Raw genomic sequence first — 71,150 nt, forward strand, 5'->3', positions numbered from 1 at the left:
TCGGGTATAGGCCCAGGCAGGGACAGGGCTAAGGGTCCCTGGACCACTGGGGTGTAGGCAGGAGGGCAGGCTGGGCCGGGGCATGTGCTGGAGGAGAGGGTTAGGGCCTGACGCCCCTCATGTCCCCACAGGGCTTTGAGTACAAGAGAGTGGCCGGGCAGTGCTGTGGGGAGTGCGTGCAGACCGCCTGCCTCACGCCCAATGGCCAGCCAGTCCAGGTAACAGCAGAGGCATGTGGGGGCAGGTCTCAGCTCCCTCTCTGGAGACCCTCACCCGCAACGGGGCTCTGCACAAGAGATAATCCCTACTCAGCTTCCACTCTCACCCTTGCATTTCAGCTGAACGAAACCTGGGTCAACAGCCGTGTGGACAACTGCACCGTGTACCTCTGTGAGGCTGAGAGTGGAGTCCATTTGCTGACCCCACAGCCTGCATCCTGCCCAGATGTGTCCAGCTGCAGGGTGTGTGCTGGAGGCCCTGCCCCTGCCTGGGAGTCCTTGTCCATCAGGGAGGCCCAACCCCTGTCTGGGATGCCCCGCACAGCAGGGAGGCTCCGCCCCTGCCTGGGAGGCCCCACTCCTGCCGGGGAGGCCCCGCCCCTGCCGGGGAGGCCACGCCACCGCCTGGGTGGGCCCCTCCCCAGGAGGCCACACCCACCAGGGAGGCCCCGCCCACAGCCCTGCCCCCTGTCTTTTGCCCCCCAGGGGAGCCTCAGGAAAACCGGCTGCTGCTACTCCTGTGAGGAGGGTAAGTGGAAGCCACCTTCCCAGACCAGCCCTCCGGCTCCAGCCCGTCGCCGCCCATCCATTCCTGCCCAGACATCTGCACTGGGCAGCAGTGGGATGCCTGCGTCCAGACTCCACCCTCGGTCCCGGAGGGCCATGGGCGGGGTGGTCCCATGGGGAGGGTCGGCCCAGCAGGTCCAGGCCCTCAGAGTGAGGGTCGAGTGGGGCTCCGCATCTGCCTTTCCTCCTCCCAGACTCCTGTCAAGTCCGCGTCAACACGACCGTCCTGTGGCACCAGGGCTGCGAGACTGAGGTCAACATCACCTTCTGCGAGGGCTCCTGCCCCGGAGTGTCCAAGTGAGTGGGCTCCTGGCCCTGTGCCAAGAGCACCTGCGTGTGGTGGGTCCGCCCTGGCCCGTCAGCTGGCTGGCAGCCTGCTCTGGGTCAGGAGGGCCTACGCCAGCTCCAGGAAAGAGGGAAGGGGATCCCCAGCAGGGCTCCCCCTCTCCATGTCCATTGGCAGAAAGCCTGGGGCTGCTCTCTTAGCCAGGCCAGGGCCCAGCTGAGCTGAGCCACATGGCACAGAGCTCCCGGCTGTGAACCCAGGTTCAGGTGTCCCCCTGGGGAGGGTGGGTGGAACCAGAGCCTTCTGTGGAGCCCCCCACGGCTTGCCACTGTGGCTGGCTATCAGTAGGAGGGGCCAGGAGGGTTGACCCTTAGCTAGAAGAGGCAGGAGGAAGGGTCAAGGGCTGCTCAGGGTCAGCAGGATTGGAGGAGCTGGTTCAGACAGGGGAACTGCAGGCCACAGAAGACAGAGCCGGGAGCCACGGGACCCTGGGGGCCCAGAGCTGCCTCATCCTGAGAAGGTGAAGCCCCACGTGCCCACAGAGTAGGCCACTAGGGACAGAAGGGGGCAGCCGTCTGGCCCAGGTCCCCAGAGGCCCACGTGTCACCATGGCTGGGCAGAGAAACGGCGGGGCCAAGGTGGCTGATGTGAGGGCCACCCTGCGTCCACAGGTACTCAGCAGAGGCGCAGGCCGTGCAGCACCAGTGCACCTGCTGCCAGGAGAGGCGGGTCCACGAGGAGACGGTGCCCTTGCACTGTCCCGACGGCTCGGCCATCCTGCACACCTACACCCACGTGGATGAGTGTGGCTGCACGCCCTTCTGTGTCCCTGCACCCATGGCTCCCCCACACACCCCTGGCTTCCCGGCCCAGGAGGCCACTGCTGTCTGAGGACGTTCTGCCTCCATCCCCATGCTCTGTCCACCTGGAGGCAGGACGTGCATTGTCCGATCATGAAAACTTTGGGCCTGCTCCGTGGAGCCCCCCGGCCTCTGTGTGTGGCACTCCGTGCTCCGTGCTCCTGCTGCCCACCCCGTGGGTGAAACTGGCCCCAGAAGGGTGAGGGTCCAGCAGGACCCCTTTCAGGAGGGCGCCACTCAGGAGTCCTACCCTGGGAGAGCCTGTGGCCCACCTTGGCCTTGTCCCTCCCTGATGTCACTGGGACGCCCTGGAACAAACTAAGCATGTGCGGGCCTATGTGTCCCTGCCACAGCCGGAGCGCCTGTGCAGCACGGATTCCAGCTGGCCATGTCCGGCCGCTGGGGCACAGACAGGCTGGTCCAGGCAAGGCCAGCTGCTGCCAGGAAGCTGCGATAGGCAAGGTGGCTGCCTGTCCATGCCTGCTGCAGGGTACCTCAGGGCTGAGGTCGCAACGGCCAGGTCAGAGAGGGGCCGGCATCCCAAAGCCCCCTCTGCTCAACCCAGCCCAGTTTTGCAAATAAACCCTGAGCATCAAGTACGTTTCCTGTCCTGACGTCCAGGTCCTCTGTGGGCTGCTTGCCTGGGGCCTGCAGGCTGGAGGACACATCCGGGGGACGGTGCAGGACCCCCAGCAGCCACTGAAGGGCCAGGAAGCCTCTGGGAAGGCCAGGCAGGGTGGGGGACAAGGAGCCACTTGGTCATCCACATGCCCGTGTGGGCACTCTGAGAGTCAGTCTTGGGCTGTGGGAGCACTGCCCAGGGGACGGGGCAGGGGGCCGCCAGGACCCAGAGGTCACCCTGGCTGTTATTTCCAGCATAGGGGATTGTGTGAGGAAACCAGCTCATGTAGGAAGATGGAGGCAGTCAGTGGGGCAAGCAGGCAACCAGGTCCGGTCAGCAGGGGGGCTGCTGCCCCCCAGGGCAGGTGCACGGAGACGGGCACAATGCTCCCAGGCTGGTGCTGGGCCCTGCGGGGCCACCTTTCACCCCATCCCATGCACACCTCCCCGGGAATGCTTTCCTCGGGGCACTTGCTACACAAGCGACATGTGAGCTTGCTCGCCTCCTGTCCTGCCTCCTGTCCCACCTCCTGTCCTGCCTCCTGTCCCGCCTCCACACCCACGGGCAGGGCTTTCTGCCCTTCCTTTCAGTTGCTCTGTCCAGAGCAGAGAGCACCCGGTGCAGACAGCAGGGTATCAGGGAGCCTGTGGGATGGGTGGGGTCGACAGCTGGGGCTGCAGGTGTGGGCAGGGAAGGCAGTGAAGGTGGTGCCAGCCAGGACCTAGGCACAGCGGCATGCAGGGAGCTTTGGACACAAAATGACCTCCTATTGGGCAGTGGGTGGCTACAGGCAGACTGTGGCCTGGGGAGACAAAAGCAAAGCTTGTGCCTGGCTGCGGAAGCCTGTGGTGTGGGTGCAGAGTGGGGCCATCCCCACACTGGGGCCTGCCTCTGCCCTCTGCCCTTGGGCGGGTCCTGCCCTGCCCAGGAAGTGATGTCATCACACTGTACATTTACAGAGCTCCCAGCTCCTGGGGGCCCGGCCAGGCCCCTGCCAGCGCTCCAGAGCTCCAGCCTCTCCTGCCCTCCTTGCCAAGGCCCAGCAGGGCCAGCCACCCCAGGACTGGGCTGGAGATAGTCAGGGGCCTGACAAGGTTGCAGGTGGGCTCTGGTGGGCGGTGGGCTAGGGTGGTCACCACTGGGGTGAGCTTCTATAGGTTTACCCTGTGTCTCCAAAGCTGATTCTCTGGAGGTTGCGCCAGGTCACTGCCTGACCTGAGTCTGCATTCAGCCACGTGTAAACAAATGGTTTCCTAAACCTCAGTCATTCCCACGGTGCAACGGTTTCCTTAGACCCATTTATGTCAGTGTGTGAGTACAAGCACCCCTCTCAGAGGCCCATGCTGTGCTGTCTCTGTGCCCCAGAACCGTATCATTCAATCCTGACAATACCCTGTGTGGTGTCTGCTATTGTGTCTCTCACTCCACAGATGGGAACACTGAGGCACAAAGCAATGAAAAGGTGTGGTTCTGTCAGGGGGAAAGCTGGGCTCACATCCAGGCAGCCCGAGTCGAGGCCACACTCAAAACCACAGGGCTCTGCAATGCCCCAGAGCAAGGAACTATAAAAATAAACACAGTGGGCCAGGCGCGGTGGCTCATGCCTGTAATCCCAGCACTTTGGGAGGCCGAGATGGGCGGATTACGAGGTCAGGAGATCGAGACCATCCTGGCTAACATGGTGAAACCCCATCTCTACTAAAAATACAAAAAATTAGCCAGGCGTGGTGGTGGGCGCCTGTGGTCCCAGCTACTTGGAAGGCTGAGGCAGGAGAATGGCGTGAACCCGGGAGGCGGAGCTTGCAGTGAGCCGAGATCACGCCACTGCACTCCAGCCTGGACGACAGAGCGAGACTCTGCCTCAAAGATAAATAAATAAATAAATAAATAAATAAATAAATAAACAAACAAACAAACAGTAAATGCAAATCAATGTTACTTAGACTTTAAAGACGTTTTAAAAGGGATTTCTGGTTTCCAGATGGAAAAGTGGGCCTGTCTTCCCCCACAGACACAAAAACTATGACAATGATAGAAACTTTAAAATAGCAGCAATTGAAAATAAGAAAGTAAATCATCTGCAAAGCCAGCAGATATCCCGAAAAGGAAACATTTGGGAAGTGCTGAGAGGGGAGCCCAAAGCTTTTTGTATGAAGCCATTCTCACACTGCTATAAAGAAATACCCGAGACTGGGTAATTTATAAAGAAAAGAGGTTTAACTGACTCACAGTTCTGCCTGGCTGAGGAGGCCTCAGGAAACTTACAATCATGGCAGAGGGTGAAGCAGAAGCAGGCACTTTCTTCACAAGGTGGCAGGAGAGAGAATGAGACCTAGCAGGGGAGATGCCAGATGCTTAGGAAACCATCAGATCTCGTGAGAACTCACTCACTATCACGAGAACAGCATGGGGGAAACCACCCCCATGATCCAATCACTCCCACAGTGTCCCTCCCATGACATGTGGGGATCACGGGGATGTATTAGTCCGTTTTCACAATGTCTTCATACCCAACACTGGGAAGAAAAAGAGGTTTAATTGGACTTACAGTTCCACATGGCCAGGGGAGGCCTCAGAATCATGGTGGGAGATGAAAGGCACTTCTTACATGGCAGCAGCAAGAGAAAATGAGGAAGAAGCAGAAGTGGAAGCCCCTGATAAACCCATCAGATCTCGTGAGACTTAATCACTATCACAAAAATAGCACATGAAAGACTGGCCCCCATGATTCAATTACCACTGCCTGGGTCCCTCTCACAACATGTGGGAATTCTGGAAGATAGAATTCAAGATGAGATTTGGGTGGGGACACAGCCAAACCATATCATTCTGCCCCGATACCTCCAAATCTCATGTCCTCACATTTCAAAACCAATCATGCCTTCCTAACAGTCCCCAAAAGTCTTAATTCATTTCAGCATTAACCCAAAAGTCCACAGTTCAACATCTCATCTGAGACAAGGCAAGTCCCTTCTGCCTATGAACCTGTAAAATCAAAAGCAAGTTAGTTACTTCCTAGATACAATGAGGGTACATATATTGGGTAAATACAGCTGTTCCAAATGGGAGAAATTGGCCAAAACAAAGGGGCTACAGGGCCCATGCAAGTCCAAAATCCAGCGGGGCTGTAAATTTTAAAGCTCCAAAATGATCTCTTTTGACTCCAGGTGTCAAGTCCAGTTCACGCTGATGCAAGAGGTGGGTTCCCATGGTCTTGGGTAGCTCCACCCCTGTGGCTTTGGAGGATACAGCCTCCCTCCTGGCTGCTTTCACGGGCTGGTGTTGAGTGTCTGTGGGTTTTCCAGGCACATGGTACAAGCTGTTGGTGGATCTACCTTTCTAGGGTCCGGAAGACAGTGGCCCTCTTTTCACAGGTCCACTAGGCGGTGGCCCAGTAGGGACTCTGTGTGGGGGCTCTGGTCCCACATTTCCCTTCTGCACTGCCCTAGCAGAGGTTGTCCATGAGGGCCCCGCCCCTGCAGCAAGCTTCTGCCTGGACATTCAGGTGTTTCCATAAATGTTCTGAAATTGAGGCAGAGGTTCCCAAACCTCAGTTCTTGACTTCTGTGCACCCACAGACTCAACAGCACATGGAAGTTCCTAAGGCTTGGAGCTTCTACCCTTTGAAGCCACAGCCTGAACTCTACATTGGGCCCCTTTCAGCCACGGTTGGAGAGGCTGGGATGCAGGGCACCAAGTTCCTAGGTTGCACACAGAATGGGGACCCTGGGCCCAGCCCACAAAACCACTTTTTCCTCCTGGGCCTCCAGGTTTCTGATGGGATGGGGTGCTGTGAAGTTCTCTGACATGGCCTGGAGATATTTTCCCCATAGTCTTGGGGATTAACATTAGGCTCCTTGCTACTTAAGGAAATTTCTGCAGTCGGCTTAAATTTCTCCTCAAAAAATGGGTTTTTCTTTTCTACTGCATCATCAGGCTGCAAATTTTCTGAACTTTTACACTCTGTTTTCCTCTTTAACAACAACAAAAAATTTTTTTGAGATGGAGTCTCACTCTGTCACCCAAGCTGGAGTGCAGTGGCGCAATCTTGGCTCACTGCAACCTCCACCTCCCAGGTTCAAGTGATTCTCCTGCCTCAGCCTCCCTAGCTGGGATTACAGGCATGAACCATTATGCCCGACTAATTTTTGCATTTTTAGTAGAGACGGGGTTTCTCCATGTTGGCCAGGCTGGTCTCGAACTCCTGACCTCAGGTGATCCACTCGCCTCAGCCTTCCAAAGTGCTGGGATTACAGGCGTGAGCCACTGTGCCTGGCCTATTTCCCTTTTAAAATGGAATGTTTCACAGTATCCAAGTCACCTTTTTAATGCTTTGCTGCTTAAAAATTTCTTCTGCCAGATACCCTAAATCATCTTTCTCAAGTTCAAAGTTCCACAAATGTCTAGGGCCGGGGCAAAATGCTGCCAGTTTCTTTGCTAAAACATAACAAGACTCACCTTTGCTCCAGTTCCCAATAAGTTCCTCATCTTCATCTGAGACCACCTCAGCCTGGACCTTATTGTTCGTATCACTATCAGCATTCTTGTCAAAGCCATTCAACAAGTCTCTAGGAGGTTCCAAACTTTCCCACATTTTCCTATCTTCTGAGCTCTCCAATCTGTTCCAATCTCTGCCTGTTACCCAGTTTCAAAATTCCTTCCACATTTTCGGGTATCTTTTCAGCAATGCCCCACTCTCGGTACCAATTTACTGTATTAGTCCATTTTCACACTGCTGATGAAGACATACCCAAGACTAGGAAGAAAAAAAGGTTTAATTGGACTCACATTTCCACATGGCTGGGGAGGCCTCAGAATCATGGCAGGAGGCAAAATACACTTCTTACATGGTGGCAGCAAGAGAAAAATGAGGAAGAACCAAAAGTGGAAACCCCTGATAAACCCATCAGATCTTGTGAGACTTAGTCACTATCACGAGAATAGTGTGGGAAAGACCGGCCCCCATGATTCCATTACCTCTGCCTGGGTCCCTCCCACGACACATGGGAATTCTGGGAGACACAATTCAAGGTGAGATTTGGGTGGGGACACAGAGTCTGACATCACTTTACAGAAAATGGGCATTCAGCCTGAAACCACCAAGCAGCTCAGAGATGCTAACATCCTGAAGGAGAGCAACGCTCTGTCAGTAGAGAAAGACAAAGGCCATGCGCTCAAACTATCAGGTTTAATAGAGGATTTGGAGGACAGATCTGGAAATCTCAACACTTTTTCTAGTGAGCCCCAAAAGGAAAGAATAGAGAGAGTGGAAGAGAGGCCATATTTTCAGAACTGAAAACATGAAGTCTTAGACTCAAAGCTTTCAATGAGTGCCAAGACAGGCCAAGCAAAAATACGCCCAAGAGAAAGAGAAAACCTCAAAGCTACCAGAAAGACAAGGCAGTTCACCTACAAAGGCATGAGAACCAGACAGGTATCTGGTTTCTCATTAGTAACACTGGATGCAGCAAGATGGGTGCCATAGTATTTTTCAAAGCGCTGAGGGAAGGTAAATCAACACAGAATTCTATTCTATTCCAACTAGACTGCCATTTGAGAGTGACAAGGACATTTTTGACATACACGGACTGAGAAGGTCACTTCTCACAGATCCTCTGTGAATGAGCTACTAACAGAGGTGGCCAGTGGCCAAGTGCAGTCACACGCATGCCATAATGGTGAGCAAAGAAATGGGTGACATGCCCTGTTTTTTGTTTTGTTTTGTTTTTTGTTTTTTTGATATGGAGTCTCACTGTGTTGCACAGGCTGGAGTGCAGTGGCATGATCTTGGCTCACTGCGACCTCTGCCTCCCAGGTTCAAGTGATTCTCTGGCCTCAGTCTCCCGAGTACCTGGGATGACAGGCATGTGCCACCAAACCCAGCTAATTTTTGTATTTTTAGTAGAGACAGAGTTTCATCATGTTGGCCAGGCTGGTCTCGAACTCCTGACCTCAGGTGATCTGCCCACCTCAACCTCCCAAAGTGCTGGATTACAGGTGTGAGCCACCGTGCCCGGCCTACATGCCCTGTTATATCCGAATAAGAAACGCACCTAACAGAAATCCACAGGTCACAATACAGAAGTTGCTAACTTTAACGACTCAATCCTTCGTGGTTAGTGCCTGTTGGTCTTATTTAAGAAAACCCTTCTCTGCCCTGGGATCAGGAATACTTTCCTCTGAATTATTTCCTAAAAGCTCTGCAATTTTGCCTTCTGCCTTTAAATTTTGAATCCACCCAGAACTGGTGTATGAAAGTGGCACGAAGTAGGGGGTCTGACTCTATTTTATTTCACAGATCTTGCTGCTTGGCCCAATATCATGTACTAAAAAGGCCATCTGTTCCCCACCCTGTCATCTCTACAGTCTCCGTGTTGTTCCTTGGACTCTTTATTGTCTTACTGTAGACAATAGTCTTGATAGTCCTGATATCTTTTTTTTGTTGTTGAGATGGAGTCTTGCACTGTCACCCGGGCCGGAGTGCAATGGCATGATCTCGGCTCGCTGCAACCTCCGCCTCCCGGCTTCAAGCGATTCTCCTGCCTCAGCCTCCCAAGTAGCTGGGATTACAGGCACCCGCCACCATGCCCAGCTAATTTTTTGTATTTTTAGTAGGGACGGGGTTTCACTATGTTGGCCAAGCTGGTCTCAAACTCCTGACCTCTTGAACCGCCTGCCTCGGCCTCCCAAAGTGCTGGGATTACAGGTGTGAGCCACTGTGCCCAGCCTTTTTTTTTTTTTTTTTTTTTTGAGACAGTCTCGTTCTGTTGCCCAGGCTGGAGTGCAATGCTGCAATCTCAGCTCACTGCATTCTCCACCTCCCGGGTTCTAGCGATTCTCCTGCCTCAGCCTCCTGAGTAACTGAGATTACAGGTGCCCGCCACCACACCCAGATAATTTTGCATTTTTAGTAGAGGTGGGGTTTCGCCATGTTAGGCTGGTTTCAAACTCCTGAAATCAAGTGATCCTCCTGCCTCGGCCTCCCAAAGTGCTGGGATTACAGGTGTGAGCCACCGCGCCTGGCCTGGATATCTATTTGAGCAAGCTTTCACATTTTGTGCTTCTTTTACAAGAATGTCTTGACTCTTCCTAGCTATTTAGAATTAACTTAATCAAGCTTTACAAAAAAAACAGTACAACAAAACGGGGCTTGCTGGGACTTTGGGATTATACTGACTAAATTAATTTGAGAGAAGCTGACATCTTTACATAGCGACTATTTCAATCCATGAACATTGTACATCTCCACCCTCCATCCCCACAAGACCACCTGGACTGAAGCTTAACTTTGCTGCAATCGCCTCTCTGGGTTCGCCTTTCCTTTGTCATCTCTTCAAAAACTCCAGGAAGAATTTAAAAACATATGATATCCATCATTTTGGGCTGTTTTCAGTGGGACGGTCTCAATAAATCCACCTTGCTGGATTTCTGGGATGAGGTGTCCCCTTTCAAGAGAGGATACAGGCCTCAGAGGTATAGCAGTGCCTATCAGTTCTGCCCATGCACACCCTGTAAGGGGCCAGCTGCGCTGTGGCCACATCAAGGGGCTCTGGAGGCTCCTGTGAGGGGGCCGCCTGAGCTGCTGTAAACCCACCCCTTGGGGCTGTGCATCTGCTCCAGTGAATGTCTGCAACACAGAGACACCCCTTGGCTTCTAATGACCTCTGGCCAAAGCTCTCCTGGGAGAGGCCTCGGGACTCTGCCAGCACTGGTTGATGTGCCGACGTCCTGTGGTCCCCACTGAGAGGACTGAGGCTCTGTGGGCAGAGGAAGGCTCAGTCCTGCTCCCCCTCCCCCTGGATCCTCTGCCTGTACACACTCTCTCCAAGCTCCCTCCCTCGGGTGGGACCAGCTGCATCCCTGGAGCCTGTGACTGGACACACTCCGAGCTCACTCTCTCGGCTGAGACCAGCTGCATCCCTGGAGCCTGTGACTGGACACACTCCGAGCTCACTCTCTCGGCTGAGACCAGCTGCATCCCTGGAGCCTGTGACTGGACACACTCCGAGCTCACTCTCTCGGCTGAGACCAGCTGCATCCCTGGAGCCTGTGACTGGACACACTCCGAGCTCACTCTCTCGGCTGAGACCAGCTGCATCCCTGGAGCCTGTGCCCACACACACTCTCTCTGAGCTCACTCTCTCGGCTGGTACCAGCTGCATCCCCCTGGCTCCATTTCCTCTCCATAGTCAAGGAGAACATGTCCACAGTGTCATGAGGAAGAGCTTAACGATGAGGTGTCTGTGCTGAAGACCATCCTGCTTCTGTGGGTCCTTACCTGGCCCTTGGCCCTGCCCTCTGAGACTCTGGGGCCAAGGGCCGAGTCTCAGCTCTTGAAACTTTTCTCTTCCCATGCCCTAGCCCTGGATGCAGGATCCAGCTGGGGCCCTGCTGTCCTTCCCTCTGGAACCCTGGTCCTGGGCCTTGGGAGTCCCTGGCCCACCAGAAAGGACCCTGACCCATCACCACATGCCCGGCCTGGTGGGCCACGTGCATTCTGTCAGGGCTTCTCCAGCCCTGCTGACGCCTGGACGCAGCCGTCGGGGTGAACCCACCTCCACCGCCAGGCTCACCAGAGGGAAGGGGCTTGGTCTGGGTTGGGGACCAAGAGGCAGTAGAAAGCCCAGAGGCTGTCGCCATTCACTGAGGGTGGAGGGATGGGGCAGCCTGGGTGGGTCCTCACCTATTCCAGAACTCAGGGCCTGGCCTTCTGGCCCAGGCTCTCTGCACTCAGCGACTTGTGCGAAACTTTATCCTGCAAGGGGTGATTGTGGTGTTTGTGGGAAGCGAGCAGCTCTCTGGCCACAACTTGCCCTCGGTTCTGGGTGACTCTGGGGACCTCCCTCCTCATTTCCCCTGAATCGCTCCCTAGCTGAATGGAGGCCATCGAGAACTTGAGGACCCTTCCAGCCTCTTCTAGGGCCCAGAACAGGCGCTGAGGAGGCAGAGGGAGCTGGCCTGCGGCAGCGGGGCCTGGAGTGGTGTATGGTGAGTCAGCAAAGAAGGCCAAGTCTCACCCACTCCACAAAGCAAGCAGGGGCTGAGGGGAGGGCCCTGGGGGAGCCTCGGGTTCTCCGAGAGGCAGAGCCCACCGCAGCCCCTCCTGCCTGCACTGGGGCAAACGCCTCACGCTGGGCACTGCTCAGCCTGCTGGTCATAATCACAAACCAGTGTCATGCCTCGAGGAAACTCATGCTGAGTTTGTGACGTCTGCACTGTCATTTTCGCTGTTTCTCACTTTTCCATTTTCTCTTAAGTGAGCTTTATTGCTTTAACTTTAGTGATACCTGACAGTTAACAGGCACGGGAGATAAGTTTCTTTCAGTGACACTGCAAATGAGTAAGAAGGGGTTTCCTACGGAGTCAGGTGTCATGCTTTGCACAGCGATGCCCACCAGCACGTTCAAGGGAAGGCAGATATTTCAAGCCTGACTCTCACGCTCAGCAGTGAGGCCAGCTCTGTGTCGGGGAGTGTGGCACCAGCATTTTATTTTTGAGGCTAGAAATTTAAGGTAACAAGGCTTTTGCCAAGCACTGGGGAAAGCCACGCACCTGCAGGCCTTCCTTTTCTGTTCCCTACCTGGCACTTTCCGTTTTGAGTAAAACTTGGTATCAGGGTTTTGCTTCCAAAAACGTTGCTCTGCAGAAATCTACAGTTCAAAGAGATGCTTTGAACACTGTTTTCAAAACTAAAATCCAAGAGAAGTGTCCACCCTTTGCTCAGCGGCCGGAACCAGGCTGAGAGGGCTCTTCTCCACTCCAGCTGGGAAGGAGGGATCTGGGAGCGGCATTTGGGACTCCCCCAGCCTGGGGCACCTTGCTGGTGCTGCGGGTCCCTTTACTCTAGGAGGCCCCGGGGGCGGGGACCAGGGGACCTCGTTCATTTCAGCACTTCCTGGGGCCACTGCGCAGGGCTGAGCCTCCCGCCCACACAGAGTACGTCCAGTGGGGTGCGGGGCGCAGGAGGAGCTGCGGCAAAGGCCCCAGAGGACACGCAGGGCCCGGGCCACCCCCTGCAGGGTTTCTGCCCGTTTCTCCAACTAAGGGTCGGTGGGACGTTTGGGATGCACCGCGGTCTGAGTGGGTCCCGGGGCGCCTTCCGCTGGGAGGGAGCAGGACCCCGCCTCGCAGCCCCTTTCCACCCCCGCAGCGGGTCCCCAGGACCGGCCCTGCTCCTCTCACCGGCACCTGCGGCGCCCCGGCCTCCAGCACCCCAGGGTGGGCGCTTCCCGCGTCTGGGCGGGGAGGTGGGGCGGGCCCTAGAATCCCCCCGCCCCCCGCCCCGCGCCCTGCACCCTCCCCCGCCCCACGCCCTGGAACCCCCCGCCTCCCCGCCCTGCTCCCCCCGTTCCCCGCCCTGCGCCCCCCGCCCCGCGCCCTGGAACCCCCCGCCCCTCCCCAATCTCATCCCCCGCGAGGGCCTGGGATGCTGCAGCAAGAGCCCAGGGTGGAGGGAAAGAGAAGTCGTCTCTTTCGGAGCCAGGTAACCATGGAAACCACGAGAAGGATGGAAACCCCCGGAGTTCAGGGACCCGCAGGCGGCCAGCGACCCCCTCACCCCTCAGCGCAGCGGCCCCCGGGGGTCCGCACGATGGATGCGCGCGTGGGACGCTACTTTCCCCGAGTTCATTAAGTGAGCTCTGAACAAGCTTATCCGGAAGAAGTTCCTTGGTAAGTCCCAACACGAACAGCCAGGAAGCCTCTAGAAGGAGAAGCCGGGCTCGGGCCAGCCCTGCGGGAATGCAGGAGGCGGGGGTGCCGGGAAGGCCAGGCCGGGCCCAGGGGATCCGGGGGCTGCGAACCCGCCGCACAGTGAGGGTCGGTCCATCCTGCGCAGCGGGCCCGGTGTCTCCAGTGGGGACCGTGATGAAGGGCAAAAAAAAAAAAGGAAAATACGTGAGAGGAGAGCCTTTAAAACCTGAATGTGGAAAAACTTTCCTAATGATCAACAGAAATCCAGGAACGATAAGGAAAAAGATGAACACGTGACAACATTAAAAAAGAAAATTTTACACGAGACAAAATCATTAGCAACATAAAGAAATGATAAAGCGGGGAAAGAACGTGCAGCATATATGGCGGAGTTACCGTCTGTAACGTGGAAGGAGCTGAGGAGACAAAAGAAAAAGGCAGCCCCACGGGAAACACGGGCCCGGAATGCAAGGCTGTGCTCAACCTCGCTCCTAAAAAAGGAAATCCTGGCTGGGCGCGGTGGCTCACGCCTGGAATCCCGGCACTTTAAGAGGCTGAGGCGGGCGGATCACGAGGTCAGGAGATCGAGACCATCCTGGCTAACATGGTGAAACCCCGTCTCTACTAAAAATACAAAAAAATTAGCCGGGCGTGGTGGCCGACGCCTGTAGTCCCAGCTACTTGGGAGGCTGAGGCAGGAGAATGGCGTGAACCCGGGAGGCAGAGCTTGCAGTGAGCCGAGATTGCGCCACTGAACTCCAGCCTGGGTGACAGAGCGAAACTCCATCTCAACAATAAATACATAAATAAATAAAATTAAAAAATAAAAATACAAAAAATAAAAAATAAATAAAAGAGATCCTAACTGCAGCTGCACCAAGACAGCACTGGGACGGAGAGGCCAGCCCGGCGATGGGGACGCCCAGTGATGGGGATGCCAGGTAATGGGGACAGGGCACCAGGAAGCGGGTTGGGATTTGGGCAGGGGAGGCGGGTCCATCTTTGCTCAGGAGTCCCACGCCCAGGGGTCTTTTCCACAGAAGAACCGATGCCATCAGTCATAGCCACAACTGAGAGTGACCCAGACGTCCATGGAAGCGACACAACACAGGCCAGGCTGCTGCAGAAAGGAAGGGTCCCCGTGACAGTGTGGAGGGATCTCCACTTTTCCGTGCATGTGTGATTTGCTTGCATCAAATACACACCAGGCCAAGGAAGGCCACACAAAGGGGAATGGACACACTCGCCTACAGGGAGGAGAGCAGATGCGCACAGCAGCACAGGCGAGGAAAATGTGGTCTCTGTGAATTCACCTTGTTTTGTGTTTTGACTCTGGACCATAAAATATTTTATATATCATAGAACAAAATCCCAGTGCTTTGCCTCTTTAAAAATTTTAGACAAGGTCTCCCTCTTTCGCCCAAGCTGGAGTGCAGTGGCACGATCTCAGCTCACTGCAACCTCCGCCTCCCGGGTTCAAGCAATTCTCCTGCCTCAGCCTCCCGAGTAGCTGGGGTTACAGGCACTCACCACCACACTCGGCTAATTTTTGTATTTTTAGTAGAGACGGGGTTTCACCATGTTGGCCAGGCTGGTCTCAAACTCTCGACCTCAGGTGATCTGCCCACCTTGGCCTCCCACGGTGCTGGCATTCCCAGTGTGAACCTCCGCACCCAGCCCATTTTGCTCTTTGAATGGTGAGTGCGTGTTGGGTGGATCCCTGAGCAGCCTGTGTGGACAGGGCCCCTTCAGAAAGAACCACATGAATGCACTCGGCCCCTGGAGGTTTCCTGGACCACTCTGGGTGCAGACCAATCCCAAAGCTCATTGGGGGGTAGGAGGCGTGGTCATGGCTTCCTGGGCTCTGAGGGCCTCTGGGTCCCAGCGCGTGGGCTTCTTCCTAGCTCCACCTTTCAACCAGGGAACGGCCTTCCCAACCTCCTGGCATGAGATGGGCCCCATTCTTGGGCTCAGCCACGTCTCCCGGCTGCCGAAGCACAGGTTCCAGACCCGCTGGCTGCGAATGCCCAGGACGCCTGGGATGTGGCACCCTGTGCTCCCTCGGCAAACGCGCTGGAGACTCGCACGTGGGTCCCTGAGCCCTGGCCTGCTAGTATCACTGGCCCACTCCCCATCCCCACATCGGGGCCCTCCCCGCCTTCCCGGGAGCCCGGCTGTGCCCTGAGGTACTGTGGTTTCCCAGCAAGCTTGGTGTTCTGTCGCAGGCTTTTAGAGGTGCCGTTTCTTGGCTTCGTGTCCAGCACTAACACAGGCTCAGCTTCTATCAGCTGTTTTGGGCAAAAAATATTCACAGAATCACAGAGGTAACGGCTGGAAGTTTACTGTGGAGTCGACACTGCAGAAAGGCTACATTCAGGTGGAGGCAGGGAACCGGCAGGCATGCTCAGGGGTTGGCAGCAGAGAGGGGGCAGACACTCCGCCGTGTCCATGGACGCTCCAGCAACGCGTCTGTGCCCGGGTGCGATGGTGGCTCGGGGTCCGTGCCCGGGTGTGAGGGTGGCTCGGGGTCCGTGCCCGGGTGTGAGGGTGGCTCGGGGTCCATGCCCGGGTGTGAGGGTGGCTCGGGGTCCATGCCCGGGTGTGAGGGTGGCTCGGGGTCCGTGCCCGGGTGTGAGGGTGGCTCGGGGTCCGTGCCCGGGTGTGAGGGTGGCTCGGGGTCTCTGGAGTGCTGCTTACATTTATGGGCACTTTGCTCCCTAAGCATGAGCCAGTCATCACTAGGGGCTCAGACTCCTGAGTTGGGGGTGCCACGGTCCCAGTGGGCTCTCTCAGAACGGGGTCGTGTTCCACGCTCCCTCCCAGATGGAAATGGCCTGGAAATGAAAAGGCACCACAGAACCACCCAGCGGGGAGAGGGTGCCTGGGCTGGAAGAGCAGACCCACGCCCACTGCCACTGTTGAGGGAGGAGCACCCGGGACTTCCCTCCTCTAATTCAATCTGGAAAACAAAGGCCAGGCTTGGTCTGAAGGTGTATGGTTCCTGCTCCGAGTCTGTTAACGAGTGAACTCTGATTCTGACTGATTCGTTACTCCTGCATATTGTGAATTAAGTTAAAAAATACTCAGGAACAAACATGGTAAACCTTCCCTTAAAGGACTTTATTTCTCTATTTTTATATGGATCATTTATTAAATTAGAAGGCTAAAAAGTAAAAATATATTTTACAATCAAAGAAAAATCTGGACAATGGACCCCGGTAAAATAATCAGAAGCGCACGTTCTGAGACCACTCCTGCCGGCACCCTGCAGGACAGCGCCCAGGGAGCATCTGCAGAGGGGAGAGGAGAGGAGGGGGAGCCTTCGGCGACCTGTCTTCTATCTCCGGAGCCCCGCCTGAGGCTCCGATATGGCACAGTCAGGCTGTCCTTCGTGACCGCTGCCAAGGAGCTGGCGATCGGCCTGCATCTTCAAACCCAGGAGCAGCAGAAGCAGAGGCCTGGCAAGGCCCGGGCCCTCAGACACCAGGGGCCTAAACCCAGCTCCCAAACCCGCTGCAGCCTCCCCTTGTGAGCTGGCGGACAAAGCCTGTCCTGAGTGTGACGACCTCATCCACACCTGACACAGGCAGGGGCAGGGGCGGGGGCGGGGGAGGGTGGGGGGGTGTGAACCAGCTAATTCTGGGGACTGCTCGGAGGGGCTCAGCAAGCTGCTTCTACAGTAAGCCACTTCTACAGTAAGCCTTCAAACAGGAAATAAAGCATAAAATGAAGGAAAGAAGAATCTTATTTAATTAAAGTCCTTACAAAATGTGATTTGTCTATTAAAAAAATAAAGTGCTCGTGAAAAAGAAAACTAAGAGATGGCGGCAAGCGTGGTCATCGGCGAAGGGCTGCTCTCCCTCCAGCGAGGCCGGTCCCCACTGTGCGGCTCCCTCGGGCCCCCACACGGGCTGCTCAGGGGCTGGCAGCAGGGGCCACGTCCTCTCTAGGAGACACCCACAGAGCCACATGTGCATGCATGTGGCAGTCTCACTGCACCCTAGCAACGCGAAGGCAGAAACTGGTGCTGGTGGCCACACCTGGGCGCCTGGACGCCGAAGCCCCCAGCACAGTGAGGCCTCCGAGTGTGGCTTGCGGTCCGTCCTGGGTTAGAGTTGTTAATATCACGGAACATATCATCTAGAACATTCCAGTCCTGCCTGACACCTTCATTCCCAATGGAGAAGAAATCTACACAGGCGTAAGACCAGGCCATCTGAGACAGGGAATCCCAGGGGACCCTCCGTCTGAGTGGTCGGCGTCTGCTGAACAAATACCATGTCTTTCTTCTTCAAAGGATCAAAGGCCTTTAGGACCCACAGCTGAAGAAGGCGCCTGCTGCCAGAATGTCCCTCCCCCACGGCCACCACACACTTCAAGTTTACAAAAATAAATATTTATCCACAGTATATTTGACAAAAACCACCCCCAATCGGTGGCAGAAAGCAGTATTTTCTAGCTGGCACTGAAACTTAACTTATTTTTTCGAGGGAGAAAAAGACTAAAATGTAAGCACTAACTTCCTCCTTCTGCATCTTCCACAGAAGACCCACTTGTGGGCATTCTCTTTCTGTCCCTATCAGTGGGTTTACATCCGAAGGCTGGGGGCAGACACTTGAACCACAAACACCAGACATGCAGGTGTCTCGATGGCATGCGGATTATTTAAAGTGCATCACTTGTGAGAAGCTTCTCACATTTCTGACTTTCATAACCAGGGTCACCTAAAATCTGTCCTGTGAGCCAAGATGCTGCACACGGCACCCAGGCAGTCAGAGGTGAGCGAGCACCTCCCGCCTCAGAAAGCTTTTACAGGGCCACGCTCGCCAGGCTTTCCTCGCCCACGCTGAACCCAGGTCCCGGGCACAGCAGCTCCCAAGCTGTCAGCAGTCTGCTGGCCGTGCCGCCACACCCTCTCAGAATCACGCACAGTGCTGCCTCTATCACCTCCCACCCCAGCCTTGCAAGGCCTGTTGAGAAGAGAAGCCCCCTGGGAGGACACCCACGGAGCTGGCACGAGCGCAGCAGGAGAGACGGACGGCAGCCTCCGGCGGGCGAAGGACCCGGCTTCAGATGCCCGCTGGCTGGCAATCAGGCAGAGCCTGGCCAACCGTGCCAGGCTCCCTTCCTCACGCCAGGTGTGGGTTCATTCTGCCTTTAGGCCGAAGTCTGTCACAAGGCTGGCTGGACAGTGGCCAGGTGAGCCAGGCCAGAGGCCAGCCCCACACCATCCACAGGAAGCGGCTCGGCTCACCAGACCCAAGCCCTGGGCAAGGGCCAGGCTCACAGAAAAGCGCGTTAGGGCAAGGGCGTGAGTTTTCGGCTGGGAAGTTCTAAAAAAAACCCACAAATCAGTGTGAGGGATTGTGTGTGCCTTAAATCAACAGCTCTATTCCAATTACATCACATCACAAAATGCCATGAATGGAATCAGAAGGCATTCCACCACCTCCAACACCCTGGCAGAAGCAGCTGCTCTCCACAGCAAGAGCATTTTCCAGAACGGCATGAGAAGGGGAGACGCACGTCCCGGGGACAGGACAGCGCGCTGAGACCTCCCAGCACGAGACGCGAGGGGAGCCCCCACCCCGTCCTGGACCGCCAGGAACTGAAAACCCACATGCACCCAAGAACAGGTGTGGACGGGGCGGCACAGACGTCCACGGGAGGGGGCGACACGGGTGCTCTTTCACGGGAATCTTGTTGGGACAGCATTCCTTGGGGAGTGCCGGGTTGGCGTGTCCAAAGAGCTGGGGTGACATGGCAGCGAGGCAGAGGCTCTACGGCTCCTCCCCCATCTGCAGCAGGGAGTTGATGGCGGCATCCTTGTTCCCTCGCTGGGCTTCCAGCACGGAGCGGATCACCTCCTGGTCCATGTTGGGGAACATGTCCTGGATGGCTTTCAGGTCCTCCTCACTACAGCGGGGCTGGGCGTTCACGGCGGCCGGGGGCAGGGCCACGGGCACCATGCCGGGGCTACAGACAGCAGGCATCCCTGGAAGCAAAGATCAAGTTTGGTAAAAACGTCGGAAAGTTCCAGAAGTGCCACAGTAGCTCCTGCTGAAGGAAGAAAACAACACATCCCACCGGCCTCCCTGAGGGAGGGGCCACCTCGGGTCTCAGCAAACACCAGTCCCACAAGACACCCTGGAAATGCAAACCCCCAAACAGCAACCCCAGGCACAGCCACGGGGAAGGTGGGCAGGGCCCTCTGTGACGCCTCCTTCACTAACTCATCTTCCTTCCATACAAAAATCAAAGTTTGATCTTTCAAATCTCACCCGAGTCTATTTTATAACTAGCAAGCTGGGGGTGGTGTTTTGATCCCTTCAGAACTCGTGAATTTGCACTGCACACGCTCGTCTTCACTGACCAGTGGGCTCACAGAGTCCTCTTCATCTGGGGATGGACTACACAGAATGTCATGCCTGCTGATCCAAACACTGCCCCGTCTGAGCCTCTTCCTTTATCAGGCATTCTAGAAGATGCTTTTGCAGCTTAGCAAGTGTGTCACTAAACTGTGTGCCGGTGGGGAACAATCACCACAGACACTGAAGACCTCAGCAAAGCTGTAGCCGATGCCCAGAATGACAACCACACACACACATACAAACTACACCAAGAAAATGCTCACAAAACTCAAAACAAGTCGGGCAGCAGGTGCGGTGTACAGTGGACCCTCAGTGCACTGGGGCCACCATCCAGGGTTCCTGGCATCTCCACCTCGCTGCTACGCAGGCCCCTCGCCCCGTGTTTGATGCGGGAGGACACACTGAGATGCAATCTAGCGAGCAGGAGCTGCACAGCGGTTCAGCCACTGCAGCGTGCACACCCCTGAAGGCACGGTGTGGCCGGACTTAAGACTCGCCTCCCAGCCTGGTGGCCGCTCCCTAAAACCATGAGCAGCCCTGGGCACAGGCAGCGTGCGCAGGGCTCGGCGACCAGCGAGGCACAGAGCACAGGCAGCGTGCGCGGGGCTTGGCGACCAGCGAGGCACAGAGCTCCTCCTGCAGCAGCAGCTGTAGCAGTGCAAGAGTTCACCGCTCACCCGTTCATTCACCTTTAAAAGCACGAACCATCTCCCAGCTAGGCTCACTGGAGCGCTAGAGCCCCAGTCTTAGGATAGGACTTTTGTTGCTTTCTACACTCGGAGGATCCTAAAGGCAGCAGAAGCCACTTCAACCCTGGCCTGAACCAACACCAGCAACGAGGACCTGCAGGGGTGGAAACGGAGTGGACAGGGCTTGCTGCCGAGCCTCCAGTGCCTGCTGCAAAGGCCAGGGCTCCTCAGCAAGGAAGGCCGCCACTTCCCAGCTCCTTCCAGGCCAGGCCGACTCTTCCTCCACACCCACCCCTGCCTCCTCCACTTCTCAGCTCTCTCAGGGCCAGGCTGACTCTTCCTCCACACCCACCCCTGCCTCATCTGCTTCCCAGCTCCTTCCAGGCCAGGCCGACTCTTCCTCCACACCCACCCCTGCCTCCTCCACTTCTCGGCTCTCTCAGGGCCAGGCCGACTCTTCCTCCACACCCACCCCTGCCTCCTCCGCTTCCCGGCTCCTTCCAGGCCAGGCCGACTCTTCCTCCACACCCACCCCTGCCTCCTCCGCTTCCCGGCTCCTTGCAGGCCAGGCCGACTCTTCCTCCACACCCACCCCTGCCTCCTCTGCTTCTGTTCTCTCTCAGGGCCAGGCCCACCTTTCCTCCACACCCACACCTGCCTCTTGTCCTGGCCACTGGACACCTCACCATCATCCCCACGCTGATCAGCCTTTTGGCAATGAGGGAAAATGAACCGAACCATGGCCAGGTGGGGATGTGGCCACCCTCACCACCCTTTCTTCTTCCTCAAACAAGACAAAGGCTCGGGCACTGCCTGTCCTGGAGGGACCCCTGGGACCCCCGTGGCTTTCTGGGCGCCCCGGCCAGCAGGCGGGCAGGAGCTCGGCCATCACCTGTCCCTGCCCACACGGCTCCCCACAGCGTGGCAACATGAGGAACGGAGGCACCGCGCTCCCACTCTCTCCAGCCTTTACAGTCTGATGGGGAAGGGACGGGAGGAGGGGACTGCTGCAAAATCGACGATGGTGACTGCGACGCTGCGACGTCACGGCCTGGGGTGCCCCGAGAAACCTGCTCTGCTGACAATGAGGGGATGTGGCGCTGAATGGCCCTCAAGTGAGTCCCAACAGCACGGCCCCAACACTCTCACTCGGGGACCAGGCACCCCCAGGGGAAGAGGTGAGTGCTTCCACGGTGTGGGCTGAGGGGCAGTGGCCCGGCTCACTCCCCTCCTTCCTGCAGGGCAGAGGCCGTGTGCCTGGCCTGAGCCTGACCCATCCTGGTTACCAAGCGTGGATGTGTCCATCAAGCCCTCCGGGAACAGTGAATGTACCGTGTCAGGGCTGCCTGGGGACTTCAGGAGGACAGACCAGGAGCTCTGGGGCCTGGCGGAGAGCAAAGTCCCCAAAATGTGGGCAGAGAGGACGCCATGGGAGCCCGGGGCAGCCCAGACCCCACCTGTAGCAGCCCTGGGAGGAGTGATGGGTGGCTTTGCTGTGTCCCTGCTGTCTGCCGCGCTCAGCCCCACCAGCCACCTGCACCCACGTGGACAGATGTGCAGCACAGGACAGGCCCCACCTCACATTCTTCACGCTGCATGAATCTGCTGTCATATCCTGGCAAAATCAAATTCTCTACTGACAAACACAACGGTACCCAGGAAAACCAAAACCTGTCCCTTTTCTATTCAGGAAAAATTGCTCCGAAAAGGCCCCGACCTCAGACCACGCAGCATGGTAAGTCCCGGCCGCTGGTGGGCAGGGGAGCATCGGCCCTGCTCAGGCTGAAAGCATGTGGCCCGGGCCCCAGACGTCTCACACGACAGTGGAAAGACATCCAAAGAGCAGGTGGGGATGACTATCCAGCTCAGAGACTGTTCCGGAACTCCCAAGGCTTGTTGCTGCTTCTCACTCCACAAAGTGTATCACAAAGAAGAAAACCTACGTGATTCTTTGTTTCAAGCGACCAAGTTAGCGGGTTAATACACACAACAGCAGAGAGTTTCATGTGACAGTTCGGGAAACTTTTAAGCATCCAATTCTCATTTGAATGGAACCATTTTGTATTTTACATGGCATGTGCTGCTCAGCTGCAAACTCCCTGTTCGCTGGAATTCCACGTGCGAGGGGAAGCATCCCTGGGCCGCTGGGTGAGCCCTTGGCTGGCCCTCTCTGGAGCTCACAGGCGCTGTGAATGCGGGCTGCTCCCGTGCGTGGTGCCACCGCGTGCGTTCTCTATGGACCTCCCCCTTGTCCATCCCAGCAGCGGGCGTCCACCTGCGTGTTTTGCTTTCACACTTTGTGGACGGGCATTCGTGTCACAGTCTGGTCGGCTCCACAGAAACCAGTGGGGGTTGTGTCCGCAGAGACGCAGGCCAGGATGACGGGAGGGACTGTGCCAGTGAGGACGCGGGGGCAGCAGAGAAAAGAGAAAAGCACTCCAGGCCCGTGTGAAACGGAGGCGCACGAGGGAACAGATGGAAACAGCGTCAAGCGGCAGCTGCGGCCACGGTGAGCACAGAACGAGCCGATGCACACCCTGGTGCTGCCTGTCCAAGGCCAGGCTGGGGAGGCGCTGGACACCCCACTTTCCACGCCGATTCTCCTCCCACCACCAGGCAGAAGGAGGTAAAAGCCACAGGAGGAGGGAAAGCGAGGAGGGCCCCAGAGGACAGCGTGGCCAGCACCACCTTCCACCTCAGCGCCTGTCAGTCTCGTGGGGAGCCTCAGGGCAGACCCCTGGCAGCGGCTGCAGCCCGAGCGCCCCTCTGTGCCAGGGACAGCTGGAGGGACAGTGCAGGCAGGGCTCAGGCCCAGTGGCGCCCGCGCTGGTCTCTCATGCACGAAGAACGCACAGGAAATTGAGTTGGCTGCTGTCGCCAGCCTGGCGGTCTCTGTCCACTCTGCAGCTCCGCGGAAGAGAACGTGCTTCAGGAGGCCATGCGGTCTCCAGATGCTTCACGCCTAGATATTTCCTTAAAATTGAGGCTAAAAAACCCCCTATAACCACATGATGCCTACCACTAATGATTTGAAATCTGTAAAGTATCTAATTTGGTAATCAAAATAATACTTTGTTTAAAAAAATCAAAACTTAAAACTGTTCCCTTCGGGCCATGATCATGGCGTACAAGCTTCAATAATCAAGCTGTACTCTGGGTCCCAGCCTCCCTTCCTCACTGTTGTGCTCAGACTTTATTTTTGTGAAGGAGACGGTCTGACCTCAGTGCCCCGGCTTCTGAGTGGCTTTGTGGGGGACTCTGGTTTTTCGCTGAGGAAAGTGGACGGTCCTCGTGAGGGCTCAGCCAGTGTTCAGCCCTCAGTCTCCAGCTTGCACTCACCATAGAGGTGGCAGCTGGGCTTGGACACCACGGGAGGCTCTCAGGGCCTGAGCCCACCCAACGTGCACAGTGAGCCCCCAAGACATGCACCCTGTTCGGGGGTCTCTGGGCAGCGCTCAGCAGGCGACAGCTGAATGAACGAGCGGCTGAAGGCGCTGGCGAGAAGCAGGGCCCTGAGAAGCCGGTCTCTCCTTTCCTGGCCCGCTCTGGCAGCCCCGTCTCACCAGAGGGCTTGGCCAGGCTGCTCTGCGTGCACACAGGCCCGAAGCCACACAGCCAGCACTGCGCAGCCAGGCAGAGCACGCGGCACAGGCTTCTGCACTACGTGAGTCATAAACAGTTGAAGCTGTGGGCGACACACATGCTCTGGCCAAGATGCACTTTGAGATTCCACTTCTGAGAAGAAAACCCTGGTGTGAATCCACCGTGCTTGCCCAGTCGGCCCGAGACGCCCTGAGCACGCAGCCGCCAGCCTCTCCAAGGTCTCCGCAGACTTCGCCCTTCAGCTGGCAGTGGCTGCTGGGAGGATGGGCTGTGATCACAGGTACTCAGAGGAAAATTAGGGCATCAGCTTCCAGTGAAGAAGGGTGCCTTACTCACACTCTACAGTAGTGCTAGGATAATTAAAAAATACTTCAAAGGCTCCTAAAAGCAATGCTCTCCTAATGGGAACCAGGGCTCCTGGGATAAACAGCTAACACCAGGGCTAAGGCCGGAAATGCAGAGAGCCTGGGGCTTCCTGCAGTGCCAGGAAGCAGGGAGGGGCCCAGAGAAGGATCGGAGGAGGCCAAAGAACAAAGATCCTGCCTGAGGGGGCTCCCTCTGGCCAAATCTGGAATAATTTGAGTGAAAAAATAACATTCGTAAGGGATTCTGACCCAAGGAAAAAAACTGGAAATTGTTTAGGAGAAATACCTAATGCTAAATGACGAGTTAATGGGTGCAGCACACCAGCATGGCACATGGATACATATGTAACAAACCTGCACATTGTGCACATGTACTCTAAAACTTAAAGTATAATTAAAATAAATAAATAAATAAATCAATAGGAAATTGTTTAGGAGAAATACCTAATGCTAAATGACGAGTCAATGGGTGCAGCACACCAACATGGCATGTGGATACATATGTAACAAACCTGCACATTGTGCACATGTACCCTAAAACTTAAAGTATAATTAAAATAAATAAATAAATAAATAGGAAATTGTAAATCCACATTGCTGGGGAAGTCGGATAAACTCAGAGGCTGACAAGGGCGGGATCTTCACGTGGTCCTGGGGTGCCTCCCACACAGGACATATTTTAGTTCCCGGGTAGCAGCCAGGCAGAGCCCGCCGTGAGGGGCGAGCACGTCACACCACTAGCCCTGCGCTGGGTAAACCTGCACTGGGTGGAATCTGCGGTGGTGGAATCTGCCTGGGTAAAATGCGGGGGCTCTGCCAGCAGCCCCGGGGAAACTCAGCCCTACCCTGCAAGGCCACGTCAGCAGCGCCACCAGGTCCCTGACCAGAGCACACCCTAGGAGCAAGATGGGGACCCCTCCAGGCCAAGGGAGGCAAGGCCATGGAGGGCCAGTGACCCCGGCCTGGATGCTGCGGACTCAGACGGGCTCCAAGCAGGGGACGGCCCCAACGCGTCAGTGTCAGCTTCATCTAGATGGCCGTCCTGTGCCAGGGACGCCCCTGCTTATGGGAAACGCATGCCTGGGCACGGGGCTGGGGGCTCTGGTGGGGTGCCAGGTGCATGAGTCCTCACAGGCTCTGGCAGATGTTCCTGCATCTCCTTGGGAACTTTTCTATGAAGTGTGGGGCTGTTTCAAAATTTACAATGTCTATCAAAAGAAAATTTCAAAGTTTGTCTAGCCTTTCCTAAAATAAACGTTTTAGAGCAAACTTGAAAGGCATCTACAAAGAGAATTAGGGATAGGAACCAGAAAGAGGTAAGTCAATCAATGTTATCTGTCATCTGAATGCTCTTTCAGCCAGATACACCCCGGCGCTGTATCCAGTTGATGGAACTGCACCCCCCAAAAAGACAGGCCGAGTCCTAACTCCAGCCTGCGTGGGGGGTCTTAGACGAAGTCTCTGCAGATGTCAGCAGGTGAGGACGAGGGCATGCTGGGGTGGGTGGGCCCTCGATCCACGGACTGGGGTCCTCACAGGAGGAGGAGGAGGCAGCCACAGAGCGCCTGGCCCAGAAGTTGGAGGAGACAAGGAGGATCCTCCTCACAGCCTTGGCGAGTGAGTGGCCCTGCCTACCAGGGCTTGGACTTCCAGCCTCAGGAAGCTGGAGGGCCTGGGTCTCTGTTCTTTCAGGATGGCCATCGGCCTCCAACTCAAGACAACCAGACAGAACTTCAGTAGCCCCAGGAACCGCACACCACAGAAGGTACTTCGACCCCACGACGGCAGCTCTGGGCTGTCCCAGTTACAAATCAGAACCCCCCAGGAGCCACTCTGGGGGGCAGCCAGGGCGCATCAGGGCCCCCAGGGCAGCAGAGCTCCCCTGGCCAGGCTCCAGGCTCAGGAACAGCTGCGGGGCTCCCGTGCTCGCCCCCGTTTCTCTGCCAAGGTGCTGGCTCTTCCGCTTCCCCAGATGCCCGCCCTCCTCTAACTCTGAACGCCTCAAGGCTGCTTCTGCGTGTCTGGCTCACCTCTGGTCACTTCCTACGAAGCATTCTTTCCTTGGTGACGGGGTGCAGGTGCTGCCTCTGCTGGGCTGGTGGTTTTGTTTTTTTTTTTTTTTGAGACAGAGTCTCGCTCTGTTACCCAGGCTGGAGTGCAGTGGCGCAATCTCGGCTCACTGCAAACTCCACCTCGTGGGTTCACACCATTCTCCTGCCTCAGCCTCCCGAGTCGCTGGGACTACAGGCGCCTGCCACCACACCTGGCTAATTTGTTTGCATTTTTAGTAGAGACGGGGTTTCACCGTGTTGGCCAGGATGGTCTTGATCTCCTGACCTCATGATCCACCCACCTCGGCTTCCCAAAGTGGTGGGATTACAGGTGTGAGCCACCATGCCCGGCCCCGGGCTGGTGGTTTTCTAAGACACTGGACACCACAGAGGCCCTGCTCAGACATAGGCTCTGCTCCTTCCTCTGGAGAAAGGCAGCCCTGGCACCTGCGCAGGCGGCTTTACATGGAAACAGTCTATAATGTGAGCAAGTGAGGGCGAGGCCATGCTGTTCTCACAAGCAGTTTTGTCAGAATGTCCTGAACACCAGTGGACAGCCCAGAGTCTCCCAGCGCCATCTCCTCCTTCCTATTGTCAAGCTGGGTTTCAGGTCACATCAGGTGGGTCTAGGGCGAGGTCCCGACTCCCAAGGTGGCCTTTCTGCATCTGTGCGGGATGCTGGCGGGACTGGGATGCTGACCAGGCCTCTCCACTCCAGCTGGGCTGGACACCAGCACTGGCCTCACAGCACTCTTGCCTGCCAGCAGCTCTGTCCCGCCCCAACCCCAAAGCAGCCCCTGAGCACAAGCAGCTGGGGCCTCATGCAGCCCCAAGAGACCCTCCCCCAACACCACCTCCCCCAACACCACCACACATCCCCAACGCCCTGCCCGCAACTTGGCCACTTCCATGGCCTGGGCCTCTGGCCTCCAACCCTCCGTGCAGAGGGACCAGTGCTCTGCCTGGACACCAGCTCCCCGGAACGAGAGAGAGGCCACCTCAGGAGGAGAACCAGGGTGATCACAGGCTCCCCCCCGATCACCTCCTCTCAGGGACTGTGGTCTCCCGGCCTGCTAAAGACGGCTGGGCCTGTCCATGGTGGGGGCCGGCCTTGCACCAGCTGCTGCGACAGTCACGCTGGACCAAAAACGCAACAGCATGAAAAGCGACATCCCAGCTTTGTGTTGCTGCAGCCACAGGCTGCTCACTCATAACAGTGACACACGACAACAGACGCAACGGCGCAGTAGAGAGCACGCGTCACCCGACAGGAGCGTGAGGTTCAGACACAACGGCGCAGCACAGGGCACGCGTCACCCGACAGGAGCGTGAGGTTTGGACACAACGGTGCAGTGCAGGGCACGTGTCACCCGACAGGGGCATGAGGTTCTCCTGCACAGAGCTGGGCACAACTGGGTTTCAAAGCCACATTTCCACATCTCTGAAAATTTCAACTCACCTCATTTCTGCCAACAATCAGAAAAAAAATTCTATTTTCTAGATATGCAAACAAAATTCAAACGTAACCCTTGGCTCCCCGGCCTGAAAGGATCTGCGTGCAGTCAGCACGTCTGCAGGATTCTAGAATGGATGACGTCCCCACCCCAGCGCTCTAATCCCCGTTCCCTCCTCCCGCACCTGCCCTAGGCCCTGGGGTTTCTACCAGGGGAGAGGCACCCAGGGAGGGGGCACACGCACCTGTGATGGGCACATAGCCAACACCCTGCTGGTACACTGTTGGCATCAGGACCACGGGCTGGGGCGGCATCACCATGGCAGCTGGCAGCAGCTGAAACACAGCAGAAATGGTCCCGAGGTCAAGGAGGAATATCCACCCATCAGAACCTCGGGAATTGCCCTCCCCACAATCGCCCTCCCCACGCCAGCCCAGAATCGCCCTCCCCACACCAACCCTGAGCGCAGATGTGAGCCTTGAGTGCACAGGGGACGCCGGGCCCCGCTCCCACCCCCACACCACCTCCTCAAATCCAGGAGGTGACATGGCTCGGGCTTACAGACCCCCCTCTAACTGGGATGTGACCAAGAGAGGATGGTGACAGGAGGGACATCCCAGTGTAGGTGTCAAGTCGGCCGGGGGGAACCACACTGCACTGCTGTGGTGTCTGAGTTTGAAAGTGTCAACTTCACATAAGTCACTGCACTGCTGTTGTCTCTGAGTTAAAACTGTCAACTGTGGATAAGTCACTGCACTGCTGCCGTCTCTGAGTTTAGTTCAAAACTGTCAACTGCGGATAAGTCACTGCACTGCTGCCGTCTCTGAGTTTAGTTTAAAACTATCAACTGCGGATAAGTCACTGCACTGCTGCCGTCTCTGAGTTTAGTTCAAAACTGTCAACTACAGATAAGTCACTGCACTGCTGCCGTCTCTGAGTTTAGTTCAAAACTGTCAACTGCGGATAAGTCACTGCACTGCTGCCGTCTCTGAGTTTAGTTTAAAACTATCAACTGCGGATAAGTCACTGCACTGCTGCCGTCTCTGAGTTTAGTTCAAAACTGTCAACTGCAGATAAGTCACTGCACTGCTGCCGTCTCTGAGTTTAGTTCAAAACTGTCCACTGCGGATAAGTCACTGCACCGCTGTCGCCTCTGAGTCTGAAACCGTCAACTGCGGATAAGTCACTGCACCGCTGTCGTCTCTGAGTCTGAAACTGTCAACTGCGGATAAGTCACTGCACCGCTGTCGTCTCTGAGTCTGAAACTGTCCACTGCGGATAAGTCACTGCACCGCTGTCGTCTCTGAGTCTGAAACTGTCCACTGCGGATAAGTCACTGCACCGCTGTCGTCTCTGAGTCTGAAACTGTCAACTGCGGATAAGTCACTGCACTGCTGTTGTCTCTGAGTTCAAAACTGTCAACTGCAGATAAGTCACTGCACCGCTGTCGCCTCTGAGTCTGAAACTGTCAACTGCGGATAAGTCACTGCACCGCTGTCGTCTCTGAGTCTGAAACTGTCCACTGCGGATAAGTCACTGCACCGCTGTCGTCTCTGAGTCTGAAACTGTCCACTGCGGATAAGTCACTGCACCGCTGTCGTCTCTGAGTCTGAAACTGTCAACTGCGGATAAGTCACTGCACTGCTGTTGTCTCTGAGTTCAAAACTGTCAACTGCAGATAAGTCACTGCACCGCTGTTGTCTCTGAGTTCAAAACTGTCAACTGCGGATAAGTCACTGCACCGCTGTTGTCTCTGAGTCTGAAACTGTCCACTGCGGATAAGTCACTGCACCGCTGTCGTCTCTGAGTCTGAAACTGTCAACTGCGGATAAGTCACTGCACCGCTGTCGTCTCTGAGTCTGAAACTGTCAACTGCGGATAAGTCACTGCACCGCTGTCGTCTCTGAGTCTGAAACTGTCCACTGCGGATAAGTCACTGCACCGCTGTCGTCTCTGAGTCTGAAACTGTCCACTGCGGATAAGTCACTGCACCGCTGTCGTCTCTGAGTCTGAAACTGTCAACTGCGGATAAGTCACTGCACCGCTGTCGTCTCTGAGTTCAAAACTGTCCACTGCGGATAAGTCACTGCACCGCTGTCGTCTCTGAGTCTGAAACTGTCCACTGCGGATAAGTCACTGCACCGCTGTCGTCTCTGAGTCTGAAACTGTCAACTGCGGATAAGTCACTGCACCGCTGTCGTCTCTGAGTCTGAAACTGTCAACTGCGGATAAGTCACTGCACCGCTGTCGTCTCTGAGTCTGAAACTGTCAACTGCGGATAAGTCACTGCACCGCTGTCGTCTCTGAGTCTGAAACCGTCAACTGCGGATAAGTCACTGCACCGCTGTCGTCTCTGAGTCTGAAACCGTCAACTGCGGATAAGTCACTGCACCGCTGTCGTCTCTGAGTCTGAAACTGTCCACTGCGGATAAGTCACTGCACCGCTGTCGTCTCTGAGTCTGAAACTGTCAACTGCGGATAAGTCACTGCACCGCTGTCGTCTCTGAGTCTGAAACTGTCAACTGCGGATAAGTCACTGCACCGCTGTCGTCTCTGAGTCTGAAACTGTCCACTGCGGATAAGTCACTGCACCGCTGTCGTCTCTGAGTCTGAAACTGTCCACTGCGGATAAGTCACTGCACCGCTGTCGTCTCTGAGTCTGAAACTGTCAACTGCGGATAAGTCACTGCACCGCTGTCGTCTCTGAGTCTGAAACTGTCAACTGCGGATAAGTCACTGCACCGCTGTCGTCTCTGAGTCTGAAACTGTCCACTGCGGATAAGTCACTGCACCGCTGTCGCCTCTGAGTCTGAAACTGTCAACTGCGGATAAGTCACTGCACCGCTGTCGTCTCTGAGTTCAAAACTGTCAACTGCAGGTAAAGTCACTGCACCGCTGTCGTCTCTGAGTCTGAAACTGTCCACTGCGGATAAGTCACTGCACCGCTGTCGCCTCTGAGTCTGAAACTGTCAACTGCGGATAAGTCACTGCACCGCTGTCGTCTCTGAGTTCAAAACTGTCAACTGCAGGTAAAGTCACTGGAGCGTCATGATGGTTCTGTGTTTGTATGAAAGCGTCTGTTAAAGATATGTCATGAGACATTTACACATGGTCACTCACGGCCGGGACATGCTTTAAAATATCCCAGCATTAACAAAAAGGGGATGAGAGGAGCCAAGATCGCCCAGAAAAGCAGCTCCCTGCTGCACCCTCTCTGCTGTCACATCTGCCTGGCATTCCCCACAGCACCATTTTTCAGTAACAACAACCTAAAAAATCCCCTGGTTGATAATACAGACGAGACAGCAGGGGCTCTGCGTCCTGGAGCCTCTAACTGGCCCTCCTGATGCCCCCAGGAGCAGCAGGTGCCCTGAGGATGGAGACGGCTGGGAGCCAGGGCGCTGACGTGCTGGCCCCACAGCCAGGCCTTGACTTCCTGACCTCGAGCGCAGCAGCCCCCGGGCTTCCCCCACATCTGCAGAGATGCCCTGCCACAACCCGGCCAGTGCCTGCCCTGTGGGGAGGAGCCTGGTGTTCTGCAGGGCCCAGGGCTGTATCTCAGACCTCGGAGGGCTGCTCAGCTGGACCATAAGGGCAGAGCTTGGAACGGCTGTGGGGGTCCTCCGAGGACACAGGGGCCTGCAGTGGAGACCACCACAAAGGGTGGGCCCATCTTAGGAACACAAACAACCCCGATGCTGTTTCTCCAGACAGAGAACATGGGCAGGAGCAGTCGGCGGGGCAGCCCCTCTCCGCCACCAAACCACCCGGGGCCCCTGCCCTCTGTCCTCAGAACGTGAGCCCTGCTGTTTTATGGGCTCAGTGCCTCCAGGAAAGAGACGAGGGTGTCTGCGGGGCGGCACAACCCCGACGTGCTCCAACATACCCTGACGCACCCTGCCCCACCCAGGCCCGCAGCTCACCGCATAGGACATGACGAGGTTGATCATGCCCTCCTTGTCATCTCCCTGCCTCCCACTTAGGCTGTACCACTTGTCCTCCACCTTGCCCTGCCTCAGGGACTCCGGGATGGTGATGTGGGTCCAGGCAATGCGGTCGTCCATGGAGAAGGCTCTCTGGGGGAGACAAGAGGGAGAGGCCCCGGGCATCAGGGAAGGGACCGCCCTGCCCCTGCGGCCGCACCATCGTGGGCCCGCCTTGAGTCCCCGTCTCATCTGTGGAACAGGGCTCCCACCTGCACCAGCACCCCATCGATGAGACCCCTCCGGCAGTGCAGGCTTCACGATCGTTTATCAGCCTCCGTAGGGGACTTCTCCTTCCCTCTCTCCACCAGGATGGGCCAGGGCCAGGTCTGGGGCTGGGGAAAGCGAGGGCCCTGGGCTGCTGTCCTCCTCCAGTTCTGCTTCAGGGACACTGGCTGCTCCTCCCCAGCCCTCGGGGCCCCATCCTTGCTCCACCAGCTGCCACCTCTCAAGCCCCAGAACAGCCAGGGTGCAGACTGGAAAGGACACGGGGTCTGCCTCCCACAGCTGACTCTGCACTTCCCACACGCTCTCTACTCTTCTGAGGGCCAGGGAGGGGAAAGCAGATAGGGACGGGGAGAGAAAAGCCAGGAGGAAAAGGCAGGGCCCAGGCAGGGAGGGCTGCCCCACACTGCTCCCCGGCCCCCCACCCAGGCTCTAGCCTCACAATGCCACAGGTATGAGGTGCTGGGACCACACTGAGCAGCAGCCTCGCCACATCCGCTCTGACCTGACTCTGCCTCAGAAGCGCTGCAGGTGCAGCCACTGACGAGACTCAGGACCCTCAAGGGTCATGGCCACTCGTACCACCAAGAACAGCTTTCCCACCCAGCAGGCAGCCGCACTCACTGGAAATCCCACCTGCTGGTGAGCGGCCAGACCCTATGCGCCCAGAGGAGGGGACACGTGCACGCTCTATCCCTGGGTCATGCTTGTCACTGGGGATGTTTCCAAATGTAAGGGTGTTCAAGGAGCTGGAAACAATCTCTTTTTCACATTCCTTGGGGAGAGCAGGACCCTGTCATGCACCCAATGAAACACCAGGTGGGGAGCCACGCATCGAAGCCAGCCAGGAACGTGGCTGTGTCGGCAGGCGTGTTCCCACAGCAGCCACGCTCAGCCACGTGCGGCCTCCATAATAGCTGGCACGTCCCTCTCACCTCATCGAAGATCTCGAGATAGAACGAGTCCACGCCTGGGGGCACCGTGCAGTGGATGACCTTATTCCAGCGGGGATTCTTGGCACCATTGTGTGCCGTGGGCGTCTCGTACACCGCGTAGCCCAGGCGCAGTCGGCAGTAGGGGTCCATGCGGGTCATGCCGTAATTCTTGGCCAACTTTGCCTGGAATGAAGCCAATGTCAGGAAAAGGAGGTGCCAACCATCAGGAGAGGGTGGGTTCTCTAGGCCGTCTGCCTCCCTGAACCCTTCCATGAGGCCTTTTCCTAATGTATAGACTACAGCCACTCCGAGTCGCCTGAACACGGCTGTGACCTGCTTCCCAGGAGGCCAGGGGCAAGAAGAGAGCCACAGATGGATCGTGCAGTTCTGAGACAAAGCACGTGGCTCGTCCTTGACAGCAGAAACCTACGACGCTCACAGACACAGCTGAGGCCGCCACTCACCCACCATGAAGGGCATGCTCTCTGATGCTCTCCTCAGAAGCGGCTGAGGAGGGAAAGAGGAGGAGGTCCCGGGACAGAGCTGACAGCCAGAGCATGACAGGGAGTGTGAACCTGCCCCTGGAGCACGATGACCCGGGAGAGGTGCATCCTCGCTCTAGGTGGGAGTGAGGACACCTGCTGCGCGTAATTCAGACGCCACATGGCTGCTTTCCTCCCTCGTGAAGGCAGCAGCCCTGCCTGTGCTATTGGAGTACGTGGGGTTTCGGGGACTGGAACTTGTCTTTCTTGTGTCTCCCCATCACAAGAAGCCACATCACATGTAGACCATGAGATTCGACTTCAGTCCAGGCGCTCGGCTGGGCGGGGACATTTGAAGTCCTCAGGGCGGGAGTGAACGTGTGTTCAGAATAAGACAGAAGACCGCGGCAAGTGAGATGATTGTTCAGCAAACAAGCTCAATGCGGATGGCAGTTTCAAATATAAAACCTGAAACTGTAAAACTTTTACAAGAAAAAATCAGGAGAAAAGCCCTCGTAAGCTGGGTTGGGTTCAGCCCCGCAGCTCCGGCTGCCTGTAAAGCGCCCTGCCTGGAATGCAGACGGCCTCCCTGTACCACCGCCACCCGCTCTCCTGCAGCCAACCTGGCTCACCCCCAGGAGCTGGTGATAGAGACCCCGGGAGCCATCCCGGCCCTCCCGCCCACATGGAGCCCGCCAGTTCCTCCTTCCCAGTGGAACAGAGTCCAGACACTGCCCCCCGACCCCCTCTGAGGGCATGGCCGCCCCGTCCTCACCAACCTCCCTCTGAGAGTACCGCTACCCTGTCCTCACCACCCCCCACCGAGGGCACAGCCGCCCCGTCCTCACCGACGCCCCTCTGAGGGCACAGCCACCCCGTCCTCACTGAACCCTCTCTGAGGGCACTGCCGCCCCATTCTCACCGCCCCCCTCTAAGAGCACGGCCGCCCCATCCTCACCGACCCACCTCTGAGGGCACGGCCACCCTGTCCTCGCTGACCCTCCTCTGAGGGCACGGCCACCCTGTCCTCGCTGACCCTCCTCTGAGGGCACGGCCACCCTGTCCTCACCGACCCACCTCTGAGGGCACGGCCACCCTGTCCTCGCCGACCCTCCTCTGAGGGCACGGCCACCCCGTCCTCGCTGACCCACCTCTGAGGGCACGGCCACCCCGTCCTCGCTGACCCTCCTCTGAGGGCACGGCCACCCCGTCCTCGCTGACCCTCCTCTGAGGGCACGGCCACCCCGTCCTCGCTGACCCTCCTCTGAGGGCACGGCCACCCCGTCCTCGCTGACCCTCCTCTCAGGGCACGGCCACCCCGTCCTCGCTGACCCTCCTCTGAGGGCACGGCCACCCCGTCCTCGCTGACCCACCTCTGAGGGCACGGCCACCCCGTCCTCGCTGACCCACCTCTGAGGGCACGGCCACCCCGTCCTCGCTGACCCTCCTCTGAGGGCACGGCCACCCCGTCCTCGCTGACCCTCCTCTGAGGGCACGGCCACCCTGTCCTCGCTGACCCTCCTCTCAGGGCACGGCCACCCTGTCCTCGCTGACCCTCCTCTCAGGGCACGGCCACCCTGTCCTCGCTGACCCACCTCTGAGGGCACGGCCACCCTGTCCTCGCTGACCCACCTCTGAGGGCACGGCCACCCTGTCCTCGCTGACCCTCCTCTGAGGGCACGGCCACCCTGTCCTCGCTGACCCTCCTCTGAGGGCACGGCCACCCTGTCCTCGCTGACCCACCTCTGAGGGCACGGCCACCCTGTCCTCGCTGACCCACCTCTGAGGGCACGGCCACCCTGTCCTCGCTGACCCACCTCTGAGGGCACGGCCACCCTGTCCTCGCTGACCCTCCTCTGAGGGCACGGCCACCCTGTCCTCGCTGACCCTCCTCTGAGGGCACGGCCACCCTGTCCTCGCTGACCCTCCTCTGAGGGCACGGCCACCCTGTCCTCGCTGACCCTCCTCTGAGGGCACGGCCACCCTGTCCTCGCTGACCCTCCTCTGAGGGCACGGCCACCCTGTCCTCGCTGACCCTCCTCTGAGGGCACGGCCACCCTGTCCTCGCTGACCCTCCTCTGAGGGCACGGCCGCCCCGTCCTCACCACCCCTCGCCACACAGCTGAACTCTCCCCTCCTATGCCCACATCTCTGGACTGCCGGGTCCTCTGTTTTCTATCCTCGTCCACATACAAGTTCCCTCCTTTCACTTCTAACCAAAGCTGTGGCCGGTCCTTTTATGTCAAAACTGCCCCATTCTTGGGTCCTTAATTTTAGCGTGTTTCTTGGGTGGCCAGAGCGTACTCCAGAATACTATGGAGTGATAGTTTTCCGGAAGCTCCTGGGCGACAGGCATGCTCAGCCTCTAACAGCTTCAAATTCCCTTCTGCTGCACACCCACAGATCTGCTAGATCAGCTCTTACACTCGAAACTCTGCCCCTCTAAACTCCCTAGAAATTGCCCTATTTTCTGGAAAGTATGTAGCAAGAAAGTCTGAGACCAGCGTGATTTTCCAAAGCTTTCAGGTAACTGTGCTGTTTCTGCCTAGCTGCTATGACTTTTTTTTTATTAACAACTTTCAAGGCTTTGAGCAAAGCCAGCTTTCCGGGTGGCACGTGGGACTCCCCCACCAGCATGCCCGTGCCTGTCACCGATGCCTGCTCACACTGGATCCTGCCCACTTCTGCCACACTCAGCCTCATCCTCTCATTCCCGTCTCCTCCCACTGCCCTCTGCACTGTGGCTAGAAAACTCTAGGAGTGACATCAACTGCTCTGCTAAAGCGACCTCCTCGATGTTTATGGAAGCATCTGCCCATTCACTATGAGTGCTGCTCTGCTGCAGCAGACACTGCGGACAACGTGGGGACACACAGGCACCGCTGCCCCCCTGCAACGCGCAAGAGACGCGCGCCAGACAGCAGACACTGTGGGAACACACAGGCACAGCTGCTTTCCCCGCAACGGGCAAAAGATGCGCGGCAGACACACGGCGCAGCAGACGGTCATCACCACTGCAGGGAGTGACCAGCTAGGAGGACCGAGTGTGTGGGCTGCAGGATCTGGAGGAATAGCTGCAGGAAGCGGGAGGAGAATGGCCAGGGAACAGGAGGGTCAGGAGTGACTAGGGTGAAGCAAAACATGGGCCCCAGCTTGAGAAGGCTCAGCAGGACAGTGCCCACAAGAAAGGCCTGTGCAGGAAGTGACCTGCTGTGGCCACACTCCAGTGGCTGAGCGGAGGCAGTGGGTGGGTGCAGGGGACTCCATGCCTGGACAGGCTGAAGGTGGCGCCTGTGCTGAGGGTCAGGCCTGAAGGGCAAGAGGCAGAGATGAACTGTGCAGCTCCAGGAGCACCAGGACTTTGGGCCTCAGCTTCCAGAGTGTGGGGCAGCCACCTGCAGACACGGGGAGAAGCTGGGAGGGTGGCCTGAGAGCTCCACCTTGGGCACATGGAGTCCGGAGTGCCCACGGAACACCTGGGGAGGCCATGTGGCCATGGTCCGTACCTAGGAATCTGGGGTGGAGCTGAGTGGTTGGCTCAGGCCGGGGCCAGCACGTGGGTGTTTAGACCCACAGGGATGCAGAAGTCACTGGGGTGTGGGCAGAGAGGGGAGGAGGGCTGAGGACCAGACCCCTTGGCATCTCATTGGGGCCCCAGGAGACAACAAGGGGAAGCAGCAAGGGGAGGCAAGCAGGGAACCACGTGTGTGGCCGCCCGGATGCCAAGAGAAGCAGGAAACAGGGGCTGAGCGACGTGGCCCAGTGAGGAGGCAGGAATGTTTCCCACCACTGGAGCTGTGCCACAGAAGGCTGGGTGAGCTCACGTGGAGGAAACAGGCTGCCTGCAGTGGGCTCCAGGGTGCGGGAGAGGACCAAGGGGGGCCAGAGGCGCCGGCAATGCCAGGGCCACCTCCAAGGCCCAGCCAGCTCTGGAGCTTGAACTGTGTGAGGTGGAGTGCCCTGCAGTCACCAGGCCCTGCCAGGAGGTGGCGGCTGAGGATGGGTGATGGCACTGGCTGGCCTGGTGGCAGCTGGTGCGGGAATGCATGGGCTTACAGGAGTTCACTGGGTGGGCAGAGGGATCGGCCACACCAGCACAGTAACAGCTGCACAAGCAAGGATCTGAGACACGCCGCGAGGAAGGGGTGACGGCGCAGCTGTGCTCACCACACCATGAAGCCCCTGAAACCAAGTCTTATTTGTGAGGTCCACAGCGACTCTTCTGCCTGCTATATTTGTGCATTTCTACAAAAGCCTGTGTGGCTCACAATGTGTTTCCTTTTCCTGCGGTCTTACAGATGGTTTTCGTGTGATCAAAATCGGCGTTCAATCTGCAATTTTGGTTTTCACTTGAAAGACCACTAAGCGACCACGGGCCAGCCCCCGAGGCTGACTGAGGGCTGCTCTGCAGGGAGGGAGCGTGCAGGCACCGGCACTGGGGCCAACGGGAAGCCACTCACGCAGCACACGCCGGGTGGCGGGGCGGGGCTGGCTGTGCCTCCTCCAGCTGCCAGCGGGGGTCTGGGAGGCGTCCTTGGGCGTACTCAAGCCTGGTGGAAGAGCCAGGCCCTACACGGAGCAGACGCCCACCTACACCCACTACTCATCACTTGAGTTATGTTTGGTAGAACCCGGGGTTAATGCCAACATCTTTCACACAGATCGTTTTCAACATCACACACGTTTCAGGAAAAGCGGGAATCAGAAGTTCTGTTTGCCCACTTAGGAAATGCAGTATAAACGCAGAAATCCCCAATCCCACCCCCACTGAGCGCACCAGCCCCAGGCAGGCAGGAGGGTGCCCCAAGGCCCACCTGTACCACTGTGATGTTCAGTCGGCCCACGGTGCCCACTGCGCCTCCGTACTGCAGCTGCTGGGCCGCCTGGGCGTCCAGCTGGACCTGCCGCTGCTGCTGTGTGGGCGTGATGCGGAGGAAGTCCTGCGGGAGCTCACCGATGTACACCTGCGGGGACGGGGACCAGAGAGCCCAGTGAGTCAGGGTGGGGACACAAAGCAGCCCGACAGCAGCTGCCCCCGGCATTCCCGCGGCCCCGCCCCCACCCATGTGCTAATCAAGTCCTGGACTGTGCTCAGCCTCTGTCTCCTCATCTCTAAACCGAGGGGTCAAGGGTATTCAGCCTGGGGCCTGGCCCCCATCGGTACAGGTGCAGCCCTCACTCAGGAAATCCCCCCAAATGCAGGTTTCTGCCACTAAAAATGGGTTCCCCCGCTCAAAGCCTGCTCAGGTGGGTTTTCAGGTCATTTTAAAGGGTCTCCCTTGCACCATGTGTGCCCACGGCTTCTTTCTCCTTGTCCACAGCTAAAGGCAGGGCCACTGAACTGCAGGTCAATTGGTCAAACAAATGAATGAGACAAAAGCTAAGCCTCAGGTCTAAAGTGATTTGGAAAACCCTCTGCTGATATACTTCAAATGTTTCCACATGAAACAGCTGAAATTCAAAAGTATCCTAGAAGAACACAGGAAGTAAATCGATTCCAAACAACCACAAAAGACCTCCCCACTCTGCATCCTGTGTCTCCTCGACTCTGTCCACCGCTGCCACCCCTGAGGGGAAGAGAGAGGATGGGCCCAGGTAGGACAATGCCATCCCGAAACCACCCGCACACCTGCAGCGGCTGAAGGGGCCTGGGGTAAGAACCACGCTCCACAGGTGAAAGGTGGCTGATGAGGCCCTGAGCATGGGCCTGGTTGCTGGTGGAGTGGGGTGGAGGCCTGGTTGCTGGTGGAGTGGGGTGGAGGCCTGGTTGCTGGTGGAGTGGGGTGGAGGCCTGGTTGCTGGAGGAGTGGGGTGGAGAACCAGCCGTCCGCAGGGGCCCCGGCCAGCGCCAGTGCCCTGGGCAGTTGTTTTCAGGAAATACCGAGTGGAAACCTGGAACCCTGGGCATGTCGGACGTGAGCTTAGGCAAAGTGCACATGCTGAGGCTGCCAGAATGCCTCTGCCGTGCAGACCAGAAACCCGTACCTGCCTGTGCCTTGGACTCCCAATGACATGGTGCCAGGCAGGGCTCCAGGAGGTTCTGAGTTAAGCCCTGCACCTGCTGTCCTCTGGCCGCCTGGCACTTCAAAGGACCCCGAGAGGGGCTAGCTCCTCACCTGTGTCCCATCTAAGGCCTGGAGAGCACAAGCCAGTCAGCGCTCCACAACCAATGGGAGCAAACAGAAGGGATCCAGACAATCCAGGCACTGCTTCGAGTGGTTACGGACTCAGGACCCCCAAGTTTGGGAAGCTCTCTGCAGGTTGCACCCCAACCTGAGCAGCCAGCATGGTGTGTGCTCAACCGCTCTTCTCTAAAAAGCAAAACACACTTTGTGCCTTTCCCCACACTTTACCCCGTTTTTGACTGGGACACGTCACAAGTGACCTTTGCCCTGTGAGAGAAGCCGTCCTGTGAGAACAGCAGAGCACCCCAGCTTCACCTCCGGAGGGTGTGGCATAGGCCAGGGCCCGGAGGGACCCCCTCCCCTTACGGACAATCGAGGAGGTGCAGAGGTGCCTGAGGGGAGTGGGCCCATGCCAGGAGTCCCAGGCCAGCCTCTCCCAGGCAGACTCTCTCGAGACGCTGTACAGCTCACCAGCAAGCTCTGGCTCAGGAGGGCACTGAGAGGCCCCATGGCATGAGATGCTAAGCACCTGTTCCTGTTGGCACACAGGAAACACTGGGGTACAGAAGGCCAGGGCCCTTCGCCTGCCTCCCAGAAGGATTCACAGCCCAGAGGTCTCTCCCCGGGGGACACCTGGCCACACAGGATGTGCTTCCCTGCCAACCCCACAGGGCCCTGGCATAGCCCATGCCAGCAGGCTCTATGACTAGCTCTGTCTGCTCACCAGGAATGGGTTATCTTGCAGAAACAGACTCGTGCTAACCAGGTTCTCAGGATTAACATACACAGGCCAAATTCCTGTTTATTTGTGACAACTGCTTCCTGTGTGCCACACACACACAGCTCTGAGGACACGGCAGGAAAAGCACCGTATCTCCTGGGCACACATGGCAGACAGACAGGCGGCTCGCGCCCTCCTGGGCACACGTCGGGGACAGACAGGCGGCTCGCGCCCTCCTGGGCACACGTCGGGGACAGACAGGCGGCTCGCGCCCTCCTGGGCACACGTCGGGGACAGACAGGCGGCTCGCGCCCTCCTGGGCACACGTCGGGGACAGACAGGCGGCTCGCGCCCTCCTGGGCACACGTCGGGGACAGACAGGCGGCTCGCGCCCTCCTGGGCACACGTCGGGGACAGACAGGCGGCTCGCGCCCTCCTGGGCACACGTCGGGGACAGACAGGGGCTCGTGCCCTCCTGGGCACACGTCGGGGACAGACAGGCGGCTCGTGCCCTCCTGGGCACACGTGGGGGACGGACAGGCGGCTCGTGCCCTCCTGGGCACACGTGGGGGACGGACAGGCGGCTCGTGCCCTCCTGGGCACACGTGGGGGACGGACAGGCGGCTCGTGCCCTCCTGGGCACACGTCGGGGACGGACAGGCGGCTCGTGCCCTCCTGGGCACACGTCGGGGACGGACAGGCGGCTCGTGCCCCAGAGACAGCAGCACATGGAGAAGCTGGTCGGGGGAGGGTACAGGTGGTCACACGGGTGTGTGGACGTGGGGTTCAGAGGCGTCTGAGGGAGCACTGTGGGTCCCTCGCTGTTCTGGCTCCTGGTTGTCCCGGTATTTGAAGGCGTCCAGCGCTCCATCTCCTTGCTCTGCACTCTTTAGGTGTCCGTTAAAGACAATGGGACTGCTCATTACTTGGAGAAAATAAAATTATATCCAAAGGCCTAATGATCAAGTGTCAATTATTCAACAAGGATTTAACCATAAAATGGCAAATAGGAAAAGAGGGTTTTTAAACATAAACCGCGTGGACAGAACACGAAAAGGGGAGAAGCAGCTCCCTGTGGATGGAGCTCATCAGCCCCACGCAGCCCGGGGACCGCAGCCAGCACCACGTGGCGGGGCAGGTGCGCATCCAGCTCCCCGAGATGACGCACACCTCACATCTGGGTTTTCCTCCCAAAAACCTACACCCCGACTAAGAGACATCTGACAAAATCCCTGACCAGTCAGTCCTCCTCAAACCGTCAAGGTCCCAAAAACACAAGGAAAGCCTGAGAGACAGTCCCAGATTGGAGATGGAGACTTGATGGCTAAACGCAAGGCAGGGTCCTGGGACAGCAGAGGACAGTCATCGAAAAACCAGGACAGCCAAATAAAACCTGGAGCCAACAGTCACGCCCCCAGCTCAGCGCCACAGCTGTGAGAGCTGTTCCCAGGGAGGGGAGCGTCGGCCCGGGGACATGGGTGAGACACACAGGACCTCTTCATGCCAGCTTTTCAATTTGTCATAAAACTGAACACTACAAAATTCAAGGTTTTTCAGAAAAATATTCCATTTAACCTGAAGACAGCAAGACAGGAGACAGCGACTGGGCTTCAGTCCTCCCCGTACAAACACTGGTTACGCAACCTGCTGCCCTGCCTACCAGGGGAGGCGGCTCGCCTGCTGCTGCAATGCCCTCGTTTCTCAACTTAGAGCAAAGCCCTGCAAACGAGGAGGGAGTTCTACCAGTTCATGCTCCACGAGTCACAGAGGAGGGAGTCCAGGCGCTGAAGTAAACCCTATCGTTTCAGTGACGACAGTTGGTCCTTCAATAAACGTCTATTTTGAATTTATTTTTTAAATTCAGTGCTAATCCTAAAATTTATTTTTGCCATATTATGATGGAGGAAATATTTCAATGGTCACATAAAAATATATGCTTTACCCTGGTTCAGAGGCTTGGAAATATGAAAACAAAAATGATTACTCCTGATACATAATGGATATTTTTCTAGAATTTTGCTTCCATGTACAAGATGCACATACTGAGTTCAACACTAACAAGTCTAAATGCCTGCGTGAAGGCCGACAATTCCACTTCAGGAGCCAGTCCCATGTCAACGCTCACTCGGGCACGTGAGCACAGGATGCCTGCGGCTGCATCACCTGTGCCGTCAAAACGCCCCGTCCACCAGCCAGGCACATCCACCCAGCGCATTGCCACGCGGCCTCAACAGGAGCCGTCGGTCCCTGCCGCGAACACATGGAGACTCGGGGGGCGGAGGAGGAGGCGGAGGTGCGGCACGACCTGCTGCAGGGAGCCATAAGGAGGCCTCTGCTGACACCAACTCTGGAGGAGCATTCAGGAATGGAACTCGAGGGAAACAGGCAGGGAAGATTCTATTTTAATTTATTTATACTTTTATATCCTGCTAGTTATTTTTAGAAACTTTTTAAAAACATTCGTGAATTACTTTTAAAATAAAAAGGACAGGGTAGGGCTCTCATCCCACAGAGCTCTCTGCATTTTATCTTCTCTGAAAATAAAAGCTACTTTTATAAATATTAGTCTGTTTTAAATAAAGTTTAAAAATGTAACTTCAAATTTCTTGGAATTGCTGATTCTCCTCCCCCATGTGATGCTCTCAGAGGATCACGACGCACGCCTGTGACTGACAACCACTCCTCCCTCACTGACGCCAGAGCTCTAAACCACTGCAGCGCACCTTTCCACACGAAAGAAAAGAGATCTCCAAAATTCACTTCTATTTAAAACAATTTCTCTTCAAGTCTAAGTTTTAGTTTTGGCACAGAAATAAAGTCTTAATTCTTCTGTCATGCAATGTGTGTAGTCAACCCAAAGCTGATTTTTCTTTTTAAGCACACAAATTAAACACCCACTGTGAATATTCCTGCTGGTGACACGTTTCCAATGGAGAGAGCCGCTGCTTCCTTGGGCCACACTTTCTGCCTAACACCTGTTATGAATACGTTTCCGACTGAGAGAGCCGCTGCTTCCTTGGGCCACACTTTCTGCCTGACAGAGTCCAGGAAGAGCCCAGCTCAGCCCAGGACGTGGAGTCCTGAACACACGCAGTCCTGGCCTCAGGCCTGCCAGGAGACATCGCCCCAAGGAGCCGCCCCACAGACACCCTGGGGGCACGGCTGGCCACATGCAGGCAGCAGGAGACCAGGGTTTCCTGGCCACTTCCATGACTGGCCCTCTGCGGAGCCTTTTTAAACCTTCTCACTGTTCCCACCCCATGACGCTGCGGAGGTGCTGTTTGTGTTTGTGTGCCATGCGTGCACCTGCATTTGGCACGTAAACACTGCAAGCAGGGCTCTAACGAGTCTCGGCGCTGACGCCAGGTTGGCATAACTAAGTCAAATTAGGTTAAATTAAAAACTAAAACGCTTCTAACACTGCATGACTGTGCTGAGCAGCGTTGAGTGTAATTTATTTACATAAATTGTAATGTACCAAATCACACGTACAAATAAACAACTTATATAAACACAGTAAAAAATATCCTTAGTGAACTGAAGCTTTTGCTTGATGTGAGAAAGTACCTTTTAACTGGCTGCCTGGTATTCTTTCAGCAAACTGACATCATTAGCGATGGGCTAAATATGTTCTGTGGAACTAAATCACAAAATGTCGATAATTCTCATTCAATTCTCCAAGCCAGAGTCTCACACCAGCACTGAGGATCCCACACAAACGGCATCCACAGGCGCCTGCCCACCCTCCCCGCCCACCTCACAGCAGGCCTGAGCTCGCACACGTGTTGTGGGCTTCCGAGAACTCCGTATCCATGTGCTGGGACGCCAAGAAAACCCAGGGACAATGAAATACTCAGGAACAAGAATTCCAGGAGCTGGGCTGGGGAGGCACACACGGCTGCCAAATCCCAGGATTTTCCTCCCCCAAGAACCGCTTGTGTCCTCTCAGGGTCAATATCACCCCCACATTGAGAACAAGCGTCAAGGGCTCCTGAAGCCACAAAGCCAGCCCATGGAGGCCCCAACACAGAAGCCCAACTAGTGAAACTCTGTACCCTGAGCCCTGGGTTTCTCCAGTTCCTAACATGGCCACGATTCAACGTGACTTTCAGAGCTGGGACCCACAGCAGGAAGACCTGGGCTGGGCTCGTGGCTAAAGGGACAGAGGAAGCTAATGAAACAGAGAGAAATAAATCCCCCGTAGTAGCAACACCTAGGGATATGGGCGGAAGTCAGTTTCACAAGCCTCTTGGGTGAGGTCTGAGTGTCTGCTAGGAAGGGAGCCTCAGACTCGGTCAGGGCGCCAGGACTCACATAGAATGGCACAGTTGGTCCAGATGAAGCTGAGAACCTGGAGCCCAGGTCATCACCAGCCTCCCTGCTGTGTCTGAGGGGCTGGCCCTGCCTTGAAGGCCCTGCAAGGGGCCTGCTCCAGACCACTGTCCTACAGGGGATGTCTGCTGCTAGGTTCACACCCAGGTCAGAGCTCACTCTGGCCCAGGAGAAATGGCCCGTCCACCCGATGCCCGCACACCTGTGTGATTCACATCCAGACCCGGGGGTGCAAGAGGGCGGGAACGCGCACCAGGGCTGAGACACAGGGCCGTGGGCAGTCAGGACAGACCCTGGGTGGCCCTGGCGGTCCCTCTGCCCGGCTGACTGACCCCTCAGTGCGCAGGGTTTCAGAGACTGAAGCGCCCGGGCCTGTACACTCACAGCCAAGAGGGGAGCCCTGCAGAGGTAAAGGACTCACCGACGCTCACTGGTGGCCACTGCCATTGCCCTGTAAGTTTAGCATTTTCCAAAATAAGGCTAGAAGGAAAACTGCAATTCCCCACGCCCACTCAGCTGCTGGCTCCCTCACCCACCACCCTGCACAGCACCAGCATCCAAAAGCTGGACCAGTCCCTGACCCCGCAGCCCCTGGCACTCCAGCCAGCCTCGGCCTCACGCTCCACGCCAGCCTCCTGGCACTGGCACGTTCAATAAACAACCCTTGGGCAAACAAGTGGCATTTCACGCATCTGCTCTTGGCAAGGCAGCTCCCACGCCAGTGTGGACGGGCAGTGGTGACCGTGTCCCCAGTTCCCACAACCTCCTCCCACGGCCGCTCTGCAGCCCCTCCCAGAAGCCCTCGCTGAGCACTCATTCGCTGTGCCTTGTCTCCCCTTCCGGGGCCTTCCTCAGACAGGGCTTTCCTTCCCTCTTCCTATCACCCCCTCCCCTCTTCCTTTAATTATACAAAACACAACAGGCGCTTCAAAGCCAACATGCCGGGAGGTTCCCTGGCTCTGCTGAAGTCTCGAAGCAAACACTAGAATTTGTGTAAGGAAGCTGGGAGATGACAGTATTGAAACGAACTCGTGTAAGCTGAAGAGCGGAGAAAGGGAAGAGTACAGGACGGAATGAGAATAAGCATAGATTATAAAAGCTGACTACAGAACAAGCGACTTTAAATGCGGTCTCCGCCAGGAACTCCACTGCACGCAGGCTTGCATCCTAAGTGCTGGGACGGTCAAGCAAGGCAGAGGCAGAAAACCCGTTCTCATTCAGATGAAACAAAAGCCAGTCAAGCAGCGGGCCAAGGGCGGACAGAGATCCAGAGAGGGACGGCGTGTGACGTGGCAGGCCCTGGGCGCCAGGCACGGGGCGCGCACTGCGGCGGCCTCTGCATGTCACTGTGTGCCTGAGGCTTCCATGGTAAGGTGCTGGTGCACCCCTGCTCCTGTGGTGCTTACACGTGAGTGGAAGAAAACAAACGGGAAGCATCATGAGTTATGCTGTATGCTAACGGCAGGAGGCGCTGAGCAAAGAAACAGGGCAAGGCCGGGTGGCAGGGGCACGCTGCACTTCCCACAGGGCAGCAAGGCAGGCCTCACCAGCACGGTGCCAGGGCAGGGCCCGCAGGATCTGGAGACAGTGACTCAGGGACAGGAAACACTTGCACAGCAGGCCTAACCAGGGGCCTGTCGGGCAGGTCAAGGGACAGTGTTAGAGGCCCAGATGAACAGAGGTTGGGGCCGGGTGCAGTGGCTCACGCCTGTAATCTCAACACTTTGGGAGACCGAGGTGGGCGGATCACTTGAGACCAGGAGTTCCAGAATGGCCTGGCCAACATGGTGAAACCCCATCTCTACTAAAAATACAAAAATTAGCTGGGCGTGGTAGCGGACGCCTGTAATCCCAGCTACTTGGGAGTCTGAGGCAGGAAAATTGCTTGAACCTGGGAGGAAGAGGTTGCAGTGAGTTGAGATTGTGCCACTGCACTCCAGCCTGGGCTACAGAGCAAGCCTCCGTGTAAAAAAAAAAAAAAAAAAAAAGACCTCAAGTGAACTGGGAGGCAGGCCAGAAGCAGCATATTCAGAAGGCAGCAAAGAGAGGGGCAAAAACGAAGGAAAGCCGGAGGAAGGGACGTCCACTCCTGGACTGCTCAGCAGCCACTCCAGGAGCCAGGAGAGGGCGGGGTCCCACCTTCGAGGCACTGAGGACAAGTGACCGTCCACCCGGAGTACTGTCTACCTGGAGTACCGTCCACCCGGAGTTCCACACACAAAAATAGCTGTCAGGACACAGAGAAAAGGCATGTACAAGCAAAAATCAAGTTTGCCAGCAAGGAAAATTCTAAAAGATGAACCTGAAGCTAAAGGAAAGTGACCCCAAATGGAAGTCCTGAGACATCAGAAGGGATAAGAAAAGAGAAACACAGAAGGAAATCTAAACAAGCACTGACTCGAGAGAAGCAACACGTTCCTGCGGGAGCCCCAAGGGGAGGCGGCACCCACACAAGGCACAGCAGTACAAGCGCCGGGATGGGGCGGCCGAGGTCTCCGCGTGGATCAGGAGGTGGCACAGACAATGATTAACTTCTTCTTTAATTATTCTTCAGCCGGGCAACCTCCGGAGCCAGAGTTCACTCAGAGACTCCCTCACGGCAGAAGCTAATAAGTGCATGTTACCATTTCCAGGAGAGCCCCTGTACTTTCCCAGCACAGTGTGTATGTACTTGAGATAAACAACTGAATTTTTAAAAACTCCATTTAATAAATCCAAAAGGCAATGAGAGAAAAAAAAATAAGAAAATGTAGGACAAATAAAAGCACAAAAGAAAACATGTAAAAAATCTGTAAATCTGTGTATCCATCTAGGCGTCTGTAACTAGAAATATGAAACTAGTACATTCCCATCAAAAGACTTAGTCTTCTAAGATTTGACTTTTTAAAAATCCAGCTATGTGCTGTCGATGGTGCACCTATCTTAAACAAAAATTTTCAGAAAAATGTAAAATCAAAGAAGGAAAAAGTATTAGGTGAATACTCTCTAAAAGATAGCTGGAGTGGCCGTGCCAGTATCAGACAAAATAATTAAAGGCAAGAGGCCTTTATCTTCCAAGAGGCCCGTGGGTCCCCACACAGTGAAAAGATGTGATTTCCAGGCAAGCACAGCAATTCTACACCTGTACACACTCACAACCCGGCCTAAAAAATCCAGCGCAAACGTTCACAGGGACCCAGAGAGAAAGGACTCGTGAGGAGGCGGTGAGTGCGTTTCCCGCTGGCTCAGGTGCAGTCAGCAGGAACGGACACCCTCCCAGGAACAGCCCACCAGAGCCAGCGGAGACGGGTAAGTGCCACTGGATCAGACACACAAGATGCAGGAAAATCCATGGGCTCCTCACGACACTCAGGGGGAGAGAAAGCCCACACACATCTACAAAGAAAGGCAACTCTCTCCTTGAGGTACGGGAAGGTGAGGGAAAAGCATCTCGCTTGCCTTGCCTTCACGAACTGTGTTTCAGGACAGCCAGCCGACACTGGTTGATGGGGAAAGCTAATCTTTACAAACAATCCCAGTTAATAAACACCAAAGAAGTGATAAAGTTCAGAAACTACCCTCTGCCATCCCTAACGAAGTCACCGATTCGGCAGGAATTATCAACGATGTGAAGAGTGAGGGGACCTGGACAGGAACAGGCCTCTCAGGGAAGAAAGGAGGGGCCAGGCCGCCTCCAGCTGGACTCCATGGTCAACCAGCACCTCCAAAAGCAGGACAAGGAGTTGGAGCAGCCTGGACACAGCACGGCGCAACCACCTCTACCAAGGAGGCCTCTCTGACAGCACCGCGATGGCTGAAGCGGAGTCTCCTGCAAACATCCCGAGATCTCACTGCAGAAGGCAGGGGTCCACACGGTACCCCTCGCAGAGGTCCACACAGTACTCCTCGATACTCCTCGCAGGGGCCCCCACAGTACTCCTTGCAGGTACTTACCCATGCTTTCTGATAATGTGCGGACGATATTGAAAAAAGGTTATCTTTCCAAAATACTGGCTTTTTTGAAACGTGAGGGAAGCACTGCCCAGGGCTGAAGCATCCCTTGGTGGCTATTCAGGGAAACATTATCCTGAAGATCTAAACACGGTATGATTCTCTCACAACGATGCCGGGCTGGCTAGCTTCACACACATCCTCTCCACACCTACCCACCTGGGCCCCTGAAGCTCCCTCTACCCAAGGACAAAAGAACCCTCCCAGGACCCCATTAGCAGCCCCTCTGCTCCTTCACGGCCCATGGGATCTTGCTGTCTCCCCTCATCACTAGAGGGAGGCAACGGCTAGACCACAGTCAGGGTCTCCCGAGCCAGAGTCCTGCTCCCGGACCCTGGGGAGCATCTCTTTCTGCTGGAAAGCCGAGCACCCTGCTTAACCTCCTGCCCCTCCGGCACCACAAGTGTAACAGGAGGACACGATAAATACTGTGTCAAGACATCCTGCAAAAGCAGGGCTCCTCTAGGTGCTAGTAACTGGCTAAAGGCCCACTATGAGTTAATTCAGAGGGGCTGAGGTGGCTTATGCTCAGCGAAGCAGGCTGGTGCCAAGGCGGGCCCTGCCTTGGGTGTGCCAGGCAACACTTCACAGAGTGCTGCGCTGACCCGGTAAACTCCAGGGCAAGTCCAGTCCTCCTGTGCCCAGGACCCTCCGGCGGCCTCCAGCTCCTGCCTCCCTCCATCCTCAGCCCCTGGGGCTCCCTCCTCTCCACCTCCAGACCCCACGCCTCTCTTTCTGTGCCCTCCCCTCCCAGCCCAACCCCCACTCCCACTCCTCCTCCGAGAGATGTCACGTCCTCACCCCAACACCCAGCCCTGGTGAGGCCACCATTTACAAACTCTCCCAGCACCTGTCCCTTAAGATCACAGACCCACCGGGCCGTCACCACATGGCTCAGCTGTCCTTATGTGCTGCCATGTCTACCGTGCTGCCCTGGAAGATCCCAGTGGCAGGAACCACCTGGTTGTCCCCTGCATCGTGGCGATCCTAAACGCCACAGTCGGTAACGCTGGTTGATTAAGTCACATGTACTCCAAGCAGCACTTGAGACCCCCGTTGCTGCAACACCTTCTTAGAGACCCTGGCAGCTCCGAGCCAGACCTGATGTTACTGTGCATTTACTGGTCAGCGGGGGTGCCCCTGAAATACCTGCTCGTCTACATGATGGAAACAGCCCAGGAGGCACCGGGCAAGAGGAGATTCTAACGACACCTCAGCACTTGTCAGCACAGGCCCCGCGTGTGAGAACGTCTCCTGCCGCTTCCACTTCCTCATCGCGGGTGTAACAGCGCTGCATGCCGGTGCCCCTCAGAACAGAAAGGGCCTGCCTCCCACTGCTCCTTGCATGCTCAGCACCCAATGCATTCAAACCCAGTCCTACACCCCAGTGGGGTTCCAGATAAGGGACAAGTTCCCAGGAGGCTGAGGATGTCTCCCAGACCACACAGCAAGGAAGGGGCCATCCTGCCTGGCCACCATGCCCCCCTGCTCTCCAGGAGGACACAAAGGCAGGGTGCTGGTTCCCTTGTTGCTATGAGCCTCCGGTTAGGCAGAAAGGAGCACCTGGCTGCCACAGCAACTTGCGGGGACGCACTGTGGTGGAGTAAAGATGAAGAGGTAGAGACACTGACATCAGAGGCCGTCCAGGACCTCTGCTGACCCGCAGGCTCCACACCTGAGTCTCAGAGGCCGTCCAGGACCTCTGCCGACCCGTAGGCTCCACACCTGAGTCTCCTAAGTGTCAGGAGGTTTCCTTCAAAGTCCTCAGAAAAAGCAGCTATGCCCCAAACCTGGGGCTTCATTCTAAACTCAGAAAAAATGTTCTACCTGAAGAATTATCTCCTCAGGAGAAACACCAGGACTTGTGGATACAGTCCTGGGTAAGGGTTAAGGGTGGGGAGCCCTGGTGACCCCTCCACCACATCCAGTACTGGGCTGCGCGAGTGCAGGGACCTTGGAGCATCGTGAAAAAGGACTTTTTCCACCCACGGCATGTTCAGAGCCAGTGTTGACAAAAACTGCACCGCTCACGACAGCCCGCCCCAGCCCAGCCTCAGTGAGTGACACGGTTTGAATCTGTGTCCCCGCCAAATCTCACGCTGAATTATGATCCCCAATGTTGGAGGTGGGGCCTGGCAGGGTGGGTGTGTGGGTCACAGGGACAGATCCCTCGTGGCTTGGTGCTGTCCCGGTGATAGTGAGTTCTCATAAGATCTGGTCATTACAGTGTGTGGCACCTCCCCACCCCCAACTCTCTTGCCGCTTTCGCCATGTGACGTGTAAGCTCCCACTTGGCCTTCCGCCACGACTGGAAGCTTCCAGAGGCCTCCCCAGGAGCAGATGCCGGCACCATGCTACCTGTACACCCTGCAGAACCGGGAGCCAATTAAATCTCTTTTCTTACAAATGACCCAGTCTCGGTATTCCTTTACAGCAATGCAAGAAGGCCCTAACAGTGAGCCAGGAGGCCACTCACGCCAGGAGCCCATCATCTCTGAGTCAGTCTACACCAGCTCTCCTGCAATATTAATGCTATAGAAGAAACTGACAGGCAACCCTCGGGAGAGAATTCAGAGCAGGAAAGGTTCTCTGAAGTTCTTGGCGCCTATCCTCTCATTTGCAAATGAAGAAACTGAGGCTCTGCACGGTGGCCACTAACTGGGGACACAACTGGGCCCAAGAAGTGGTCACCACTGCCCTCACTCTGTGTAAAGGAGAAAGAGGAAACAGTCTCCATCTATGGGACCAACTAGAGTGTAGGCCCGCCTCCACCTGGGGGGGCCATCAGGGTGCGGGACCCGCCTCCACCTGGGGGGGCCATCAGGGTGCGGGACCCGCCTCCACCTGGGGGGCCATCAGGGTGCATGGCCCGCATCCATCTAGGGGACCATTAGGGTAAAGGGGCCGCCTCCACCTGGGGGACCATTAGGGTGCGGGGCCCTCCTCCATTCGGGAGACCGTCAGAGCTCGGGGCCGCCTCCATCTGGGCACCGTGGGGCACGGGGCCCTCCTCCATCTGCAGACCATTGGGGAGCGGGGCCTACCTCCCTCTGGGGCACCATGGGGCACGGGGCCCGCCTCCATCTGGGGCTCACAACAGGCGCAGGCCCCCTCCCCCGGGGCCGCCTCCCCAAAGCTCTGCCCGGGCGCGGCGGTGAGCTCAAGCCTCCCGCAGCGTGGGCGCGTCCGTCCGGCCCGCCCCGCCCCGAGGTGTGGACGCCGCCGCTCCCCTCCGGCCAGCCGGGCGCCCCGCGTGCCCCGGGAGAGCCGAGGAGCCGGCCCGGCAGCCGCAGCTGAGCAGTAGCTCTGGCCCGAGGCCCCGCCCGCAACCGCAGGTCGCCGCCCCCGCCCGACCCTCGCCCGGCTGCCTCACCGGCCCGCGCTGAGTGCTGACGGTGGTCGCCATGGTGCTGCGGCGGCCCCCGTGGCTCGCCGACCCGACAGTGACGCGCCGGGCGACCTCCTGCGCCCCCGCCGGAGCCTGCGACGGAGACAGTTGTCACCTCGAGGCCGCCGCCGCCACAGTCAGCTGACAGCCGCCGCGCCCCGCCCCCGGCACCGCCCCATTGCGCAGGCGCCGCGCCAGGCACCGCCCCTTCCGGCTCTGGCGCGCACGCGCGCTCCAGGGTCGGGCAGGCACCGCCTCTCGCCCGGCGCCTGCGCACCGGCTCTTTCCTCGAGCGCCGCAGCCAGGCGAAATGGCTCCCGGCGGGGCCGTCTGCGCATGCCCAGTCATGACGGTCGTCGGCGCGGACCCAAGCGTGGCGGCGCTGCAGTCTGGGCAGTGGGTTGGTTCCTCCTCGGTCCTCTGTCGAGTGGCGGCAGGGCCTAGCCACCTGGTGGGGGTGACCTTCGGACGTGCGACCCGCTCGGAGAAGGGAGGGAACTGTGGCCCGGAACAAAACAGTGGCAGACCCGACATCCCCTCCAGCGCGATCTTTCCCTCAGCTGCCTGCGGGAGGAAGGGCCTTTCTGTTTCAAAGGGCTAAAGATGGGGCGCGGTTCCTCCACGGGGCGGCTGCCGGGTGAACGGAACGGGGATGGAGGCGCTGCCAGAAGAGCCCGAGCTCGAGCCCGCCCTGCCCTCGGCCGCCCCGCCGTGCCGCTCCGCAGGAGCCCCGCTCCCCTCCTGCTCGCTCCGGACAACCCCAGTCCGGCCTGACCTCGCCCCTCGCGGTCAGGCGCTCCAGCCAGAGCGACTCCAGCTCGAACAGCGCTGGGTAAACTGAGGCTGAACCCCGCTGGCTGCATCCCCAGGAGTCGGGCTTTTACGGTCACGGGAACAGGTTAATAAACGTTTACGCAGCAGACCCGGGACTTAGGTCCCGATGTCCGGGTATCTTAAGTACAAGAAGCATTCTTAGTTGAAGTTTCGCTTTAAAGATAATGATATAGATGCTTGCGGAGGACAGGCGTTACGCAAAGATTAGCAATCCTTTGACGAGCCCAGATAGTACAGCACGTCTCCCCCGTGATGTTTTTTGGCTTTTATCTTACATATAAACAAGCGTACCCAGGTGGACGCCTTCCTCCTCGTGCTTTTGGGAACACCCTGCTCTATGGAGTAGCCATTATTTTATTCCTTCACTGCCTTAATAAACTTGCTTTCACTTTACTCTGTGGACTGGCCTGGAATTCTTTCTTGCACAAGATCCAAGAATCCTCTTTTGGGGTCTGGATCAGGACGCTTTTTGGGTAACACAACCACTCCACTAAAAACTCTTGTCAGTGATCTCTCTATATTGTTAGTGGTCAGTTCTCAGTCCTCGTCCTCCGGGAACTACAGCAGAATCGATAGTCATTCTTGCTACACATGCTTTCTTCACTTCCCGTCCAGGACACCATGTGCTCTCACTTTCCTCTTATCCCAAAGACCACATCTTCAGGTCTCGGTTACCAGTCTCTCCTTTTAAAACCGGCAGCCTGGCCGCTTGCCTGTTTTGATGGGGTGTAGAGAAAAAGAACGAAAGCCCCTTCATGAAGTTGTAGCTTAACTTCCAGCCAGTCCACAGCACAAGACCCAAGAAGCTATTAACCACAAGTTCCTGCTTTAGGGGCCTAGGGACTTCCCCGGGCCCCACATGTGCAGTTAGACTTATACTTCAACTATAGTTACCCCTTCCTCATTTTCATGCTAAAAATCACACCTAGGGGTAGAGATTTAAAATGTGAATGTTGCATGCGATGCATGAAGAAGCATGCAAAGCTACTGAGAAGCACTAGACAAACCCCTCCTATCCATGCCTGGACCAATCCCTTCCCTGTGAAACTAACCCACGTGCCACCCACGTGGCAGCCCACCGTTTGCCTTTCATGGTGCTGACTTCCTTGTGCACAAGCTAAATAAAGATTTCTCTTTCTCCTCGCTGCTATGTCTGCTGATCTCTCTTTATTTCTATCCTGGGAGATTACAAGATGCCAGAGTGCACTGGTAACACTTTGACTCCTTAACATCGGAGTGCCTCACCTCATGGCTCAGTCCTTGCACATGTTTTCTATCTACATCCTCAGTGAGCTCATCCAGTTCCATTCCTTTAAATGCCATCCATATGCTGATGATCCTAAAATCTATATCTCCCACCAGGACCTCCGCTAGACACTAGATTCAGCTCTTGCCTTAATATTCTTCCCCTATGGGGTGGACAGGTTTTAAGGTAGACGCATGGTCCCTGCCTCCTGGTGTTCACATCCTTGAATAATCCTCTCATCTTGAGGGTGGACAGAGCCTGTGGCTTGCTTTTAAACAACAGAATACGGCAGTGGTGATGGGATGTCCCTCCCATGATTACCTGATGTTATAAAAGACTCCATCTTGCTCTCAGACTTATTCTCAAGGGTCTCTCAGTTGCTGGCTTTGAAGAGGCAAGGTGCCATAATTCCCACAACTTCAAGGAAACAAATTCTGCCAAGAATCTGAGGGGGCTTTGATCCTTCCCCAGTCAAGCCTCCAGATGAGAATGCAACCCAGCTGACACCTTAATTATAGCCTCATAAGACCCAACAATAAGCCAGCTAAGCTGTGCCTGAACTCCTGCCCCACAGAAACTGTGAGATAAGTATGTGTTGTTTTAAGTCATTAAGCTTACAGCCACATGATCTGACTTAAGCATTATCAGAATTCCAGAAGAAAAATGGAGAATGAGGCAGAAAATCTGAAGAAATAATGGCCAATAATTCTCCAAATTAATGGTAGGCACCAAACAAAATATTTAGGAAGCAATGGATTCCAAACAAATAAACAAAACACTTAGTCATATCATATTCTCACTGCTGATAACAGAAAGCAAGGAGAAACTCTTAAAAGCAGACAGAGGAAAATGACACATTACATCCAGAAGAATGAAGATTAGAGTAATAGCAGACTTCTCATTGGAAAGAATGTAAGTCATGTGAATGGAGTGACATCTTTAAAGTGCTAAAAGAAAAAAAATTATATGTCAATTGAAATATCTTGCAAAATGTTATGGCGATGTATTTCAGAACAGTGGTTATCTATGTGTGTTGGAGGTGAGGGACTGGAGATTGACTAGACAGGACCATGAGGGAACTTTCTGGGGTGGTAGAAAGATTATATATCTTGATTGGGATGGAGTGGTTATACCAATGTGTAAATTTATCAAAACTCACATGATTGTAAACTTATGATTTGTGCATTTTGATGTATGGATGTAAGTTTTATCTCAATAATAAAAGGTTAATGAAAACATTTTCAATATATATGACAGAGTTAGTCTAAATGTATTAAGAGTACCTACAAATTTCTAAAAAGAAGACATACAGGCTGGGCGTGGTGGCTCACGCCTGTAATCCCAACACTTTGGGAGGCCAAGGTAGGTGGATCACTTGAGGTCAGGAGTTCAAGACCAGCCTGGCCAACATGGTGAAACCCCATCTCTTCTAAAAATACAAAAAAAAAAAAAAAATTAGCCTGGCGTGGCAGCACATGCCTGTAATCCCAGCTACTTGGGAGGCTGAGGCAGGAGAATTGCTTGAATCCGGGAGGCAGAGGTTGCAGTGAGCTGAGATCATGCCACTGCACTCCAGCCTGGGCGACAAAGCAAGACTCTTTCTCAAAAAAAAAAAAAAAAAAAAAAAAAGAAAAGAAATGTCTGTTCATGTCCTTTGCCCACTTTTAAGTGGGATTTTTTGATTTTTTACTGTTGAGTTGTTTGTATATTCTGGATATTAGTCCCTTGTTGGATGAATACTTTGCAAATATTTTCTCCCATTCAACAGGTTGTCTCCTCACTCTGTTGATAATTCCCTTTGCTGTGCAGAAGCTTTTTAGTTTAATATAGTCCCATTTGTCTATTTTGTTTTTATTGCCTGTGCTTTTAAGATCTTAGCCATAAAATCTTTGCCTAGACCAGTGTCCTTAAGTGTTTTTCCTGTGTTTTCTTCTAGTAGTTTTATACTTTCAGGTCTTACTTTAAGTCTTTAATTCATCTTGAGTTGACTTTTGCAGATGGTGGGAGATAGGAGTCCAGTTTCATTCTTCTTCATATGGATGTCCAATTTTCCAAGCACCATTTATTGAAGAGGGTGTCCTTTCCCCACTGTGTGTTTTTGGTGCCTTTGTCAGAAATCAATTGGCTGTAAGTATGTGGATTTATTTCTGGATTCTCTCTTCTGTTCCATTGGTCTATGTGTCTGTTTTTATATGAATACAATGCTGTTGTGGTTTTGATACTTTTGTAGTATATTTTGAAGTTGGATAATGTGATGCCTCCAGCTTTGTTCTTTCTGCTCAGGATTGCTTTGGCTATTTGGGCTCTTTTTTTGTTCCATAAATATTTTAGGATTGTTTTTTCTATTGCTGTGAAAAATGATGTTGGTATTTTGATAGGCATTGTATTGAATCTGTAGATTGTTTTGGGCAGTATAGTCATTTTAACAATATTAATTTTTCCGATCGGTGAGCATGGGACATCTTTCCATTTGTTTGCATCATCTTCAATTCTTTTCATCAGTGTTTTGTAGTTTTACTTGTGGAAATCTTTCAACTACTTGGTTAAATTTATTCCTATTTTTTTTGTAGCTGTAGTAAATGGAATTGTCTTCTTGATTTCTTTGTCAGCTATTTCATTGTTGGTGTATAGAAGCACTACTGATTTTTGTATGTTGATTTTATATCATGCAACCTTACTGAATTTATTTACCAGATCTAATAATTTTTTGGTGGAGTCCTTAGGTTTTTCCAAATATAAGATTATATCATCTTCAAAGAGGGACAATTTGAATTATTATTTTCCTCTCTTTTTTTTTTTTTTTGCCTTTTATTTCTTTCTCTTGCCTGATTGCTCTGGCTAGAACTTCCAGTATTATGTTGAATAGAAGTAGTGAAAGTAAGCATCCTTGTCTTGTTCCAGATCTTAGAGGAAAGGCTTTCAACTTTTCCCCATTCAGCATGATGTTAGCTGTGGGTTTGCCATATATGGTCCTTACTATATTGAGGTATGTTCCTTCTATACAAGTTTGTTGAGAGTTTTCATCATAAAGGGATGTTGAATTTTATTAAATGCTTTTCTCTGTATCTATTGAGATGATCATATGATTTTTGTCCTTCATTCTGTTGATGTGATGTATCACGTTTATTGATTTACATATGTTGAACCATCCTTGCATCCCTGGGATAACTCCCACTTGGTCATGGCATATTATCTTTTTCATGTGCTGTTGGATTCAGTTTGCTAGTATTTTATTGAGAATTTTTATGTCTATGTTCACCAGGGACATTGGCCTATAGTCGTATTTTTTCCTTACATACTTGTCTGGGTATCAGGGTGATGCTGGCCTTGTAGAATGAGTTAGGGAGAATTCCCTCCTCTTAATTTTTTTGGGAATAGCTTGAGGAGAACTGGTATTAGTTTTTCTTTGAATGTTTGGTCGAATTTGGTAGTGAAGCTATCTGGTCCTGGACTTTTCTGCATTGGGAGACTTGTTTTGTTTTGTTTTGAGATGGAGTCTTTCTCTGTCGCCCAGGCTGGAGTGCAGTGGTGCAATCTCTGCTCACTGCAACCTCTGCCTCCTGGATTCACGCCATTCTCCTGCCTCAGCCTCCCAAGTAGCTGGGACTACAGGCGCCAGCCACCACGCCCGGCTAATTTTTTTGTATTTTTAGTAGAGACGGGGTTTCACCGTGGTCTCGATCTCTGTACCTCATGATCTGCCCGCCTCGGCCTCCCCAAGTGCTGGGATTACAGGCGTGAGCCACTGCACCCGGCCTGGGAGACTTTTTATTATAGATTCAATCCCATTAGTCATTATTGGTCTGTTCAGGGTTTCTGTTTCTTCCTGATTCAATCTTGGTAGGTTGTATGTGCCTAGGAATTTATCCATTTTCTTTAGGTTTTCCAGTTTGTTAGTGTGTATAGTTGTTCATAATAGTTTCTGATGATCTTTTGTCTTCTGTGGTATCAGATGTAATGGTCTCCTTTCTAATTTCTGATTGTGCTTATTTGAGTCTCTTTTCTTTTTTCTTTGTTAGTCTAGCAAGAGGTTTATTGATTTTGTTTATTTTTTCAAAATAACCAACTTTTTTTTTTTCAAAATAACCAACATTTTGTTTTGTTGATCCTTTGCATCTTTTTACTCTCTTATTTTGTTTAGTTCTGCTCTGACCTTTATTATTTCTTTCCTTTACTAATTTTGGATTTGGATTGTTCTTGCTTTTCTAATTCCTTGAGGTACATCATTTGATGATTTATTTAAAATCTTTCTATTTTTTGAGGTAAGCATTTACTGCTATTAACTTCCCTTTTAGCACTGCTTTTGCTGTATAGTTTTTTCTATGTTGTGCTTTTATTTTCATTTATTTCCAGTAAGTTTTTTGGTTTACTCCTAAATGCCTTCCTGATCCAGTGGTTGTTCAAGAGCACATTGTTTTTTGTTTTTGTTTTTGTTTTTTTTCTTTTTTTGAGATGGAGTCTCACTCTGTCGCCCAGGCTGGAGTACAATGACATGGTCTTGGCTCACTGCAACCTCCACCTCCCGTGTTCAAGTGATTCTCCTGCCTCAGCCTTCCAAGTAACTGGGATTACAGGTGCCCACCACCATGCCCGGCTAATATTTGTATTTTTGTAGAACATGGTTTCACCATGTTGGCCAGGCTGGTCTTAAACTCCTGACCTCAGGTGATCCCCCTGCCTTGGCCTCCCAAAATGCTGGATTACAGGCATGAGCCACTGCACCCAGCAGGAGCACATTGTTTAATTTCCATGTATTTGTACAGTTTCCAAAGTTCTCGTTATTGATTTCCAGTTTTTATTCTATTGTAGTCTGAGAAGTTTCTTGATATTATTTTGATTTTTAAAAACTTGTTGAGGCTTGTTTTGTGTCCTGACATAGGGTTGAACCTGGAGAATGTTCTGTGTAGCTGATGAGAAGAATGTGTATTCTGTAGCTGCTGCACGGAATGTGCTGTAAACATTTGTCAGGTCCATTTGGTCTAGTGTGTAATTTACATTTGGTCCAATGATTCTTTGTTAATTTTCTGTCTAGATGATCTGTCTAATGCTGAGAGTGGGCTATTGACGCTGCTATTATTGTATTGGAGTCTACGTCTCCCTTTAGATTAAATGGTGTTGATTTTATATATATGGGTGCTCTGGTGTTGGGTGCATATTTGTGTAGAATTGCTACGTCGTTTTGCTGAGTTGATCCCTTCATCATTATATAATAACCTTCTTTGTCTCTCTCTCTCTTTTTTTTTTTTTTTTTTTTTTGACACAGTCTCACTCTGTCACCCAGGCTGGAGTGCAGTGGCACAATCTCAGCTCATTGCAACCTCCATCTCCCGGGTTCAAGCGATTCTCCTGCCTCAGCCCCCCAAGTAGCTGGGACTACAGGCGCATGCTGCCACGCCTGGCTAATTTTTGTGTTTTTAGTAGAGACAGGGTTTCACCATGTTGGCCAAGCTGGTCTCAAACTCCTGACCTCAGGTGATCCATCCGCCTCCTCCCAAAGTGCTGGGATTACAGGCGTGAGCCCCTGCACCCAGCCACCTTCTTTGTCTCTTTATACTGTTTTTTACTTAGATTCTTATTCTTTGTTCTGGACAAAAAGCCCTGTGTTCCCAGCATAGGAGAAACACAAGGTGCCATTCGCCACCATATTTTCATGGGTGGGTCAACTAAGATATATTACCACCTACAGCAAGAATTGGAGCATTAGCTACCAACTGTGACTTGTTAGGGAAAACAATAACCAGAAACAGAATATACAACTGCTGTATTCTCCATTTCTGTATCTGTGATGAGGCCTGTGGTGATACTCATAGCTTCCTTAGTCCACCATCCATTTCACGTTCTCCTTTTCTTTGCTAAGTGCCTCAGCCATATCTGCCCTGAAGCTGGTGTAGATAAGAAGTTCCTGTCAAGTCTCCACTGAGGCTTTCACAATTTCCATCAGAGAAAGAGGTGAAAATGCTCTCTTTCAGTGAGGCCTTGGTGTTGCTATGAGCTGGCCTGGCACTCCCAGTTAGGGCGTGGTGTTCTGTTAAACATATCAGCTTCGCTGGAGAGTCGCATCGTACAAGGCCACTCTGTGGTCATGATGCCTCGGTACAAAAACACACCACTCTCTAATCACGTCTGAATACTGTCCAAGACAAATGACCAGATCACCTACCCTGGCCAGTCTGACAGCTGCTGCTTTACCAACTACAACTTTAGCCTCTGCCTACTCTTCCCTCCTTCTAGAGAAAAATTACTAAGAAGCCTAATCAGCCAGGTGCAGTGGCTCACACCTGTGATCCCAGCACTTTGGGAGGCCGAAGTGAGTGGATCACCTGAGGTTGGGAGTTCGTGACCAGCCTGGCTGACATGGTGAAACCCAGTCTCTACTAAAAATACAAAAAATTAGCCAGGCGTGGTGGTAGGTGCCTGTAATCCCAGCACTTTGGGAGGCTAAAGCGGGCAGATCACCTGAGGTCGGGAGTTTGAGACCAGCCTGACCAACATGGAGAAACCCCGTCTCTACTAAAAATACAAAATCAGCCAAGCGTGGTGGCACATCCCTGTAATTCCAGCTACTCGGGAGGCTGAGGCAGGAGAATTGCTTGAACCCGGGAGACGGAGGTTGCAGTGAGCTGAGATGGCGTGATTGCACTCCAGCCTGAGCAACGACAGCAAAACTCCTTCACAAAAAAAAAAAAAAAAAAGGAAAAACAAAAAGAAGCCTAGTCATGGAACTACCCCTGCTTCCTGACTGCATCAAACCCAGAACAAAACCCCACTTCCTTAAACCCTCCCCAGAGTACCTCCACAAACCCCAATGCCACCGTAAGTCCTTTCCGGTGCCCTCTTACGAAGTTAACCTGTAGTTCTCCAGGGTGTGTGTGTGCTCTGCTTCACTGCAACGAGTGATAAACCCAGCTTGCTCCATTACAGGTGTGTTCCCAGTGGTCTTTCACTGGAGGCGTTGGCACATCCGAGGCTTGAATTGTCCTGTTCCTTTGTGAACACTTTCTAGAGCCGTCAGAGGAAGCCAGCCCATTCCACAGTCTTTGTAATCCCCATCTTTGCTGAAGCAACTGCGTGTCTCAGCCATGTGATTCCCCATTTATTTTCCCTCCACGTGCATGGTACCCCATGCTGCTGTTGATGAGAACTTGAGGAACTGAGGTGCTACTGTGTGACGTAAGCTCCCCGTGTTCTGTTTCCCCTCAGCAAGGATTTATCCCCGTGTTCATCAAATGTATGAGCAATCCAGTCCTAGAATCCCATTCTGAGAGTCCGTTTCTTGGGACCAATTCCGATACCAATGACTGTATCAGTCAAGGTCCCATTATGAAACCGATGGCATACTCAGAAAGATAATTAATTGGGTCCATCATGTAAGGAGCTTGAAAGTTGATGCTCTGGGCTGGGCACGGTGGCTCACACCTGTAATCCCAGCACTTTGGGAGGCCAAGGCAGGTGGATCATGAGGTCAGGAGATCGAGACCATCCTGGCTAACATGGTGAAACCCTGTCTCTACTAAAATACAAAAAAATTAGCCAGGCATGGTGGCGGGCACCTGTAGTTCCAGCTACTCGGGAGGCTGAGGCAGGAGAATGGTGTGAACCCAGGAGGCGGAGCTTGCAGTGAGCCAAGATCGCACCACTGCACTCCAGCCTGGGCGACAGAGCAAGATTTCATCTCAAAAAAAAAAAAAAAAAAAAAAAAAAAGTTGATGCTCTGACCTAAAAACAAGCAAAGAGCTGAAAAAAAAAAACCAAAAACCTGAAAAATCAACAACTCTTTTTAGAACCATCAGAGAAGTGAGACCTCTGGGCAAACTGCTGCCCCCAGAATTAGAGAGATAAACAGGTGGATACAGACAATCACAACTTACCAAAGCAGAGTTCCACCTCTGCAAGAACCCGCACTGGAGGAGGAAAACCGCAACTGTAGTTGGTAAATTTCTGGAGGCTCAGTGTTCACCGGTCTGAAAGGGAAAACTTTCAGGAGGACCCAGGCAGTCATCAGCCACCCCCACAGCCACCAGGCCCCCCGCACCCTGCTCTTTCAGGAGGACCCAGGCAGTCATCAGCCCCCCCACAGTCATCAGCCCCCCTCACCCTGCTCTTTCAGGAGGACCGAGTCAGTCTTCAGCACCCCACAGTCATGAGGCGTCCCCCACCTTCTGCTTTTGTGAGTTTTACCTCCAGGAGTTCTACCAGATTCTCGCAGTGAAGAGCAGAGAAAAATCTCCTGGGGTTTACAGCAGGTGGAAAGGAAAAGGAACCATTTTGAAATAGGTTAAAACATTCTGTTCTTCTTAAAAAGGCCTCACCTCAACAGAAACTAGTTTACCAGAGCCTACCCTACTGGGGTTTTATCAGAACCTAACTGACCTGGGGGAAATAAAATGCCCAGCTCCAGCTGCCTCTAGTTTTCCATTTTGGAGGAGGGAAGTCCTCAACTCCAGCTCCCTTTATGGACACTGTGCCGCCTAAAGGGGTGTAAAACAAAAAACAAACCTGAGAAGTACTTATGAGGTTCACAACCCAGCAGGACAGACTCACCAGGAAACCTAATCACAGGCCCGTAAAATGCTTTCCTTCTCTTCACACCTCACCACCACATTACTAAAGGCCTATTTACTGCAGTTCCCTTGACTCAGCAAATTATGTCTGCCTTTCAACAAAGAATTACAAGGCATACTAAAAGTCAAAAACAAAACAAAAACAAAGAAACAAAAATGCCATTTGCAGAGATGGAATAAGCACCAGAACTGAACTGGACCCTGGTGTGATAGCAATGTTGGAATTATCAGATCATGAATCTAAAACAACTATGATTAATATGCTAAGGGCCCTAGTGGATAAAGTAGACAAGGTGCAAGAACAGATGGAAAATGAAGGCAGAGAGATGAAAATTCTAAGAAAGAATAAAAAAGAAATGCTAAAGATAAGAATACTGCTATAAAAATTAAAATTCCTTTTGATGAGCTTATTAGTAGGCTGGACATGGCTGAGGAAAGAATCTCTGAACTTGAGGCTACATTAATAAAGCCTGAAAAAAACAGGACAGAATATCCAAGAACTGTGGGACAACTACAGAGGTGTAAATACGTGTAATGGGAATGGGAATACCAGAAGAAGAAGAAAGAAAGGAACAGGGCCGGGTGCAGCGGCTCATGCCTGTAATCCCAGCACTTTGGGAGGCCGAGGAGGGCAGATCATGAGGTCAGGAGATCGAGACCATCCTGGCTAACATGGTGAAACCCCGTCTCTACTGAAAATACAAAAAAAACTAGCCAGGCGTGGTGTCAGGCACCTGAGTCCCGGCTACTCAGGAGGCTGAAGCAGGAGAATGGCGTGAACCCAGGAGGCGGAGCTTGCAGTGAGCTGGAATCACACCACTGCACTCCAGCCTGGGCAACAGAGCGAGACTCTGTCTCAAAAAAAATAAAATAAAATAAAAAATAAAAAATAAAAATACAAAAATTAGCCAGGCTTGGTGGTGGACACCTGTAATCCCAGCTACTTGGGGGGCTGAGGTAGGAGAATCACTTGAACCTGGGAGGTGGATGTTGCAGTGAGCCAAGATCACACCATTGCACTCCAGCCTAGGCAACAAGATCAAAGCTCCATCTCAAAAGAAAAAAAAAAAAGAACAGAAGCAACATTTGAGGTAATTATGCCTGAGAATTTCTCCTAATTGTCACACACCAAACAACAGATTCAGGAAGATCAGAGAACACCAAGAAGGATAAACAAAAAACAAAAACAACACAAAATAACTATATCTAGTTATATCATATTCAACCTACAGAAAGTGAAAGATCCCTGAGGGAAGCTAGAGTAATACACCTATAGAGGGGCAAAGATAATGATTCCATCTGACTTCTCCTTGGAAACCATGCAAGTAAGAGGAAAGTGGAGTGAAATATTTAGGGTTGAAAGGAAAATAAAACTGAACCAAGCTAGAATTCTGTATCCTGTGAAAATCCTTCACAGGTAAAGCAGAAACACAGACTTTCTCAGGCAAACAAAAATTGGGAGAATTTGTTGCCAGTACACTTGCCTTGCTAGAAATGCTAAAAGAAGTTCTTCAGACAGAAGGAAAATAATACAGGTTAGAAACTCAGATCCACATAAAGAAAGGAAGAGCATCAGAGAAGAAATAATTGAGGGTAAAATAGTTTTTTCTTATTCTTAGTTCATCTAACAGATAATAGCTTGTTCAAAATAATAGCAACAATATATTTGATGATTACAGTTTAAGTGTAAGTGTAATTACACAAAATAAAGCAGTAATGCAGGGCTGGGAGGGAATAATTAGAATTATGTTGTTATTATAACATACTTGCACTATTCATGAAGCAGTATAGTTGTATTTGAAAGAGGACTTTTATGTTAGTTGTAAATGTATATTGTGAATTCTAGGGCAACCATTAAAAAAAGCATTTTAAAAAGAAGTATAATTGATATGCTAAGAAAGGAGAGAAAATGGAATCATATAAAATGCTTGGTAAAAAACACAAAAGGCAGAAAAAGAGTAGAGACAAAAATAGTAACAAAGAACAAGGGCAATGTATTAGTTTGATTTTATGCTGCTGATGAAGACATACCTGAGACTGGGTGATTTATAAACAAAAAGAGGTTTAATGGACTCACAGTTCCACATGGCTGGGGAGGCCTCACAATCATGGCAGAAGGCAAAAGGCATGTCTCACATGGTGGCAGGCAAGAGAGGGAAGGAAAACCAAGTGAAAGGGGTTTCCACTTATCAAACCATCAGATCTCATAAAACTTATTCACTACCACAAGAACAGTGTGGGCAAAACCACCCCCATGAGTCAATTAACTCCACTGGGTCCCTCCCACAACATGTGGGAATTATGGGAGCTACAATTCAAGATGAGATTTGGGTGGGGACAAAAGGCATGTCTCACATGGTGGCAGGCAAGAAAGACAGAAGGAAAACCAAGTGAAAGGGGTTTCCACTTATCAAACCATCAGATCTCATAAAACTTATTCACTACCACGAGAACAGTGTGGGTGAAACCATCCCCATGAGTCAATTAACTCCACCGGGTCCCTCCCACAACAGGGGGGAATTATGGGAGCTACAATTCAAGATGAGATTTGGGTGGGGACAAAAGGCATGTCTTACATGGTGGCAGGCAAGAAAGACAGAAGGAAAACCAAGTGAAAGGGGTTTCCACTTATAAAACCATCAGATCTCATAAAACTTATTCACTACCATGAGAACAGTGTGGGTGAAACCACCCCCATGAGTCAATTAACTCCACCGGGTCCCTCCCACAACAGGTGGGAATTATGGGAGCTACAATTCAAGATGAGATTTAGGTGGGGACACAGCCAAACCATATCAGGCAACAAATAGAAAATAGCAACAAACATGGTAGATATTAATCCAACTATAACAATAATCATTTTAAACATCAATAGTCTAAAAATACCAATTAAAGACAGAGATTGTCAAAGTGGATTAAAAAATAAAACCCAACTATATGGTGACTACAAGAAACTCACTTTAAATATAAAGACATATACAGGCCGGGCACGGTGGCTCACTCCTGTAATCTCAGCACTTTGGGAGGCCAAGGTGGTGGATCACCTGAGGTCGGGAGTTCGAGCCCAGCCTGACCAACATGGAGAAACCCAGTCTCTACTAAAAATACAAAATTAGCTGGGCATGGTGGTGCATGCCTGTAATCCCAGCTACTCGGGAGGCTGAGGCAGGAGAATTGCTTGAACCCGGGAGGTGGAGGTTGCGGTGTGCCAAGATCACGCCATTGCACTCCAGCCTGGGCAACAAGAATGAAACTCTGTCTCAAAATAAATAAATAAATAGTAAATAAATAAAAAGACATATATAGATTAAAGGTAAATAGGAAGAGAAATATATACCATGATGAAAAAGAAAACTACAGTAGCTATAATAATTTCAGACAGAGCAAACTTCAGAGCAAGGAAAATTATTAGGGATAAAGAAGGGTATTACTTGATGATAAAGGAATCACTTCTCCAAGAAGACATAACAATCCTTTAAACATATCTGTCTAAAAACAGCACATCAAAATACATGAGGAAAAAACTAATTGGCTGGGCGCGGTGGCTCACACTTGTAATCCCAGCACTTTGAGAGGCCAAGGCAGGTGGATCATGAGGTCAGGAGATCAAGACCAGCCTGGCCAAGATGGTGAAAACCCATCTCTACTAAAAATACAAAAATTAGCTGGGCGTGATGGCAGTCACATGTGATCCCAGCTACTTGGGAGGCTGAGGCAGGAGAATCGCTTGAACTCGGTGGGTGGAGGTTGCAGTGAGCCGAGATCAGGCCACTGCACTCCAGCCTTGACAACAGAGTGAGACTGTCTCAAAAAACAAACAAACAAAAACAACAACAACAAAAAAACTAATTAAAACAGAGGAATACACTTTAGAGACATCAACACCCTTTATCAGAAATGGATAGATACAACAAGCAGAAAATAAGTAAGGATATAGCTAAACTCCACAGGACCATCAATCAACTGAATATAATGGACTCCTATAGATTAAATTACCCAACAACAGCAAAGTGCACATTTTTCTCAAGCTCTCATGGAATATTTACTAAGATAGACCATATTCTGGGCTATGAAGCACATCTTCACAAATTTAAAATCATAGCAATCATACAGTATGCTCAGACCACAGTTAAATTAAATGAGAAATCAATAATATAAAGAGAGCTGGAAAAGATGACTGGGTTGATTGTAATAAATGGACTCTTTACAAAGGAAGGGCAGAGTTCAGTGAATGAACAAGGTATAGTGAAGCCTCAAGACGTTTTTAGCTTTAGGAAGCTGCTACCACTCCTGGCCTTGAAAGGACAAAGGAAAGTCATAGTTACCAGAGAAAGGGACTTATTTGGCAGAAGTTGTGGTCTTACATAGAGAAATAAAGTCACTGCCAAACCACAAGCCTACAAGAAGGGATCTCAGGAAATAGATAACTGTGACCTTTCTCCTTGCCTCTCATCTACAGGTGCCTCCCATTAGCCCAACCAAGTGATGCAGTTTGTTAGACACCAGCTTCCTGGGTCACAAATAAAGGCAGAGAAAGACAGAGAGTGAATTGAGAAACCATACTACACATGCATCCAAATATCAGCCATAACCAGAAGATACAATTTTGTAATGTATCACTGAAAAAAGCAACACAAATAAGGAGGGAACAGAAAATAAGATATTTTTAAACTGGGCAAAAGTGTGAAGGAAAAATTATAAAACTTTATTGAAAGACATTAATGAAGACCTGAATAAATCGAGGACTATAAACCAGATTCGTGGATAGAAAGAGTCAGTATTAAAAATATGTCAATTCTCCCCTAAATCATTCTGCAAAAAGCAATTTCCATTAAAACTCCATAAATGTTTTTAAAAGGAATTTAACAAATGGATTCTAAAATTCATACAAAAAAAACCCAAAGGCTGACTAATAGCCAAAACATAAAAGAAAGAAAAGGAGAAGGAGGCAGTAGGAGGAAAATGTCAGAGGAGATATAAAAATGTATTATAAAACTATAATAATTAAGACTGTGATATGGGGATAGACAAATTTCACCAGTGCAACAGAACATGAATATTTGATTTATGAGAGTACAGTCACTGTTGAGCAGTTTGGAAAGGAAATATTTTTCAATACATGGACCACAACAATTAACTGTATGTATGAAAAAAATCCATTTGCACCTCTACCTTATGCCAAACAGAAAAGCAATTCTTAATGGAATTAATCCAATAAATATTTGATGAATTCAGTGTCTACATCATGTTTGGAAAGGATAAAATCAGGAAAAAGTGTTGCCTCTCCTCTGATCCATCTTGGAAAGTGTAAGCAGCCACTGAGGTGTCAGGAGATACCCTCCATGATGAAAGGAGAGCCACTTGGCAGACCAAACATGGGAGAAAGGCGTTCAGCAGACCAAACTTGGGAGAAAGGCATTCAGCAGACCAAGGCTACCTGACAATCAGTCATGAAATACACCTGAGAAAGGTAGGGGGGCGAATGGGTGGAAGAATAAGAGTGAGGTAGGCCAGAAAGAGGGTTTTCAATGCTAGCATGGAGCGTTAGGAACCATCACAATGTATAACAATGAGCCATCATCATGGGGCTTTAAGGAGTGGAGTGGTGTGACCTTAGAGATAAGCAGAGATGACATCTTTGTCAAGATAATTAAAGAAGGGGTGGCTGGGTGCGGTGGCTCACGCCTGTAATCCCAGCACTTTGGGAGGCCAAGGCGGGTGGATCACAAGATCAGGAGTTCAAGACCAGCCTGACCAACATGGTGAAACCCTGTCTCTACTAAAAATACAAAAATTAGCCGGGCGTGGTGGCAGATGCTTGTAATCCCAGCTACTCAGGAGGCTGAGGTAGGAGAATCGCTTGAACCCGGGAAGCAATGATTACAGTGAGCTGAGATCGTACCACTGCACTCCAACCTGGGCTACAGAGTGAGACTTCATCTCAAAAAAAAAAAAAAAAAAAAAAAGAAGGAGCAATTCTGGAGGCCTGGGGTCCCGCCAGATATATTTCTGTTGTACTCTCAGACCACAGTTACCTTAAAATTAGAAATCAATAATATGAAGATAGCTGGAAAAGATGACTGGAAAGATTGTAATGAATGGACTCTTTACAAAGGAGGGGGGGCAGAGTTAAGTGAATGAGTTAAGTGAATGTTCTAAGTGTAGACTGTAAAGGAAATTCTGACTTAAAAGTTAGATGCTCCAGGTAATTGCTCCCATTCCCTTAGATAGCTGATGCCAACATCCAGAGCTTGATATGCATGCATGCTGACCCTGTGAATCACCTGAGTGAGGTCATCTGCCTGTGGAACCATCATTGCTTCCAGCCCCATTCCACGTTGTCATGGGTGTTCCACGCCCCTTGGTCTTTCTATTTCTAGATTTCAACTCATAATGGCATGGGTCTGAGTAGTCATGGAACATTCTAATGTACCAAGAGCCCCAGACAAGTTTTCTGCATAACGTTAGTGGGATTCTTGAGTAATAATGATACAAAACACCTTTGAGTGTTTAATATGTGCCACCACCACGCCCGGCTAATTTTTTTGTATTTTTAATAGAGACAGGGTTTCACCGAGTTAGCCAGGATGGTCTCGATCTCTTGACCTCGTGATCCGCCCGCCTCGGCCTCCCAAAGTGCTGGGATTACAGGCATGAGCCACCGCGCCCGGCCAGCAAGACTTTTAATGGCAGTCTTGCAAGACCGGGTGTCTGGTAGGCAGGCACACCCGGGGCAGTTACAGCAGGTAATTGATCTCCTAGCACACAAGCCCTCCCCCAGGTCCTCATTGGTCAAGTACAATGGGGTTACAACCTTCCCCAACTTCACCTGAGTTTCATTTTCCCCCTTATAAGGTTATACACCATCCCCTTCCCCGCTTAAGTTTTGATTTCCCAATAACGAAACTTTCTTCTGTTTTATGGGCTGACCCCTCCTCTACATTCTGTTCGCTTATCGTGACCTTCCAGGCGCATGAGCCGTATGGTTTGTTACATCCCCAGGCTGGCTGCCAGTGCTTAGATTTATCATGCCTTGAAAATGGACCATTTAAAATGTTTTCTAACAATATGATAAAGAAAACAACACTGACATACCACTTTACATCCCTCAGAATAGTAAAAATTAGAAAGGGGTTGGAAATCAAGTTTGGGTGAGAATTGAGGAGATGGGTCTTGCATCCCTCAGTAGGAACTGGCGGAGGATCTCTGAGAAGTAATATGTACGTGCTTAGCGAAAGTAAATGTGCCCTGTGAGCGCTGTCTCTCGAGAGCGTATCCTGTAAACATGCTCACACTGACTCACCGGGGAATGCATTCAAGGCTGTTTTTGCACAGCTGTTTGTGTAGCAGAAATTGGTAGCCTAATTATTCATCTTTAGAAGAATGAATAAACAAAATGTGATAAATATGCACTCTGGGACACTGTGCAGTGCAGAGAGACAATAAAGTCGGTGTTCACAGAACCGCTTGCATACGTTTATAAAATCCAGGAAAATATCTTAAGCAGTAGTTTTCAAGACATCAGATGTAAAAGGCAGTAAAGTTCAGCAACCCCTGAGAGAGAAAGCAAATGAGGTGAGCCCTGTGATTGCCTTTGTGCACCCCCTAGAGTTTCCAGGCTGCAGCACAGGGATGTGTAACATAGGCAAAGACACGTGGTCTCTGAGCTGAGGAGACTTCGCTGGGAGTCCAGGGAGGACAGGAAAGCCGGAGTTCTCAGGGCAGAGTGCCAGGGAGGAGAGAGCTGCACAGTGAAAGAGGAACAGAGGCCTACAGAGGCTCCTCCTTGCGTCTTCAGCTCAGTACTGATGAATACATGCATCTGATGAAGCCAGCCAAGGAAAGAATTTCAGAAATAGCATTGTTAGCTACCACAGGGCCAGGAATAGTTCCTATTCCCACCATTGAGAGTGAAAACCAACAGAATTGACAGGATACCGAGTAGAGTACTCAAAAGTGTTTTGCCTTCATGTTGCCAGTGACAAGTGGGCCATTTTATAATGAAAATGGGATAAACAAATCAAGAGGACATATAAATCCTAAACGTGTGTATACCTAGTTATAGAGCTTCAAAAGAGCAAAACCTGATAGAATTGCAAGGAGAAGCAGTCAAATTCACAACTGTAGCTGGAGATTTCAACAATCTTTTCTCAGCATTCCATAAAACAAATAGAGAACCTTACCGCAGGTAGAAAAGATTTGAACAACACTATCAAACAACTTGATCCAGCTGACATTTATAGAAAACTCCACCAAAGACCAGCAGAATATACTGAACATGTATCAAGATAGACTACATTCTGGGCCAGAAAAGAAGTCTAAAATGAGTACGTTCTCTAGCCAAAATGGAATTAAATTAGAAATCAACAGTAAAAAGTTATCTGCAAAATTCCCATTATATTTGGAAACTAACATATTACTAAATATCCCATGCATCAAAGAAGAAATCAAAAGGAAAATTAGGTAGTATTTTGAATTGAATGAAGATAAAAACATATGTTATGTTTTGTGGGATGCAGCTAATGCTGCATTTCAGGGGAAATTCATAGC

The 71,150-nt window shown here is 53.2% G+C and overlaps 1 protein-coding gene across 1 annotated transcript; it reads right to left on the reverse strand.

Annotated features, from left to right (window-relative positions):
• Window positions 1-16,344: 16,344 nt before the first annotated feature.
• TOLLIP (toll interacting protein) lies at window positions 16,345-53,178 on the reverse strand. Its single transcript, XM_002821354.5, has 6 exons — window positions 51,945-53,178; window positions 38,218-38,367; window positions 32,922-33,104; window positions 31,702-31,854; window positions 28,023-28,113; window positions 16,345-19,240 (listed from the first exon to the last, which is right to left on the reverse strand). Exons 1-6 carry the CDS (start codon window positions 51,975-51,977, stop codon window positions 19,026-19,028), a joined length of 825 nt encoding a protein of 274 aa, XP_002821400.1. The 5' UTR covers window positions 51,978-53,178; the 3' UTR covers window positions 16,345-19,025.
• Window positions 53,179-71,150: the final 17,972 nt, after the last annotated feature.

The sequence above is a fragment of the Pongo abelii genome, chromosome 9, assembly GCF_028885655.2.
Source record: "Pongo abelii isolate AG06213 chromosome 9, NHGRI_mPonAbe1-v2.0_pri, whole genome shotgun sequence".
In the NCBI taxonomy this organism is placed as follows: domain Eukaryota; kingdom Metazoa; phylum Chordata; class Mammalia; order Primates; family Hominidae; genus Pongo; species Pongo abelii.

Coding starts and splice junctions, on each gene's coding strand:
- TOLLIP (XM_002821354.5), bottom strand. CDS start 51,977: ATGGCGACCACCGTCAGCACTCAGCGCGGGCCG. Junction 33,105..38,217: donor TGAACATCACAGTGGTACAG/GTGGGCCTTGGG, acceptor GCTTCATTCCAG/GCAAAGTTGGCCAAGAATTA. Junction 19,241..28,022: donor TGGCTATGTGCCCATCACAG/GTGCGTGTGCCC, acceptor CTTTGCTTCCAG/GGATGCCTGCTGTCTGTAGC.